General features: G+C 42.5%; 1 protein-coding gene across 3 annotated transcripts; it reads left to right on the plus strand.

The window, feature by feature from the left end:
* The first annotated feature begins 12,331 nt into the window (after positions 1-12,331).
* On the plus strand, positions 12,332-43,570 carry HPGD (15-hydroxyprostaglandin dehydrogenase). 3 transcript variants are annotated; one of them, XM_063336507.1, is made up of 7 exons: positions 12,332-12,503; positions 12,617-12,740; positions 17,443-17,549; positions 28,665-28,761; positions 38,001-38,077; positions 40,038-40,201; positions 41,231-43,570. In XM_063336507.1, exons 1-7 carry the CDS (start codon positions 12,411-12,413, stop codon positions 41,367-41,369), a joined length of 801 nt encoding a protein of 266 aa, XP_063192577.1. In that variant the 5' UTR covers positions 12,332-12,410; the 3' UTR covers positions 41,370-43,570. The 3 variants fall into 3 exon arrangements, 1 of the variants encoding a protein (XP_063192577.1); XR_010071299.1 differs by lacking the exon at positions 38,001-38,077 and having other exon boundaries at positions 41,231-41,371; XR_010071300.1 differs by lacking the exons at positions 40,038-40,201; positions 41,231-43,570 and adding an exon at positions 33,416-33,578.
* Positions 43,571-72,089: the final 28,519 nt, after the last annotated feature.

The following is a 72,089-nucleotide window of genomic DNA, read 5'->3' on the forward strand; positions in this document are numbered from 1 at the left end:
CTTCAGCCCTAAAGTGGCTTAAATTGAGGTGGGTAAGTGACACCCCTCGAAAGACAGGGATGTGGGTTGGAACCTTCCCCTCTCCCTGAGAGGAAAAAGAACAGAACCACCGATTAGGCAAATATTTTGCCATGGAACTATTTCGAAAAGTAGGAGTTGCACAACAACAAAATCCAGCCAGAGAGGCGTTGCGTGGTACCATGTTCAAAGCCCAAATCAGTATCTGTGCCCACTGCGGACACCCCAGCATACAGGCAGTGTGGAGACTGGAAGATTTTACACAAGTGGGTTTATGCACGTACTAGACAAAGATTAACACACAGTTTACACATTAACGCTGTCAGTGGGAGCACTGTCCTGGTAAGAACAAAACCATCCCAGGGAGCACACGTCTGAAAACCCCTGAAGTCCATTTGCAGACGATGCTCTGCGTGACAAGGCCAAAGCACAGGAAGGGCACGCAGCTGAGGGGGACAGGCTGGACCTTGCTATGTTTACATCTACAAAAGGTCACAAGAATTAGGAATTTTTTTTAATCACCTTGTCCTATGCTGCATTCACAGTTTGCATATAGCAGATAACATATTTAATCCATAAAACATGACTAGCAATGTCCTCACCTGGTCATGTACGTCCATCTTCTCCAAGGCAACCACTGCTTCGCAGTCTCAGTGTTGATATAGTCCTTACTTAATCCCACCATCAAAACAAAGGTTGTTGGGTTTAAGTGGAATATCCCTGTGTTAAACTAATTTAAACACCTTTATGTACATTAGGACAAGAGGAAACAGCCTCCAGTTGCACGAGGGGAGGTTTACATTGGATATTAGGAAAAATGTTTACACTGAAATGGTTACTAAGCATTGGAAGAGGCTGCCCAGGGAAGTAGTTGAGGCACCATCCCTGGAGGTATTTAAAAGCTGGCTAGACGTGGTGCTTAGAGATATGGTTTAGTGATGGTTTCTGTCAGAGTTAGGTTGATGGTTGGACTCGATGATCTGAAAGGTCCCTTCCAACCTGGGCAATTCTATTATTCTATGATTAGTTCCATCTTCACCTTGTCTATGTCTTTATTTTTTTATTTTTTTTTATTTTAATCCTCAATCTTCTAACACGCTCCTACATATGCAGTTTTAGCACTAAACATCATCTTCAAAATGTTAAATTAAAGGAAAGGTTCAGGAAATGGAATAGTATTGCATCACACATTTTATCCCCAAAAGAGAGCTTCCTGATTTATTTGTTCAGACTCATCCAGATTTCTCAATGCTGCAGTGAAATAATAACCAAAACAAAGCAGAACTGGAAAGTAGAAAATAATTATCAATGGTGTATTAGAAAATAAAACATTTTTGCTAGATTTAATAAATACGAAAAAAAATTGAGTTAGCTGTCATAAAACACAGGGAAAATCACAGAGAAAATATCCTTTGTACGATGTTATTTATGGTCACTGTAGAGTCTTTTCACACAGCTGCTTAAGCGTGGGAGGACAAAGCTCAGATTGGGGCTCAGAGGGAGGAAGGAGCAGGAAAGCAGAGCCTCTACTTTGCAGAAAATGTAATGATGCATTCATTGTTCCAAAACAATGGGATTAAGTGGACTATGAAACTTCCAAGGCTCCCCTTCCCCTTCATCTTCCCCTTCCCGTCCCTTCCCTTCCCTTCCCTTCCCTTCCCTTCCCTTCCCTTCCCTTCCCTTCCCCTTCCCCTTCCCCTTCCCCTTCCCCTTCCCCTTCCCCTTCCCCTTCCCCTTCCCCAGGCTGAACCAAACAAATCTTACTAGCCTCATTTCTTACTTAACTTGCTTAACCCGAAGTTTTCCAATTTGAAGAAAACATCTCACATGAAAATTCCTTAATTTTGGACTTGGTAGAATTATGAAGACTTTTAAGTGAACTCATTCAAATGAGAAAGGTGAGGCAACTTCTCACATTGTGCTACCGCCTCTGTTTATAGTTACCCACATCATGATTTCTAAGCAAGCGGGTTTTGTTCCCTTTCATGAAGAGTTATAATTGTGAAAGTTAAAAATAAAATAATTTTTTAAAAACACTAAATTTGAAGAAAAGAGTATGTGCACTGCAGTAATTTCAGTGCATGAACAAAACCAAATATTTTCTGGAAACCTTTTTTATTGGCCCTAGTTCATAGCCAAACGTGACCCTTAATCTTTTCATACCGTTCTTTTCATGAATGTGTATATTTGAGATGAAATAAGGCTAAACTATTTTTGCAGCCAGCTGCTGTCTGCTTTACCTCAAGATGGAATTAATCCAATAATTATTTTTTTTAAAAATTCTGTATTATAACTACTATTTGGAATACATGCAAACATCAAAAACACTGTCTCAGCTATTTTTTGGTCAGAAACTGTCTGGCCCAGCTCCCACCGAGGCACAGTCTGTGCGAGGGGCATCTCTGGACAATACGGGCATGGCAAAGCACGGTGAGGACACCTCAATGGAGCTCTGGCAGGGTTTCTTCACTGTCGTAATCGATCGGGGGTAAGTGCGTTGCTTTGCTGAACACCTTCAGTTGCGGTGATGCACGCTCAAAAGTTCCTTGCACGGTTGTATCACGTCAGTAACAGCCACTTTCCGAAGAAGGTGGCAAGGTCATCTGCTTTCCTTCACTCTTTCTGCAATGTGATCCCAGGGTGCTCTGCAGATGTGAATGCATAATGTAGGGAGAAATCAGTTGTGCTTGTTTATAGCATATTTATGGCCTTAACTCTTTTGTACACTGGAAGCACGTACAGTCTAACCATACCTATATTCATATTAACCATTAAACAAAAATCAAAAAGTATTTACATGTATTTTAATCTACCAGGTGGTGATTTAGCTTGATAACATTACAAGTGCTGTGGAAACTGTCCTTACAATATTGACAGAATGAGAGAGTTGGGGTTGTTCAGTCTGGAGAAAAGAAGGCTCCGAGGAGACCTTAGAGTGGCCTACCAGTATCTGAAGGGGGCTACAAGAAAGCTGGGGAGGGACTTTTTAGGATGTCGGGTAATGGTAGGACTAGAGGGAATGGATTAAAACTAGAGATGGGTTGATTCAGACTGGACGTTAGGAGGAAGTTCTTCACCATGAGGGTGGTGAGACACTGGCACAGGTTGCCCAGAGAGGGGGTGGAAGCCCCATCCCTGGAAGTTTTTAAGGCCAGGCTGGACAGGGCTCTGAGCAACCTGATCTAGTGGGAGATGTCCCTGCCCATGGCAGGGGGTTGGAACTAGATGATCTTTAAGGTCCCTTCCAACCCTAACGATTCTATGATTCTATGATTCTGTTCACAGAATCACAACATGTTGGGTTGGCAGGGACATCTAGAGATCATCAAGTTCCAACCCCTCTGCCCAAAGCAGGGTCACCAAGAGCAGGTTGTCAAATCTGCACCCATTTATAAATTTTGGCTATATTCGAAGATGGAGACTCCACAAGCTCTCTAGGCAACATGCTCCAGTGCTGAACCACACTCACAGGAAAAAAATAAAGCGGGGTTTTGGTGTTTAAGTGGGATTTCCCGAGTTCAATTTTTGCCCATTGCCAATTTCCCTGTCACTGGGCACCACTGGCTTTGGCTGTGTCACCTGTACACCCTTCTATCAGGCAGTTACACAGATTGGTGAGATCCCCCTCAGCCTTCTCCTCTCCAGGCTGAGTAGTCCCAGCTCTTGCAGCCTCTCCTCATATGTTAGAGGCTCCAGTCCCTTCATCACCTTGGTGGCTCTTTGCTGAACCCGATCCAGCACTTCCATGTCTCCCCAGCACTGGGGAACCTCTCCCACCTCTCCCACCAGATGCAGAACTGGACCTGTCCCACCAGACGCACCTCCTGGGGCTGAGCAGAGGGGAAGGACCAGCCCCTCGATCTGCTGGTGATGCTCTGCCCAGTGTAGCCCAGGAGGGCTTTTTATCCACAATTATTAAAGTCATTGGGAAAAAAAGCTTCACAGTCAACTGCAATGGAACTTTATGTTGGTTTGAATCTGTTCTTAGATCTCAAATAAATTGCCCGATTTACTTCAGACTACAGTCACAATGGTGCGTTGTGCAGCTCCCTTTGCATGTGACATTCTAAAATTCCAGATCCTGATTTATTACACAGTAATTCTTTATTAGGATTTCTATTTAAAATGACATACTGATGACCTTGTTGAATACCTACGTATGTTACCACATTTGATGTGGCTGTGGATTCTGTTTTTACGTGATTTCTAAAATGTCTTGGAAGTCTTATTTATACAGCTTCACATGAAGACTTTTGCAATACATTATAAGGTCATCATCCCAGCAAAACTACATCAGAGGGTTTTGAGCTTCATAACATAGTCAAAGATATATTTTTCCAGTAGCAAGAAAGGCTTTCCGATGTCTTTAAATCTGAAAATGGAGGTTTATTTCTGCATGTTTGGATAGCAGAAATAAAAAACGGCAGAGGGATATCCAGTTATTTATATCTATTTATATCTATAGAGGAATGTACTTATTAGATAGACTCCCAGGTATCCACGAATGCAATGGCCAATTTGAACTTTGTTCAATAATTTCAGTTTCTTCCTATTGGTCATATAAAGTACCCACTATGACACAAACAGCAACTAATTTGTAGGTCTCAGCAAATGAATTCAGCACATGCAGGGGATGCCTGAGCTCCACGTAGGTTTGTACTAAGTATTTCAGTTAGAGCTTTTTTTGGACAGAAGAGTGAGCGTGGCTGCATTCATAAAAAATAAAGGTGTTTATACCGGCATAACGTGCTCCATTTACCAAGCTGCAGAGATGAGCTCCTTAAAACCCTGAGTGTTCCTTTGTGAGTCAAGATTCATCTGAGGGTCTCGGCTAGAAAGCCCATAATACATTATTCTCAATTGACTAGCAAATACAGTTTATTTTACAGTTGTAAACATTCTAAATGATCAGAAAGAATATCTGGTAATTGACTCTAAACTACTAATAGTTAAAATACCTCACAAACAGGCTACTGGCTTAAATTGTGTGTATTAGCTATGGTCTGCCCTTTGACGTAGAGCTGATTTATTACACATCTCTATAGGGTTTTTTTTTTAAATAACTGCTGTTATTTTTAATACCTACATTCAAGGTTACATTGACCATGCCTGAAATAAGAATTTATGGGCTGTTTTTGTATTTTCACCAACTAACATCAGCAGTTACTTTAAGAACTCGATTCTGGTAGTTTTATATAATTCTGTTGTTGTTGTTACTCAGTTTCTGATTCCATTTCATGTATTTCATAAAACTAAGCATAAAAAATAATCTAAAAGCATGAGCTTCCTATAAGCAAGCGTGCCATGGTGTTGACATTTGAGATTTTCAACTCATTTCTTAATTTTATCTTAAGTGATGTGTCATTTCTAGTAAGCGCATCACTCACCAGTTCTTTGCTTCCTGTTTCATACATTTTCTTTGAAATTTGGTTCACTTTTCCATGTTATTTCCGAATGTTACCGCATCATTCTTCTGTCGTGGTACATTACAAGTATTCTGTAGCACTTGGTTTTTGTAGCCCTTTGGTTACCCAGGTTTTTACACTCAAAACCATTGTGGAAGATCTCTGACTTCCCTAAAACATACAAATAACAATCACTCTGCAGCATAAAATACTCTGCCCGCCTCAAAAAAGCACTGTATAAGATATTTTTCTTCCTAAAACAGAACACTCAGAAACTGACGTACCAAGACAGTGATTGAATGTAGAGGAAAAAAAAAGCAGGGAGCCAAAACATTAGCTTGAAAGACAATCTCTACAGAAGTTCGGAGAGCAGAAGGAGGAGGATTCATGGGATTCACGGCTCCCTGTTAATTCATTGGTTTTCAAAGTTGGAATGAATTAATTTTTTTTGTGATTTCTCTCTTTTTTTTTAGGTTCTTAGCTTTTTAGAAGTTAAAACCTAATCAAAACCATATTCCGCCTCTCTTCAACTGCGTATTAGTCAAAGAAAGCACAATTGTAGTATTTATGATATTAGTCCAAGAAAGCACAATAGTAGTATTTATCAAATAAGACAATTAATAGGACTCCAGCACTTCAACAAATATCAAAAAGCCTGCATTTTATCCGTGTAGGAAGTCGACAGTAATTCAGTCGTGCTAGAATTACGCAGTTAAGAAACACAAGTTACTTTACTGGGTCTGATTTTAATTGATCGCACTAGTTTTAAGGAGCCTTTTCCAGGTTGGGCGCAAGCCCGCAACAATTTCTTCCCAAATGTAGAGATATTTGCATTGCTCAACGCGTTGATAATCAAACGACTCGGGCAGAGAGTCCTTCGCACAGCGCGGTGCCAAAGCTGCAAGAGGCATGGGAGGGGTTCACATATTTTTGTTTTGCGTTTACTGCCAGCTGCCGTACTGCTACGGTGTTTAAAGCCAGTGCCAAATACGGGGTTTTAAGGGTTCTCCTGTAATTATATCAGATAGAGAAAGGGCAGGGCGTGCTTTAAGGCTGAACCCTTCCTTATTCATTTAGAGCCTGGCTCCAGCCTCCAGGAGCTGAACACCTTGTAGAGCTTCCCGACAAGGCCCTGCTGCCCTGGCCGGGCACAGTCACGCTCATCTGCTCCTCTGCCACTGGACTACTGGTTTTTTAAAAATGTGTTATTGGCTCCCGGGCACGGAAATAACCCCACATTCCCCGAGTTATCTGGTGACTTTTAAAAAAGTGATTTAAGTAACAATACTCATATCCTCATTGAGCACTGTGCTCCCTTAACTGCTTGGGGTTGTTTGCTAGCTTTGTTTTGTTTCTTTAAAGGCATTAAGTATCTAAGGTGAAACCTGGCAGCTGAATTCTCCCCAGTTATTTGGCCTATACGCAGGACAACGGATTAAAAAACTTACCATTGTGATGCCATAGAAACAGGCTGTGGTAATGTTGAGCACGAGAGCAGGGTTTTGATGAAGGAAGAGCACACCGGAGAGCCAGGAAGCCTCTCAGACCAGATCTCCAAGGCTGGATTCCTAAATCCCCTTGCCCTCAGCTTCCCAGGCAGCTATTTCCTACCCCCTCTCCACTGGGCATTTTCCACTAAATTTTCTTCACTCCAAAACCTTTCTTTCAGTCATAGTAGGTGTTTCCACCAGCTTCACGTCACGAGCAAAGCGACGGGAAGCTCTCTAACTCTCAAATCCCTTCCTCTCTAGTGTAAGTCAAAGGAATCTAAAATCCAGCCATCGCCTCTCTTCCCCCTCGTGTCCCGTAACACCCTCCCATGGGCGCTGACAAACCCTTCACCAAAACCGCGTGTTTTCTAGGCATCCTTACACTTCAGGAAATTGCACCATACACGTTTCTCATTCCCTTTTTGAATGTCTCCAGTGACTTCCCTTTTCCATTTTATAAAGCAAAGTGATCTCCTCTTCACTTTATGGTCCTCCTCACACTACTAACCCAAGCCTTTTTCTTCTCATCCACTGCTATAGCGTTAAATTCATTTTCTATTCTCTTGGTACTACTAACTTCAGTTGCTATTTCTCATATTTCCAAAAAAACCATTGTGCTTTCTCTTATCCTGCCTGCTATTTTTGAAAAGACAGACAACCACAGAGCTCTTTGTTTTAGTGTCTTCCCCCAGATCTCACCATGGAAGTCTTGACATCCTCAACAACTCACATAGAATGAGCTCCAGTAATAGATTTTTCATAACTATTTTCTTATAACTATAACTATCCTCTGCTTTGATGTTTCCTTTGTTCTCGTATTTTCCCCAAGTACATGACATTTTTGTGCACGCACTGCTGTTGTCCTGGATGAGCAAAATAATCTGGTCGCTGACCTAGCATGGGCCGATATGATGTGGTGCTGTAAAAATGCATCTTGGCAAATCTCTGAGCCTGTTGTTCATTCAGCGTCTTGCCCTCTAAGTTAGTTTGACATTTCTGGCAGCCAGTCTATCTGGCTTGAATTATTTTGTATACACAGCTAGGTATAATATCTGAAATAAAGCATAGCTGCATAACCTCGTCTTCTTCTGCAGTAATTGCTGCCTTTCTAATTTAGTGCATACAGAGGGATCATACAGAAATCACATTATGGAAAAAACTCTTGGACATGAAAAACTGTCTTATACTTAATGAACACTTCAGTTTCTCGTTAAGGAGGGTTTGGTCCCACCACATTACGTATGCGACCTGAAATCTGTCTCTTAATTACCCCATGCAAAGGTAGACATTCGGGGCATTTCTCCAGCTGTGTTTTCCACCCCTTCTTCTCATCAGAAATTGGGGAAATGCACTAAAACACTGCCCAAAGTGCACAGGTTGTGGTGACTGCCTTTGGAAGCCCTCCGAAATGCCTTGCCTGATAGTCCCTTCACAGGTGTGACATCGCTAATTTAGTTTTCATCACAACTCGGACAGCACCATGCAGAGAACGAAGAGATGGTGACAGAAATGAGGCCTGGGCTGCTTTTTGAAAAACTCCATTTGAAGGAACAGGGTGACACATGTCACAGAGAGATCACATTCCTGCCTCCTTTTCAGAAACAGATTAAAACCACCTGGAGACTCCACGCTTTGATGCCACTCTGGTCTGTGTAACAGCATAAGCCATGGGCCATGGAAAAGAATCAATGTAAGGGGAGGGAAATGGAAGAGGAAGCACCACAGCCGGAAAAGGAACGCAAAAAAAGACATTGCATTGCTAGCCAAAAGGTCTACTAGAAAACAGTAAATGAAATCACGTCCTGCACACAAATGCCATGCAAACGTTAACGTCCGTTCGGCATTGCACTGTTCGCCCGGGGAGCGTGCGTGAAAGGTTTAATCTGAACGGCTTCAGCGCCTTCGGTGTTATTTCTTAGCTTTGAACAGAAAGCGCAGATTGCCTGTATGGAATTATTTGTCTCTCAAAGCACCCAAGTCAAACGTTCATGGAGTCACTCAGTATCTTTTCATGTCTGTGATTTCAGATAATAGCTGTTTGGGATGTTTTGAGTCTAGCTAATGTATTGGATGACAACCCCCTGGGCCAAGCGCTAGTGCACCTTTTGGTGAAAAAATCGTAAATGTGGTATGATTTGGTTTGACTCTACCATTGAATAATGCAACATCACATTTTGTTATCTCACGTTTTCTTAAATAAGCGTATCGGCTTCTCACGCGTGGGATAAAGTACCCAAAGCATACTCTCGGTCTTCTGCAGGCTGGCCGCTTCGGAAGACAGAGCCTTTATAGCATGTTACTGCCCCTTGTGACGGCTCTTCCAACTGTACACGTGAAGTCAGGTACTGGTTTTTCTTAAGGATAGATTATCTGAAAAGGTTGACCACTGAAACATTAAAAAGCAGAAGTCCTCATGCTTCTATGAAAGCTTTCATGGAAATTGAAGGCAAGGTTCAAACACTGTCAAGTTATGAAATATTTTTTCCCCCGTGATTCGTAGCTGCCCCCTCAAGTTTCGGCAAGAAGGCTGAGGTGCTAACTCTGGATATCTAACGGGGGAAGTGTCTACAGAGAGCTTCTTCCTCTGGGCAACATCTTACCCTTTGTGCAGTTTATCACAGCTCGGGGTGGGAAAGGGCTTATGTTGTGAGAAGCTCCTACGGGTACCTGCAGTGCGTTGGTGACAAATCCCGTGGGCTTCCAAGGAGCCAAGCACACGCATCCCTGAGAGCCGAGCTGTCTCTGCTGGCCCCGGGGGTAAATCCCACAACAATCCTGCCACTGCTTCCTCCTGCCTTTGGAGGACCATCACGTGCTGTGCTACCAAGGAAGACTGTCTCTAATTACAAATATTTTTTGCCAAGGTTATGGATATCAACACGGAGCCTTTTTTTGCCGTCTTGCTAGACTTGCCATTTAGATTCTTGAATGGAATAACGGAGAGAGTCCATCCAGCCAACAAAACCAGTGTGAGAACCCCTGGGTTAGTTTATCACAATACTTTTAAATGGTCCCTCTCTGGACCCTCACTCCTCTGTCACCCCCTGCGCACCGCAGATCTTAAGCCCGAGCGAGTCTTCTCCTTCCCTTGCAATTAAATCCAGATCCCTGTTTGCAGGCTCATAGCGTTGCTGACTCCCTCCCTGACAGAGTGATTTAAACTGTGACCACAGGAGATGCCCAAAATTATGGAATTTGTCCCAAAATTCCTTCACATGAGAAAGCATGTAATGTAGGGAATCAGGAAAGGGGTGCAACGTTAAGCAAAGTACTTTATAACCTGGAGAGCACGAGAGCATTGGCTTGTTTGGGTAGAGTTAGTTACAAAAGTGAGATCTACTTCTGTAATTTTGATGTTCCTCTTTCTCGTCAGGCGGAGCCGGGGAAGTCCGTTCCTCGGACACAGTGGTGAATGCTGAGCGCTGGAGCCGTACTCTTCACCCTGATTTTTCCCTTAACAATCCTGCGATCGAACACGCTCTTCCCTGCTCCCTCCGCATAGGTTTCATCCCATGCTGCATTCCACCAAGCCGATCCGCGGGACACAGACTTCTAAGAGTTGTTTTATGGAAAGAGCGTGTGCACTCAGATCTTAGAGTGTTCCAGTGTCTCCGGAGAGTCCAGATTGTTCTTGACATTTATGCCGAGTTATCAACAATTTAGAAAACAGTTGCCAAAGGTCATTCCGACTACAGCTGTTTGGAAACGCAGAGGGGTTTATTGATCTTTTCCCTTGCGTAGCGCTTTCAAAAAAATATTAATACGTTGTGGAAATGAAGACCGTGACGGACGCTGATCATGACTTGGCCAAAGGTTGGGGGCGGGGGGGGTTGTCAGGGTTGAGGGTGAAAGACTCCGCTCTAATGCTGCTGTCAGGGCCTTGTGTGGTAACACTGATCTCAGCGCGTGCCTTTGACCTGGCACCGTGTTTGTCTCCCAACAAATGAGGGAAGCTGGCTCAGCTGGTTGGGAAAGAGCTCCCGAGGCACGGTGGCACCGATTTCACAGCTCCCCAGCCATCTGGAGCCCTCCCAGAAATACAGGTATCGCATTCAAACAAATCACTCATCCCAGAGGCCAGCTCTGACTGCTTTTATGAAGCACCGTGAATCATGATCTTTAGGAAAACTAAATGGCTGCCGTCCAATTTAGCAGCTGGATTATATTAGTTCACATTTTTAAGGACAAAGGTTATAATAACAAGATCTCGTGTTACTCAATTTACTCAATTAAGTAACATAGTTACCTTAATGGTTCTGTAGCAGTTCGCTGGTGTCAGGAGCAATATAGTTTGTTTCTTCTGGGTAATACAAAAGAAGGGAATTCCATAGAAGGCAGCAGCCTGGTCGAAACCAGGCAGCTGGGGTAAGAAAAGGAGCAAAAATAGGCCCCCTGCTGCCGAGAAACAAGGCAAAACGACAACAGCTACTAATGAAAGAGATGAAGTCTGAGTCAGAGAACTTCAGGGCCTTGACAGCACAAGCAAAAAGTTTAAACCTGATACACCAACAAAAGAAAACAGAGAACCCAAAAGACAAGTGTCTCCTAACACACAGGCGCACGTACACAACGTACACAGGGTTATAGAGTTTAGGACTGGGGCGGTGGGTCTTTCCCGTCTACCCAACACTCCCCAACGTGGTATTTTCTATGGGATAACGTTTGTGAATCTCTAGCAACAGGCTAACGAGCAAGAAAATTGACTTGAGCTGTTAGATCACCGTGGTTGCTCTTATTTCTATTGTATGGTGATATATAGCTTAGTATTGATAAATTTTAGTTTCATACAATTCAGGCGATATTGCAGAATTTGGCTTGTAAGCTGTAAAAGCAGTTAAATGTTCCTTAAGGTACAAGCTATGCTACCCACAGACCTGAAAATTTCTAGAAAGCAGGTATCGCGATATGTCGAACGTCCACAATGTTTCGTGACAGCTTTTCTATACAAATAAATCCCCTCGCTGGTAGCCCGCGGGGGGAGAAGGCTGGTGGGGCATTCTGAAGGCTGAAAAACAGGGAAAAAAAAAAAAATAAAAGGCTCAGCGTTTTTTCTTTTAGAAACCGAACTTTCTTTCAATCCCTCACCCTGCCGCTCGGTGCCAACCGCAGCCTCCCGAGCTGCCAGGAGCCCTTCCCAAACCTTCCAGCGGCTTCTCACGCCATCCCTGGGGGCACAAAGGCTGTGTCCCCCCCTCGGAGGGGACCCCGGGCTGCCCCAGGCCCCCTTCCCTCCCCGGGGGGAGCCGCCCCGAGGGGTGAGGAGAGGATGGAGCTGCTCTGCCCCATCCCGGGGTTCATCCCGGCACCGGGGAGGGCGCGATCCTGCCCGGCCCCCCCGCCCCGCTCCCCCCGCCCGGGCGGCTCCCGGCCCGAGGAGGAGGAGGAGGAGAAGGAGGAGGAGGAGGAGGGAAAGAGGGAGGGAGGGAGAGAAGGAGGGAGGGAACCGGGCAGGTGACACCGCGCTCGGTCGCTCCGGCTCGGCGGCGGCGCGGCCACCATGCACGTCAATGGGAAGGTGGCCCTGGTGACCGGCGGGGCTCAGGGCATCGGACGGGCGTTCGCCCAGGCGCTGCTGGGCAAGGGAGCCAAGGTGAGCCCCGGGAAGGGCCGGCTCCCCCCTCCTCTTCCCCCGCACCGGCCGGGACAGGGCTCCGTCCGTCCCTCCGTCCGTCCGCCTCAGCCTCTCCCTCCCTCCCCGCCCAGGTCGCGCTGCTGGACCGCAACGCGGAGGCCGGGCAGCAGAGCAAGGCGGCCCTGGACGAGCAGTTCGAGGCGCAGAGGACGCTCTTCATCCCCTGCGACGTGACCGAGCCCGAGCAGCTGAAAGGTGCGAGCGGGGAGGGGGCAGCGCCCGGCCCCGGCCCGCGGGCGGCCGCCCCCGGGGAGGCTGCGGGGGGGGGGGGACGGACGGGACGGGACCCCGGAGCCCCAGCGCTGCCCGCGGCGGCTCGGGAAGGGCTTCGGGGTTGGTTCTGAGCCCGTGTCTCACCGCTCTGCAGCCGGGAAGCGTTGCCTGCCTGTCACCCTGTTGCTCGGCGCATCGCGAAGCCGAGCCGAAGAGACCATTTCCACCGGGCGCCGCGCCTGATAGTTTTGCATGAAAGCCTCTGCAAGGAGATAATTGTGATTTTACGAGTAACATATATATGAACTTTAAAGCAGGGACTTGCTTTTTATGAGGCTTCAGTACAGACTCCAAGCTGCCTTCCCTCGTCACAGGAGTAATAAATTCGGCTGGGGGTTGCAGTGCTCTTTCCATACAGCAGCCTTCTTCCACCCTGGGCTGCTGTAGCCAAGAGCAGAACTGGCGAAAATACGGCACATCCCTTTGTGGTGGGCTCAAAGAGGGGCTGATAATGTTTCGCACGCTTTTTGCAGATGCAGGGAATGGCAAGGAGCTTCCCTCGCGTAGGATTTGCATTTGTGTTTTCACTTAGTTGAGTAAATCCCGTTCCCTCCTGAGTTCTTAGAAGATCGTGTAATGTTGGTGTACCCTTCACGATATTTCATAACAGGCACACCACTTCATCAAAGTTTCGTTATTAGAGAGATACATTCATAGGTAGTGACTCAGATTCACATTTTGACATCACGTTTGCCGGTGCCCTTTCCCCACACTCGTTTGTGTCAGGCAGGATGTGAACAGTGTTAGTTCTGCTTCTATCCCCTGCGCTCCACCGCCCACTTTCTCAGCAGACGAGTGAGCGTATCCATTCTTCTTTCCCAAAGAATTGAGGCTAGCCCAGAATTCAGCGATATTGCTCACTAGCGTGGTTATGCCTAATTCCAAAGCTTTACACTGTCTGTCTGTAAGAGAGGCTTGAAAGTTGAGATCTGCTCTGATCAGCAAAAAACTTTTTATCAGCTAGGTTGATTATTGACTTCTTCTCCGAGTGGGAGGAGTAAGCCAGGAGCAAGAAAAAGCATCCTAGGGGTAGGAATGGCATGTGCTGCAGCATGGGTGTTACCTCCGTGTGCGTTCTCTCCCGGATTCCTCCTCTCCCTGGTGCCAGGCTGGGGCAGGACCCGGGGTGGGCACTGGGAACTGGGGTGAGCAGGACAGGCCGGCGAGGGCGGCTCTGGAAGAGAGTCAGCAGGAGAAGAGGGATCAGAGTAGGATCGGGGTGGGACCTCTGCTTGTGCTCCTCTCAGACTGCATTATTCCTGCTGCAGGTTCCTCAGCATAAATACAACCCTCTGGGGTATTTTTTAGTGGTTTTATTGGTTGAGGTTTTTTTTTTTTCCCTGCTTTATTTTCCTATTTTTACACTTATATAATTGCAAGCCACCACTTAATAAATGTAGACTAATTTCACTTCTAGTGTTTTAAGTTCACAGTGGATGTATCAAGCCCTTTACTTGCTTTTTATGTTAAAGGTCAGCTGCGTGAATGAAGTTCCTCTTATTTTAACTTTAGCCCTTTTGCTATGAAACAAGGCACAGTCCTAGGACGAGGATCTGTAGGTACATAAGGCCCATGGGCAGGAAATCAGCTGCTTCATCGCCTTTCAAGTCTTGCCTGTGCTTTTTTCTCTGGTGGCTCTTTCACATAGTTCCCCAAAAACATCTTCTATCTTGTCCTATTTCTGAAAAATCCCCGTAGATTTACGTTTGCTTTCCAGGAATGTTTAGGAAGCTCCCACATAACTGCCGTTCGTACTTACTTGCTGCTGGTTTTCTTACCGCTCCTTTAAAATGGATCCTCCTCTTGATTTTTCTTCGTTCGACACTGCATGTGATCATCTTCTTTTAATCTTTATGACTCCATAAGAACTAAGTAGTGTGCAATGTAGACACAGAGTTATTCTACATCCAAAAAAGGGAAGAACAAGTCAGTTTACGCTGATGTGTGGGTGATAATTTCATTTATAATGAGATTCTTCTTTTTATGGGTAGGTAATAGATGGAATTACTGTAGGTGGGTAAACTTTTACCTGAAATATTCCAAATTGGGTAATCGTTCTTTATTTTAACGTAGATATGCAAACGGCTGAAAAGCACTTGGCTCTTTTCTGAGTGTGTAAGTTAGAAAACTACAATTAGTCAAGACTGTGTGAATTTAATAAACAAATAATTGGAAAAAATACTAGTATCCAGGGTGTTTTTTGAAGGCAAAAGATTCTTTTAAGAATGAGGCTGATGAAAGATGTTTTTTAGAGAGGGCTTAAAAGGGAATCAGAGAGCCTGCTTCCAAAATTTGGAAGCTGATTGAGGGTACAAATTGTTATTTATTTTACATATTGAAACTAAGTGAAATAACCAATTCTGCTCCTTATAAAGCCAAAGGTTTTCATTTGCCCTTGCTGAGGCAGGATTGGAAAGATGAGAAGCGACCGAAGAGTTAAATTGAGAAACCAGAGAATGGATTAGCAACAAACACGACAAAAGGCAAAAAGGCAGCTAGCCAAAAATAGAGGCTTTAGTAATATTAAAATATTCTAGTTATTCTAGTACAGACTATGAATATTAGAAAGATCTGTACAGTAAAGGCAGTTGGAGAAATAAAACCCTTCCCATCAGCTGCCCGGCTCTTGTTCTGCTGACAAGATGATGGCGGTGATGGACCTGCGGCATTCAGGGAAGGAAAAGGCTGGAACAGCACCGGCCATTGCCGGAAAAAAACTTGGTAACCCCCTGAAAGTGCCGCAAAAAAGGTAGATTTCTCAAAGCTGCTGCTGTGCTGCTGCGCTAGAGATCAGAGAATTAGGATGGTCCTGGGATCACCTTTGAGTGACGTGGTTTCATTGAGGCCTGCCAAGCATAACTTCAGTACACCTGAAATACTCCAGGTTTTAAATCAGTCATCAAATGATGTTCTTTAAAACAATATTGGGGGGAAAGGGTGTGCCTTGGTTTGCATAATAATAAATATTTGAATCATAGAATCATAGAATCATAGAATTGTTGAGGTTGGAAGGGACCTTTAAGATCATCGAGTCCAACCTTTAACCTACCCTGACAAGAGCCACTTCTAAACCATGTCCCTCAGTGCCCCATCTACCCTTTTTTTAAACACCTCCAGGGATGGTGAATCCACCACCTCCCTGGGCAGCCTATTCCAATGTTTAATAACCCTTTCAGTGAAAAAATGTCTCCTAATATCTAATCTAAACCTCCCCTGACGTAACTTGAACCCGTTTCCCCTTGTCCTATCACTTGTCACCAGGGAGAAGAGGTCAGCCCCCATCTCTCTACAACCTCCTTTCAGGTAGTTGTAGAGGGTGATAAGGTCTCCCCCCAGCCTCCCCTTCTCCAAGCTAAACAACCCCAGCTCCCTCAATCGTTCTTCATAAGGTTTGTCCTCCAGACCCCTCACCAGCTTTGTCGCCCTTCTCTGGACACGCTCCAACACCTCAATGTCCCTCTTGTAGCGAGGGGCCCAAAACTGAACGCAGTACTCGAGGTGGGGCCTCACCAGTGCCGAGTACAGGGGGATGATCACTTCCCTAGTCCGGCTCACCACACTGTTCCTGACACAGGCTAGGATGCTGTTGGCCTTCTTGGCCACCTGGGCACACTGCTGGCTCATATTCAGCCGGCTGTCAACCAACACCCCCAAGTCCTTTTCTGTCGAGCTGCTTTCAAGCCACTCTGCCCCAATCCTGGGGGAGAAGGAACAATTTTTGGAGGGAAAAGCAAAGAAGCTGTATCTATATATGTCAGATAATATCTGCAGTCATGGAAATTCTTCCTCTGGAATGAACATCTGGAGGTCATCTCATCCAACTATCCGCTCAAAGCGCAGCCAGCCTAGACAAGTTTGCTCATCGCTATGACATCATCACGTTTTTTCCATACACATCTTTAATCTTAGTTCAAACACTGTCACCTGGGAGAACACAATGTCAATGTGGAAGTTTCCCAGCTCTTTATTTTGAAATTCTTTGGAAGACTATTTTCCTCAACAGAAGGAAGATGTGAATTTGAGAAACACGTTGTTAAAGTTACCTGACAAGTAGGATATATAAAAATTTATTCACAAGCAGATAAATTTAAACAAGAATTACAATGACTTATTCAGTGTTGTAACTAATATTAATCTTTCCACTATAAATAAGAATTGCGTACTGAGGTTAAATTCAGACTCAACCAAGAAAATTGGTCTGAACTCACGAAGCTGTTCTTTTTCCCTTTAAAACAGATGGTGCCAAATCTTGAATTCACTAGCCACATCAAACTGTTACAAATCAAGCTATAAATGCTTAATTTATATAATTAGGGTGCCAAACATCCTACCCAATATGAAATGTACAGGTGCTAAGAACTTTCATTAGCTCCTGTTATCAGGCATTATAAAACTGAATGAAAAGGTGACGGTGGTGTCTTAATCCTTCCATTTTTCCTGAATATGTTTAATTCGGGTGAATGGTTAGATAAAGCATTTAATTGCATGTTGCTCATTAGTGGTTAAGAAAACAGTGAAAACATTTTGGTAGCCTAATAAAACAGGAATTTGTGTGCATGCATTGTATTTTTATATCTTGCTTTCCCTAAATGCTAAGAAATTTCACCCTTGGATCTTACTACAGGTGCCTTCAAAAAAGTAATTGAACATTTTGGAAGGCTGGATATTGTGGTTAATAATGCTGGAGTGAACAACGAGAAGGACTGGGAAAGCACTATACAAATTAACTTGGTAAGAATTCTCTCCTTTCACATGTTCATACTTTATTTAACGCTGGGTTACACTTAGCAGCCATTGTGCCATGTGCCAGAACAGGAATGGTTGGATTGGGAAGCATGGCTATTGGAACAATAACCACGCAACTGCACATGTACTAACCCATAAAGGACCCACCACACACATTTAAGTTGCCTATCCAAGACGCACAGCACTGTGTAGACTCGGGCTAACACCAGGCAAAATTCTCTTTCTATAAAACCCGATGAAATCCCAGGTAGGTGGAACAATCACAGAATGGTTTGGGTTGGAAGGGACCTTAAAGCTCATCTAGTCCATGGGCAAGGACACCTTCCTCCAGATGAGGTTGCTCAAAGCCCCGTCCAACCTGGCATCGAACAATGTGGTGCCCAAAGCAGCAGAGCCACCCCTACAGGAGGCCGATCTGTTTAAATGAACGTTTTAGAACATTTTAGTCACTTGTGAGACTCGGATGGCCTGAACTAGAGAGAAAGTGGCCTTTTTTATTACAAGAAAATTACAAGAAAACTTGTTCAACCAAGAGCTCCACATTTTTTTCACCATGAAGCAAGCATACAATCTGAACTTTTAATACAGGCCATTTCACCATCGTCACCAATAGAAGCACACCACTTAGAGCACCTACTTGCAAAAACCCAGTACATTCAATGAGCCCATCAAATTTATTTTCAGACTGTTACCAGTTCTTTGATATTATCTGGTATCTCATCAGCTGACACCACAAGATCTATTTCTCCTTTGAAAATTTTTTAATTTAGACAACACTTCTAGGAGATCTAAGGTCCAAAGGAAAGAGCAGCTTTCTAGGTTAATAAACTGGCTTATATCCTACCACCCGTGAAGTTCTAATTTGCTGGTGAATCAGCAAGTCACCCCCATGACCATGCTTACACAGTGTTATAATCTAGATCTGCAAAGAAAGTAGCAAGAGGAAACTTGGAAGAGTGTGATGTGGAGTTTTCTCCAATCAGTCATTTGGAATTTGTCAATGCAGCAAGAAAACTCAGGATAAGAAAAGTTTGGTTTTGTCAAAAGTTTTAAGGACAACGGAGTCTTTGAGTCCTAATGCCTCCATGAAAACAAACTAACAAAGAAACCCCAGGACAAGTAACACAAATTGTATATGAGACACGTTATAGAAAAATTAACGGGAAATATATATTTGAAAAAAAAATTAGATTTAATAATACTTTTTCTTGATCTTTCTTATATATCCAAGGTCAAATTTTCTTATTCTTGGAAGCGGCTGAACTGAGACTGCAGAGTGAAATTTCTGCAATAAGAGAAATATATTTGTTCCATTTCCTTTGCATTTTCTTTGCATTTTCTTTGCATTTTCTTTAACTACACATATTTCTTCCTCCCTCTTTCCTTTCTAAAATATTCTGACAAATTAAACACCAGGAAACTTCATATTGTGAAGGAACCAGAGTGTGACATCGTCAGTGCTATGCAACATTGACATCTATTAGTACAGATCCCTTGAATTTGAGAGAAGACTTTACCTGTGTTCCAGATGATTTATTTCTCTTTATTTTTGTGCCTGGTTTAAGACAGGTTAGAAGTTGCTGTGGGCATCCATCTACCTGTCAAATTTGCAAACACAGATCATTAGTCATCACTAGAGAAACTGAAGTCCATGTGAGAAACACATTTGTCTGTGATTCACCTTTACATTTAGCTCAAAAAATGAAGGTGTTTCTAATCAGCAAGTCTTGAAGATATTTAATGTCCAGGTAAATATCCTAACGTAGAGTGATGACCAAACAATTTTTCAGTGCCAAGAGCTTCAAGCAGAAGGCGTTGAGAACCTCCATCTGCTGTTCTTCTTCTCTTATTACCAGTGATTGGGCTGCAGCAGACTATGGGTGGGGCTGAACCATCTCAAGTAGCAGAAAAGCTGGAATCCAAATCTTACAAATCTATATGCTTAAATACCAAGCAATACAGGGCCTAAAAAATTAAAAAAAAAAAGAAAAAAAAAAAAAAGGAAAATCATGTAGTTTATACATTAATGTATAGGTAAGTTCACCATAAATGACTAAATGACTTAATTCATAGCTGAAAGTTGAAAAATTTCATCAATACATGCTGGTGACTGAACAAGAATATCTAAACTGATCAAGCTGAATAGAAGTACAGCCATGCCAGTTACATCAAGGACTTTCTAAGATCCAGATACCCTCATTTATCTTTTGTTTGAATATTCTTCCCTTGTCTAACCCTGAGTCAACGATCTAGCTTATTTCCACAGGGCATTTCTATCGAGTTACTGTAATTTCCATAAACCAGGATATAACACTTTGTACTTTTTCATTTTTAACTATAACGATCAAAGAATAACAGCTGCTGCATTTAATATGTTGTACTGGTTGGTTCCATACAATATTTTTTCCTTCTTGTAGAGAAAGGAGCAAAATATGTATGAAATACATGATTTTAAAATGTGTCTATTTCCCCAACATTGGGCATTTTAAGTATCCATTTTATGATCCCTAAGAACAGGACTAACTTCTACGGACGCGCATTTTGATACATATTATGCACATATTTTCTACTTTAAAAAAAAAAAGGGAAAAAAAAAAACCCTCTACATTACAATCTTCATTTTAATGATATCATTTAGATATTGATACAACAAATATTCCCTGCCCCGGTATAAAGTACAAAGTACAAATATAGAGCAGTGCAGCGCAAGATAAATCAGAACAAACACATGTGGGGTGTGTTCTTTATGGCTAAAACAGTTCACAGAACCGGTTGGTCTTCAGGAACATTTTTAAAGGAGTGTAAGGAAGTTTTCTGATAGTACTGCTTGAGAAAGCTTGAAGAACAGAAATGAAGAAGCAGGTTCAAAAAGTGGGACTTAATTTAGAAGAAAAAAGAGGGAATAAACCTCAGTTCCTACTTGTATCCGTTACAAGTATTGGTTCTGAGAGCGAGAAAAGATAGCTTGGTAAAGATGGGGAGAAAAAGAGTATCAACCACCAAAAAGATTTGTGTTGCAGTACTTCCCACTGTTTTGCTACATTTGGTGCTAAACAACATCCACCTTTTTGTTACTTCATTAATATTTCTATTACATTTTTAAGTTAAGTATTCCAGCAATACCATCCGTTCCTCACCTCAAAACTCCAAAGCCGATCGTGTTGACTTGATCGATATCAGCTTGATCAATGGCAGCTTCAACTACTCATACCCATACAAATGTACACTCTTGCTATTATGGTATATAAAAAACCAGCTTGGCAACCATACAGCAATTCCATTTTAAGTGGAAATCATCAATGTGGTTTCAACAGCCCATGATGCACACACATACCCACGCACAGAATAGCGCGAGGACATAGGACACGTACGTTCTTATCAAGTTCCTACCTAGAGCCCTCCAGCATGACAAGAGCAGTGTTTCTTACATTCAACTTCATAAGAACGCAAGCCTAAGGAGTCCAGAAATTTTCTAATCTGACTTTTTTCCTCTTCAAGTACCTAAAGAAAGAAAAATTCCCGCATCTTTATGAGCCTTGAACATATATGCTAGCTAAACACAATTTGGTGTTCTAAGAAGCTTCGTTAATTTTATCTTGTGTTGACGATGTAGGCTTTCTGGAACCACTGTAATTATAGTGGCTGCTTAATTACAGTATCTTTTCTCTTTACAAATGCACTTAGCACATTTTATACTAAGACAATCCCAAAATTTACTTGGAGGTTACATAATATTTTGACTGCCTTACTGTTTTCTTATGCCAACAAAGTAATTATTTTGTAGGTATATTTAAACCGATTCCCCAAATGAAATTCAATAGACTCATGAAAGAATTTGACAGCAAAATCACAATTATCTCCTGTTTACGTGATGATTTTGGACACCCTAATGCATTATTCTGGCAAAACTTTAAATTGCAGGCCATAACTTGGGCATGCCAAAAAACCCCAGTCATATGGGATCCAATTATTTAAGTGCTGCCCAGAGAGAAGTAGAATTCAAATACACACATAAAATTTGTTCAGGTGCATGACAGTCTCATCCTTCATTACCAGGCAAAATGTAGCAGTACCCAATGATTCCAAATTTTTGCATTTTCCATGGGTTTGGATAATTTATTTCCATAAACGACAAACGTAACAAGTTTCTGCAAATTTAGAGAAGTCCTTTTCTAAAATGAAGTCTACCTAACTCAGGGTTTATCCCTGCCAAATACTTGGATTGGTACTACAGAGAAGAGAGTGCAACGCTCTGTATGTATGAGTGGCTCCGTTCAATGGAGCCCATGGTGAAATAAAGGTTCCAGCGAGTAGCAAACCTTGCAAAATCAATTAATTTGCTCATCAGTAAGGAACTATTCCTCAAAAAGCCAATTAATGTCTTGGCAGAAACCAGAAGGGTAACCAGGGAAACTTCAGGAGTGATTAATGTTATTTATTTTGGGGACAAAGGCTTCATGATCATCACAAGGCTGTGCCATTGTGCAAGCGGTAGAAGGGATCCCTTGGCGGTATGCTGCAACCATCTCCTGGTCCATACGCCTTGCTCTCCTTTCCCAGTGGACCAGGAGAAATGACAAGGACTGAACTTTTATCCCAAAATAATGTGGTCAGGACACACAGCTGGATTACCACCAGGTCATAGAATCATAGAATCTTCATGGTTGGAAAGGACCTTTGAGATCATCGAGTCCAACCAAACAACCTACAGTCTCTGCCACTAGAGCATGCCCTGAAGTGCCACATCTGGACGTTCCTTAAACACCTCTAGGGATGGTGACTCAACCCCCTCCCTGGGCAGGCTGTTCCAGTGCCTGACCACTCTTTCAGTAAAGTAATTCCTCCTAATGTCTAACCTAAACCTCCCCTGCCGCAGCTTCAGACCATTTCCTCTGGTCCTGTCATTATTCCCCTGGGAGAAGAGGCCAACCCCCACCTCCCAGTGTGGCCTCAGTCCCCCAGTACAGACAGGGGCAAGCACTGTGTCTTAATGCTACTGACACAAACAAAACAAACCAAACGCTGCTATCTGTAGAAGACAAAACGGCATAGGTAACGAGTTTACCAAGCTTGCATTCCAAGACAGCCAGGAACAGAGTAACTCCGTTGCTCAATGGCTTAGTCGCTTATTCTTCAGCACAATTTGATGTCAGGAGGAGAACTAAGTGCCTAGGGAGAGATGTGGCCACCAAAAAGTGAGAAGTACCACTTACCTTGAAATCAGTGGCTTGAGGGTCAATCCTCCAAGTGCCTAAAGACGTCTGTGAGTATAATTACTTTTGTTGTTCATATTGCACTAGGAAGGACACAGACTTACCTGAACCATACAGTAAGTCAATGAACTTCTTAGCTTACAGTTTTAACGTATGTTTACAGTAACCAATGGTGAAGTACAATGAAAAGCAAATTTCTTTGAATTAAGAAGTCATTAAGTCCCGCTACTCAAAATGCAATACTACTCCTATGTCCTTCAGGAATGTGCGTGGCAGGGGAGTAAAGAAAACTGCACAGTAAAAAACTAAAACACGGTATTTCACTCCCCCATTGTCCAAAACCTACTGATTTCTAGCAAATGATCAAATCCTACTGCACATTCCTTTCTCCTCTCCCTCCCTGGGCTTCTTGTTTTCCACACCTTGAGCTGGAAATTCAAACTCCAGAGCCTGCAATTTCATTTCATATAGCAAGTAAAGTAACCTATACACAGGAATGCCAAGGGGCTGGCGTGCTTGCTACAACCTGTCTGCTTCCTAGAAAATCTACATTAAAGACAAAATCAGTCCCACCTCCCTGTCCAACAGCAAAATGCTAAATTTTTCCATGAATATCACAAGCAGCACTTAGTTTCAGACTTTTGAAGTTCGTCTTACGCAGTTCGTAAAGTACTTTGAAATGTTTCCTTGTAGATAGCCATCAATTTACAACATCACAGCACGAAAGTCAAATGATCTTGGGTCAAATTCCAGCTCTGTGCTAACCTGCTTTATGAAACCACAAGCCAATGGCACTCTCATTTGTTTTTGCTCGGTATCCCTAGCACTCGACTGGATTGGCTCAGGAACCTACATATAATGTTAGGACTGATTACGGATTACCATTTTCTTCTCTCAAACGAATTCATATTGCTTTATCACCTTGACAGCAACAGTCATCTTCAGCCCTGAAGGAACGCAGGCACAGTGATATAGTTTCTCAGCATAAAATATTAGCATGCCTAAGGAGACAGCAGAAGTATCGGACAAGAGGTGGCCTATTTCTTATTAAATTGCTATAAGAAACTATGTCAGTTGAAACACTAGGAAAAAAGCACTCCGTGCTAAATTACATTCAAAGCAGTTGTCACTTACAAAGGATGATGTTTAATGATGTCCTGGGCACCATCACTGAAGAACACTTTTTTTAGATCAAGCTAAAACGAAACACAGTATGAAAATTGGCTTGCAAGTGTAATGTCGGAATACAAGAATGTGGCATGATGCTGGCTAACACTGGTTCCTAACACCAGAAAAAAATGAATTAGGTCTCTGTGGAAGACTTGGAGTCTTATTAGGATCAGAGTTTCAATATAAGATTTCTCTTCGAACAATACAATTAAAACTGTACAGCTGTGGGATACGCAGAAATGACAAGAATCACAGACTTTGTAAGTTTTCTCTTTGATTTTGACACTGATACCATATTTGTTAAGTAGAATCATAGAGTTGTCTAGGTTGGAAGGGACCTTTCAGATCATCGAGTTCAACCATCAACTAATTACCGATATGGTACTTCCAAAAGCAACTGCAAACCTCTTGAGTATTTGCACAATTATTTTTTAAAGTTTACCATGCTGTCAGATACAAAGTTTTGGGTTTATTACTGTATGGTGCTCCAGAATGTCTGATCCCCTCTAATTTTAATCTGTGATTTATAGAAGCTAATACCAGGAGATATTCCCACACTCACCACTGTAACTTCATTGGAAAGAATCCTAAATTTTCTACCAGCAGTTGAGTACCGTCACCTCTCTTGTTGCGCACTCGGACCTGCAGTTCACCTTGATGGTCCATCTTCATTACGTGCTATAGTAAAGCACTGTGTTTTGATAAGAAAACAAACAGCAGTATCACTGAGGTCACGGGTTTTTCAGTAGCTAGGAAGACAAGTGTTTAGATTATTTTCTGCCTTTGAATGATACTGGTTTTCAGTGTCCAGGAGCAAAAAAACTAGGTGAGAGTCATCTGTCCCAATTTTCGCTTGCCTGCATGTCATTGCAAATTTGACTCCTTTCCTACTCCTTGTTGTTGTCATGTTTATGGACAACATCCATGCAGCTAAATGCAGTTGTAAACAAAGGAACTCTAAAAAATTCAACTCCAAAATGCAACACGCTTTGTTGCACAAAATTAAGTCTTCATCTTAAAATGTCAGACTTTTTTTTTTTTAATTAAGCAATTTGGAATGTTAACTTTCCCAGAATTTCTATTTGCAATATAAAAACTATGAATTATTGTTGGACAGGAACGGGTGATTAAAGTATTATTCTTAAAAGCATACAAGGAGAACTACACAGTCTGAAGACACCTTTAGTTTCTTTCAGTTTATTGAAAGGCAAATTGCAGATATTTTTCATCATATCCCAAATCTGGGAAACTGGGCTGCACAAAACGCATCATTCTTTGCCAGTTTTACTTTCTATTGTGGATTTCACGGTACAGTGAAGGAAGAGCTGATAAGCTTTCTTCTGGAATTCAGATGACGCATTCCGATGTCAACAAATAGGAAGCCAAAGTTGTGTTTTATGTGAGAGGGGGCCTGAGGCTACAATTTACGCACTTGCAAAAATGGATTTCATAACAGACCCAAAAAAACTTATGCTGTTGTTCTTTGGAAAAATATCGTTCCTTGGGAAACTATTGTTCTTTGGAAAACCTCTTTCCCATTGAGTGTTTGGCACCCAGACGGGCCGGCCAGCTGGCTTCGCTTTAACAACTCAGCTGGGCTGGAAAGTGGCACTAGGGCTTCTGCGCACACGTTGGAGGAGTTCCCTGCTATGGGAAGTTCAGACGCTGCTCTTCCTTGGAGAACTGTTGGGAGGACTTTCTCTCCTGGAAAGAGGGGAATTCTGGCAGGAGAACGGGAGATCTGTCACACAACGCCTTTCAGCTGAAGTGCCATCTGCCGAGAGTACAGACAGCGGGGTTCTTCTCACCCTCTATATTTGCTTCAGAATTTACCTCCAGAATAATTCTTTGTGTTACTGGTCCAAACATCAGAAATAGCCCCGTCACCCGAGATCAGCCGAGAAATAAGTCACCAGAGATCAGGTTTTTACGAGGTTAACAGCAGGTATAAGGGCAATATCCGAACAAAAGTCTGCATTAATTCTGGAGACAACCTCTCACTATACCTAGGACAGGAGAAGGCTTCCCTGGCCACTTGAAGAAATGCTGAGTTAATGGAGTCTGGGGAGCAAAAAGAGCAGTAGAGCGATTTTGATAGGAGAGGCAAGCTACCCACTTTTTCCTTGTCTTATAATTGTGGTTTGGCCAGAGACTCATCTCACTCTGTTATCTCCTTGAATGAGAAGGCTGGAGGAATAGAAAAATCCCCAAGGAGCCTGAAGCTACTTCCTTCTCCGGCTGATTTATTTCCTCTAATCATCCCAAGTGGAATTCTCTTTTTGTGTTGAGCAGGCTGAGCCGGTGCCCCAGGGCATGGCAGGTCCTGCACCGGCTCTCCCAGGCAGCAGTAACCCCTTCCTCTCTAGAATCTCCTATGGAAAGCTCATCACATCTATATATTCAAGAAAACACCACCTACCTTTAAGTCCAAGTCAGTTGAGCTGCCAATGAGTTTCTATTCAGAATAGGATACCTTACAGCAACACTACTGGGCATTAACCATCTTCTTTTTCAATAAATCCTTTAAAATTTTCATGTGAGAATCAACATTAAACAGCACTTGACTGCGTTTACAACAGCTCTGAAACTTTCCAGGACATGGAAGAGAAATCAGATTTAGTCTGGTATTTTACAAGCCACTGAAGAGAGTTCTTTGGAAATTTTCTGTTAAAATATTTAATCAATAACATTCTTTTGATATTAATCAAAACATTTTTAAAAGTATATTACTTAAGACAAAACTTTCCAGGGGAAAAACAAAAAAAAAGCTGCTTATGGGAATGTTTGGTTTAAGAAAAGTTTGACTTGTTATTTCAGAATTTTGAACTATTCGTATTTGGTGAAGTTTTTTTATATTATTCCAGGAAACTGGTACACTGAAAATATAGCGATATTGAAAACCTCACATAAAATGCTGCAACTATAGAAAATGAAAAAAGCTGATTCTTTATCGAAATTCCAAAGCATATTTGGTAACGAGGTCTCCGGTTGTTTTATCGCTGTCAGTGGGCAGCTTAATGTCATGTAACTTGGGCAATGAACAAATAATATTCATAAAGCAGGACATGCAGCCCTCCAAATCCTCTTAAAACCAATAAGCACGAAGGGCAACTGAACTTGAATTAGGACTTTTACTTTATGTTTTACAGCACGCATGTCTAAAACTATCAGCTAATAAAAATGAAATGTAATCCATGTCTTTAAATTATTCCAATTTTGGCTTGGGAATTTAGATAACGGTAGAAAAATACTTAAATGTTCTGATTTTAAAAGCTTTTTCTTTCCAGTACACATAGCCACTATCCATTAGGTTTTGGTTATATACAAATTTTTTTTTTTACTGTGTTTTTTTTACTACTTTGGGAGATTTCCTTCTCCGTGATTCACAATTCTGTAGATTTGTTGAAAACTCTCAGTGAAATAATTGTGCACAGATGTGAACATATTTGTAAGGCCACTTCATCTTTTGAACATCTTAATTTGGATCGAATAAATAGCACTAAACTGTAATAAAATATAAAAGGAGTTCTCATTTAAAAATTGAAATAATATTTCCAGAAAATTAACACTCAATACATTTGTTCGCTTTAAGTAGAAATTGTAAAACAAATGTGAACTGATTATGAAGAGACGTAACAAAATCAGTAAATAATTATGAAACGCATCACTAATGCGGAAATGTCACTAAAATTAGTATCTTGCCCTAGCAGCAGTGTCTGCTGCCTTTCCATCGTCACTTCTAAAGTCTCTGGTGGAGTGACTTACTCTCTGGGAAAGACTCAACCACTTGTTTCGTTTCGGAGGCCGATAACCCCAGGCGTGGCGTACCTTTAGGTGTCTCGGTTTAAATGGCTGAAGTTTGGTGAGATGAATCCCAGCAGAAGTTCTAAACGTAGATCAAAAACCAGATCTTAAGGAATCAAGATAACACGGGTCTCAGTAAAATTTTCTTCCTCAAAAATCTTGTAAAAAACATTTCAAAAAACACATGCTGCAGCTTAATACTATGCTAAATCCACGTTTCACAGCTCTTCAAATGTTTTTTTTTTGCCTTATTTATGTTTGTCTTTTGGGGTTAACATTCTTTTGAGTGGAATGGTAAAACTCCAGTAACTTTAGTCAGAAAAGAACACAGATTTTTTAATATCCTGGGACCAGAAATATAAGGTATAACTCGACCCTAAAAAGAAACCTCATGCCTTGAACCAAACGGAGTTACAAGTGTCGGTGTTATCTCCAGAACCCGTCTATACATTTTTTATAATGTAGAGCAGTTTGCCTAAATAAAAATGCTGGGAATTGGATCAGTTCATCCACCACTTGTATCCTCAGATAAAGTGTGCGTTTCATCTATAAATTATTTACATATTCTGTATTGCATTTCCTTCTCGTCATTTATTTCACGTTGCAACATCTCAGTTTGGTTATTGATATCATAGAATCATAGAATGTGTTGGGTTGGAAGGGACCTTTAAAGGTCATCTAGTCCAACCCCCCTTCTTATCATAATACGAAAAATGATCAAGTTGCTATTATTTCCATGCACTGCAATTCTGCTTCTGAAGCTCTTCAGTTGCTTTACTGTGGAACGTATAAAGGTATAAATAAGATCACTGGTAAAGCAATGCAGGTTCTAGGCACCACGATTAAAGCAAGATTCATTTTTTCCTAAAAACTTGTATTTTGAAAATAATAATCACTTTCCCCCCTATATCAGACATCTGTGATTAGAGGAACCTACCTCGGCTTAGAATACATGAGAAAAGGAAATGGTGGCGATGGAGGAGTAATCATTAATATCTCGTCTTTGGCAGGTAAGAATATTTTCTGCATAAACATTTCCTACCCCCTTGTTTGTTTCTAAAATAAATGAATTGTACTGATCAGTCACACTTTTCCTTCTTTCTTATGGCTCTTCCCTCTTTATTCCCATTTTGACGTGGTTTTCATCAGAGCAACCAAAGTAACGTCAAAGGGCCACGACTTTCACTTGCTTTTTAAACTCAGTTCAATGAAAAATTCAGTCATTTTCCTAACCTATCAGTCTCATACTTAATAATCTGGAGCATGACGTAAAGAGCTTTTTCCGCGTTTCATTACTGCCACACATTGAGCAAAGCCTAATGAGCCTCAATTCATTATGTTATTCAACACCCGTCAACAACACCGCAGAATTAAAACACCACGTACACCACACTGTGTGTAAGAAACAAAGCCTAATGTATAGACCTCATTGCAATTCCAGGTTACTTTAAAACTGGTTGGTTTTTATATTATAAAGTATTTATCGGGCATCAAATATGGAAAATCAGCTAATCTTTACCCACAGCAAGCGAGGCAGCAGTAGCAGGTCCCGCACTCAGCTCCATAGCAGCACGGCTGTAGGAATATTTAAAATTAGACTGTTATCTACTTTATTAAGGAAGATTGTCACACACCAACTCTGTCCATGCTCCAGGCCCTCTCAGATGTCCCCTACCTCTGCTTGAGAAGCCATAAAATTAACACTCAAATTTCATTGAGCTTAAGCGAGAACATTCTTTGCTCACTACTTAGAATCACAGAACCATAGAATCATAGAATCATTTAGGTTGGAAAAGACCCTTGGGATCATCGAGTCCAATGATCATCTCCACTCTACAAAGCTCCCCCTTACACCATATCCCCTAGCACCACATCTAAACGAGTCTTAAACACATCCAGGGATGGGGACTCCACCACCTCCCTGGGCAGCCTATTCCAGTGTCCGACCACTCTTTCTGGGAAGAATTTTTTCCTAATGTCCAGCCTAAACCTCCCCTGCTGCAGCTTGAACCCATTCCCTCTTGTTCTACCACTAATTACCTCTGAGAAGAGACCAGCACCAACCTCTCTACAATGGCCTTTCAAGTAGTTGTAGAGAGTGATGAGGTCTCCCCTCAGCCTCCTCTTCCTCAAACTAAACAGTCCCAGCTCCTTCCATCGCTCCTCATCAGATTTATTCTCCAGGCCCTTCACCAGCTTCGTTGCCCTCCTCTGCCCTCGCTCCAGCACCTCGAGATCTCTCTCGTATTGAGGTGCCCAAAACTGGACACAATACTCCAGGTGTGGCCCCACCAGTGCTGAGTACAGGGGGACAATCACCCCCCTCCTTCTGCTGGTCACACTATAGAATCACCTCGGTTGGAAGGGACCTTTCAGATCATTGAGTCCAACCATCAACCTAACTCTGACAGAAACCACCACTAAACCATGTCCCTCAGCACCGCGTCTGCCCAGCTTTGAAATCCCTCCAGGGATGGCGACTCCACCACTGCCCTGGGCAGCCTCTTCCAATGCTTGACAGCCCTTTCCGGGAAGAAATTGTTCCCAATATCCATCCTAAACCTCCCCTGGTGCAACTTGAGGCCATTTCCTCTTGTCCCATGGCCTGTTCCTTGGGAGAAGAGCCCGACTCCCACCGGCTACCCCCTCCTTTCAGGGAGCTGTAGAGAGCGAGAAGGTCTCCCCTCAGCCTCCTCTTCTCCAGGCTGAACCCCCCCAGCTCCCTCAGCCGCTCCTCACCAGACTTGTGCTCCAGACCCCTCACCAGCTCCGTTGCCCTTCTCTGGACATGCTTCAGAACCTCAACGTCTGTCTTGTGGTGAGGGGCCCAAAACCGGACACAATACTTACCTGTGCTATAACTGTATTTCAATTCATTGGCATAAAAATAGAATGATGTGGCTTCTCATCAGTCAGGGTTGCTGCTGCTCAGTTGTGGGGCAGAATCCGTCTCCCTTTCTATAGGCATGCATCTTGCTGTGGCCGGGCTCATAGCAAAAAAGGACAACGAAAGGGAAATGGTAAATAGAGAACGATGCCACCTCACCCCCTTCCTCCCAGAATTTGGGGGAAAATACTCGCATTCTCTCCTGTTTCTTTGAAGACTTTGTTCTCTCTTGCTACTGTCACACTGCCTGGGAAAAACGCATATGCTGGCTTACTCTTGGCTTGTCAGTGCTTTCCTTGGTATCCATGCAGAACACCAAATAGCAGTAATTTTATTCTGGGGTATTCCTGGGTTAAATAACTGTGTTTTCCCAATGAAAAGCCAGTAAAGGCAGCAGGGGCCGGAGTTTTTGACTGTGAATGGGGATTAGTGCCCGAGAGCTGTGAACGTTGTGACTACTGTCAAATTCTCCTGCAAACCTTGGCTTTTGTGATGAGAAGTCCAGTTCTCCCATTGATTTAAGGTGTCTGGATCTTGAGGATCTGACTTTATAAACGCATGTTCCTTGCAGGAGTGAGAGTCCCTTAGTAAAAGTCTCCTTTAAGGTACCTTTACGTCGGCACTGGCAACGCTGCCTAAGACATTGCCTCCTGACGCCGTACGTGTATCTGCGTTGCCTCAAACCGACATTGTATCAGGACCAAATTAACCCGAAGGCAACCGCTGTTGCAGTACAAGGGTTCCTCAACACAAGTAAAAGATTAAACGTTCTCACAGAAGGGCTGATGCCCACGCAGCGCTTCTGAAAGGGCAGGGACAGCAAGTCGTGTGACTCCGTTTCTAACCAGTCTCAAGTGAACACAAAATTATTTTGATTTTAAGACCTAACAGCTTGGCTTTTCTCAGTTTGGTAAGAGCTTATAAGTGCCATTTTAATTAGTTGATCAAAATTTGCATTTGTTTACTTACTTTTTTAACATTAACATTCTGCCATAAAGATTGTCAAAAACAAAGCGTTCTTTGCTTTGTTTGCCTTTCCAGAGCTTGTATTTAGCAATTGTTTCCAAGGTCGTAAGGAAAAACACACTAGAAAAGCTGACATACACTAATTTTTATCGTTTATTTATTTACTACTATTTGTGCTTTGTGACTCTCATTCTCCTTTCCAGTCTGAAGGTCTAAGTCCTGCAGTTTATTCCATATATAAAAGGCAAACTGCCATTGGCTTGTTTAACGTTCCCTTCTAGTGTTTTCTTTTCTCGGAGCGAGCTTCTGTTGATCATTAAACTCTTGAGTGGTTTGGATCCCCCCCTGCCCAAGTTCTCCGGAAGATTTTATCAGCTACGCTCCGCAGACAGCAAATATTCTGGTGTCTTGCTGAGCAGCAAGAAGAGTTATATTTAGCGCTTTCGTACCATTCAATAATATTTGCTTTACCCACTAATTAGTTTCCAGTTCTTGACCATGGGACTTTTGCCAACGATTTGAACTCGGGTCAGCATCGAGCCTGACTGTTTTATGTTTCCAAGCACCCACGGAACTACTTAAATGCTTTCTATGAAGTGGATGCTTAAAGTGCTCGTTCAGCTGGGGGAAAGCCAGCGCGTGCACCCTTCCCAGCATCCAATCTTCCTTCTTTAGCGTCTCCGTAAGACAGGACTAAATACAAAAAGGAGAGAAAGACGGAAGGACACGCAGCAAGCACCCAACTCCTAACCCGCTGCATCTCAAAGCTAAAATTAAGAAAGTTGTATAAGGGATTTGCGCGTTCATATCAAGAGGAAGTAATGCCGCTAAGCAACCGAGAGAATGGGAACTGTGTTTTACTGCCAACTTGCCCCCATAAAAGATAAGGCTAATGGCTGCAGGTTTTGGCACTGCGATAAACTTCATTTCAAATGGAAAGATTAAATTATTCTAAAATTTCTTCTGCAGGAAGCTACGTACATTAATTGTAATTTTTAACAGAATAGTTACAAGCAACAGCAAAAGCAGACAAAACCAAATTCAACTCCTGAGATTATTTACATAGTTAAATTTAGCGTTGCCTCTTACCTTTTGGTGGCTGGTACCTACACACGTTTATTAAGTAAAGGGAGAAAGGGAATTCATGTGTGTGCATGCACCGTGGCTTTGACAGACTCCAGACTTTCAAGAAGGTATTGTGTAAAACCGAATTTGTATCTCTCTGGATGATAGAAGGTTTTAAAAAAAAATAAATCAAAGTATTCACAGAAGGCTTAAAAAAACCTAGTGAAATATTTAGCATGAGACCACGCTAGGTTTTTATGAGAGGTTGTTCAACGGGTGGCGCCTCTGGACACCCTCCTCTTGCACCCTCGTAGCAGTGCTTTGAGCACACCCAAGACCAAGCACTCGGGCTCCACAGGCAGCCCGTTTGCCCTCCTTCGGCCAAAAGAAATACTCAAAGTGCCCCTCACAGCAAAGCAGCTTCTTTAGGACCTGAGCCTATCGATATCACGCGAGCAAAGCAAAGCGTATGGCTGACATAGCAAAGGCAAGGCTTTGGCACAGCGACAGAGAGGAGCAAAGGGCAGATGCTGCACGGCTGGGACCTGCGGTTCGGCATCAGGAAGGAGCGCCTGTCCCCTCCCCTTTGGTGGAAAAGAAGATGCTGAGCAGAATCCACGGTGACGAGGTTAGGAAATTTAGAAGCTATTCCTTTGAGACTCCAGCGTACCGTTAAAAGATTTCCTAGAAATGACACAGCTTCGAGTTTTTGTTAGGATTTCTGTCTCTCCGCTGTTTTGACGCAGGTCGCAGCAGTATAACTGACAGCATGAACGTGAGCTGGAACCGCCCCCCCTCTTCTTAAGAAGGAGAGAATCTCGTCACTCTGTAGGACCCTCTCGCCCCTCGCTCATAGCTCTAGTTCCAAATCCGCTTCTTCAAAAGAGCCTTTGGCCTCCAAAGACGACTGTAAGCATTTTCCATACTGTTTATCCAGACTTTTGCCTAAGGGCGACAGGGAGATTTCTGTAATGTGGTTTGGAAAGGTGTTTAATTTAAAGAAATAGGGCTAAATCTTGTGATGTTATTTATTTGTAAGTATTCTATGTGTTGCAATAGGCTTTGTTAAGTATATTTTATAAAACAAACCTAATCTAGAAAGGAAAACAAATTACTTTGGCAGTGTTTCCCAACATATGGAGAAGCACACTTTTGATTTCCTTTTAAATAGGTGCCATTGGTTTGCCAAAACTTACCCTTCAGCACTTTCACACGTCTTTTTCATAAACAATGAAAATGTAGAGCTTTAGGATGCCACACGATACTGTGATTACCACATTAGGGAGAGAAAATTCAAATATTTTGATGGAATATTTAAATGGTTGGACTCGATGATCTTAAAGGTCTCTTCCAACCAAAACGATTCTATGATTCAATGAATATATTTGCCAACTGTGAATTGAATACAGCTTAATCACTGCATAATCATAGCGTAGAAGCGCTGCGTTCTGATGACCCAAAACCTCCATGAGATCAACAGCCATGTTAGAAAACAGACTTTGGTTCTCACGTTCTCTGTGCCACGCTCATCCAAACATGAAGGACACTATTCCAAGAATTAACAGAACTTACAGATACTATCAAACAGAAGTTACATTTGTCTCAAGCTGCTCAACAGTGCACCCATGGAGAACATCAGGTGCACTGGCACATGGGAGTCCTGCTGGTCTGCTCGAATCGGGTTTGGCAAGCCAAAGGGCACCTTCACTCATCCCGAAATCATTTGCAATCCACTAACTCATTTTCAATGAAGGTTGTTTGAGGGGAGAAGGAAGTTCCCCGTCCCCTTTCATGTAACAACTCAGCGACACAGCAACGTCCAGAGAGAGGAAGATCTAGGCAGAGTTGCCTCCCCTTGCTAAGAGAGATTGAAAACCCACACGTATCGTGTTCCAGGAGTACACCACCCCAGCATCATCCAATCGAACACCTTCCCCTTCCTCCCCACCTTATTTTGTGCATAATATTCTCCAGTTTGTTTTACTGACATTCAACTTTGCATAAGACAATTAAATATCCACGGGAGCAGCAAACAGAATCCAGATTTTTCACAAATCATAGGATCTTACAATGATTTGGGTGGGAAGGGACCTTAAAGCCCCCCAGTGCCACCCCCTGCCCTGGGCAGGGACACCTCCCACCAGCCCAGGTTGCTCCAAGCCCCGTCCAACCTGGCCTTGAACCCCTCCAGGGATGGGGCAGCCACAGCTTCTCTGGGCACCCTGGGCCAGGGGCTCACCGCCCTCACAGCCAACAATTTCTGCCTCACATCTCATCTCAGTCTCCCCTCTGTCAGTGTAAAACCCTTCCCCTCGTCCCACGGCTCCCCTCCCTGCTCCAGAGTCCCTCCCCAGCTGTCCTGGAGCCCCTTTAGGGACTGGAAGGGGCTGGAAGGTCTCCCGGGAGCCTTCTCTTCTCCAGGCTGAGCCCCCCCAGCTCTCTCAGCCTGTCCCCACAGCAGAGGGGCTCCAGCCTCTCCAAACAAATGCCTTAACTAATACGCTGTGAACTCATATTTGCTCACCGGTTGAATAAATCCTCTGGCAGAGCAGGATCACTATCACAGGGCGGTTGATCCCAAAATCCTAGCAGAGCCCCAGGACACACCACTCGCAGACAGGTTCAGCTCCCCGGGGCAGGACTCGGAGCCGCAAACCCCATGCCGTGGCTCCAGGTGCCAAACTCAGGACCAGGAGTGAGACAGGACTCCCACTGGTTTGGTGAGGGATGCTAGGACCAGTCTTCATTGTCGCTGCTTTGGCTGAAAGTCAGTCAGTTCTTTCTTCTCAGTTCTCCATTTTAGCAAAAATAATAATTTCACTTAGAAAAGAACTGGGTTTAATGCTCTGATTCAAAGAAAGAGTTATTTGTTCCTCCCTTCCTGCCTAGTTATTCCTGCTGTCTTTCGACATTTAAGTCTTTGAACCTTATTCCACTTCATTATTGTGACCTCTGCCCTTCCTTTGTTTATTTCTTGACTTTGTTTCTCTTCCCGCTCGAGTAACAATTAATTTGTCTCACTATGTTTAAAAAAAAAATAGAATAAAATTCCTCCCAGTAGCGTTTCCCAGTAGATTTTGTCTTTTGCATGTCTGCTAGCATCAGCCTCACTGGGACTGGTTTTTTCTTTAAAACTTGTAAAACTACTCAGGAGTTTAAAGAAAAACAGTATCATCATGTTTCTATTGTGCTAATATTCCAATGTTTCCAATTATTTGAAGAATGGTGATGATCATCAAGCCACCAAACAGAGCAGTATTAAGAAACATTGTGATCACAACCCAGAGGGCGCAACACAAAACCCATTCTTCGTAAAGCGAGTTCCCAACCAGCAGCATAACACGTTCATCCAAGCTAAGCACAGAAATACAAGTTTAAGGGAACAACCAGCCACGAGGTCAAATTCTTCATTTCCCACCACTGAAAGTTGCCAATAACGGTGCTGCTTTCACTGGGTCACCGATGTAGCGTTCAAACCAAGCCAAAGCCTTGAAGCTCTCAGGGTTGTCATTAGAGCTTTGTGCCATCTTAGAAAGTTTTTCTCTTCAGACCAAACAGATTCCGGAGCAAAGAGCCCATGCAGGGCTCTGGCATACAGAACTTTTCTGGCAAATCCCTCCTTAAAGCTGGGTAGCGTATTCTTCATCTCCACTGAGATAAGTCACCCCCTTTATATCCCTTAAAGATATGAAAGATGAAGAATGAAAAACCTTACCTGAGATATTAATTGGCACAACTTCCGGTAGAATCAAACATTAAGGCCTCAAAATCAGCACCCAGTTTTACAATACCACACTGAAGAACATGGACAAACTTTATCCTCTCACCAGGACAAATTGGGGTTTGCTATTGTCAAGACCTGAGCTTCCAGGTGGAACCACAGCCTCCACGTGGCCCAGTTCAGCTGTCACCGCAGAGTGGAAATTGTTGGCATAACGGGCAGAAATGTATATGCGCTCATGGCCTCTCATCTCTTCTTGACCAGCTTTTTGCCATCAAACTCAGTCTTACCAGAATTAAGTTCTTAATTTTCCTCCAAAACCTCTGTTCTCTCTTCTTTCTCTACTATAAATAATGATTTTACGCTCTCTCCCCGTAAAGGTTCACAGTGTCAGCAGTCAGTTTTCATTTTGCTTCTGCTCTTCCCTACAGAGGGTAGCAATGATATTTCCCAGGATCTTTACCTCTTTTTCCTGTTCCCTTCTAAATATTTTCATCCTGGCTTTTCATTCCAGAACAGGGCCCACCCTAGGAGTTACCAAACCATAAAATCCTTTTCAGCCAACCTAACTCAACCTAGAAAAACCCCTCAAAAGGCTCTGCTATCCCCACCTCTGCTTTCATTTCATCCTGCTCACTACCTAAGGTCTTCATCTTATCTTTCTATTCACGGTGTTTCCTCACTTATCTCTATATTCTCTCTGCACCGAGGTCCTGCATTCACTTCTTAGTGCTTTTTCCATGTGCTCATTGCAAGGTGGCTTCCCTATTTCATTTAGATCTCTTTTAAAAATTATCACCTATTAAATATTACCAGAGTAGTATTTAAGTAAAACAGATTTTACAATGCTTCAGATGGTGCCTCAAGTCTGAATTACGTTATCTCCAGTCGCTTACAGAGCAAAACCCACGATGCAAAGGGGCACGGATTTGTTCTAGTCCCAACCACATTGCCAAAAAAATACCAAATAAATTCGCAGTAACGCCCTCGCGGGGGCAGAGGGGCGGGCTGATGTCAGCTGCACAGGCCACGTAAGCACGGGATTTAAGTCAGACACTATATTTATGTTTTGATATATTACAAAGATGATAGATATTAAAGCAGTTACAGTAGTCAAAATGGACTTGGCTATTGCCCTTACCTTTTCCCTCACTTCTTCCCTGAAATCACTGCCAATGACTGCAGGTGCCCAGTTCACCTATCAGCAACGAGGGTGTCAGCAACCAAAGTTTATCTAAAACACATAATTTACGAACTTTAAATACTTTACAAATTCATAGAAGGCAGCTCAAAAATCTCATCCTTGAGCGTTTTCTTCCAGATCCTTCCCTCTGTTTTAAGTCATTCTTCATAGATACAACTCTTCCTCTTAAAAGTTGTATATTTTATTACTTTTCTCTTGCCTCCTCATGGTTTTATCAATCTCCTTTCTTTTCCCAGCCCACCTCACATTACAAAATACAATTTGCAGATTTTCACTGATCTATTTTGTTGCATCTCTACAGATCCCTCACTTATTTTTTGTTACGTTATAGACGTATATATGTGTTTAAGGTAATCATAAATAGGAGTACCCAACATCTTTATTCAGCTACCTTTTTATTTTGAAGGACTCATGCCTGCTGCATTCCAACCTGTGTACTGTGCTACAAAGCATGGTGTGATTGGCTTCACACGGTCAATAGCAGTAAGTATGTGTTTTTGAAAACAGTATCAGCAGCTCCTTGGGAACACGCTCAGTTTCTCGTGTTCCCTCGCTACTGTCACACGACTGGAACTAATTTTCTTAAAGTAAACGGAGTGTTTGAAGCAGCGGAGGTTCCCTTCTTCCACAAAGGGAATCCAAAGACGGAATAAGTGAGGCGTGTGTGTGTTTATGAGCGATTTGAGGCTTTGGGAGCATGGAAGAAAGATGTTGCAAAGTAATTCAAGGACAGTGGGAGGAGCCCAAAAGTCAAATTCTTGTCCAAGCTTTGAAAATAGTTTTCATAACTCCGTCCCAGTCATTTATCATTTTGGTTTCCTTACTTGTAAGTCAGGTTGATGACATTTTTTAATGATCAATAGGCACTAAAGCTTCCAAAAAGTGACTCGAACACAAAAATGTTTACCATCATTTGTTCTTACCAACTCTTAATACGCTGAAAATGCAAAATGACACATTCAGGATGGGACACGTTAGATGTTGTATGACTATATAGTAAGTCTTAGCCTCTGTCTCCAAAACCCAAAACTTTCTAGTTAAAACGAAAAAGCAGTAAAATAAAATAATTTGGAGGGAGCAAATAAGATTACACTTTTAGAGGAGAAGCTTAAAGATACTCATACAAGATTTCCAATCTAATTTCCAGAATAAGGTACCTGAAATGATCATTTGGATAGTTTATGCATATTTTATGCCCCCACCTCCACCCAAATAACTTATTTTTTAGGTTAGTGTAAACAGATTAGTTTGGATAACATACTAGCCACAGCATGAACCTGAAACCTGGTCTTCCATTTTTGTTTTCTCATGATAACGTAAACATCACCATCTAAGTTCAGAAATAAAGGGTCTGCTAGAAAATTAGGGGAAATGCTGTCACTATGGAACGTGAGAATGGCGAGGAGAAAAAGAACAATGAACACAGCGAATCCCTGTATTTCCCAGGAAAGGCAGTACAGCCTCACGCTGGGCAGGTACGATACAAAACACCTAGGACTTCAGTTTCTTTTCTTCTCCAGACCAAAAGGGCAGGTTACCATATCGTGAAAATGACATGTGACGTACGTAATACCAGAAAGGATTCCCGTTACATGGTAAAATAAAAAGAATTCGGTGTTGAACAATTGCGGTTATTCTTGGATATATCACGTATAGTTCCTGAGTTCTGTGCCATCCCTAAGGAAGTTCATCCAGCATTCTACACATGCCTGGATGCTGATGAGATTCTTTGCCACATGCGTTGGTAGCGCCAACAATGAAGGGTCCTGCCACTCCCAGAGCAGTTTGTGCTGCTTGCTGTCATCGTCTTCCTGAACTGCTTCCCAAAAAACTCCTGCCTCTTTCCTGGAGTTCAGAGGGACTTTCCTGCGGAGATGCTCAGCGATGGATTCCTCCTTTGGCAGGGACAATAGAGCAGCTGGAAAGGTTTAGCGTTACAGTTGTAGGGGTAGAGACCAAATCCTATTTCTGTTGATGTGAGGGAGGTAAATACAACCTTAGAGTCAAATCTTGATTTGATTTCAGATAGTTTTCTTTTAATAAGAAAGTTCTTCCAAGATTGGAAGCATACGGGAGATATTTTGTACTTGGTTTTGCTTATGAGAGTGATATCATCCCCCTAGAACACTGTTAATGACATGCCAAGAGCACTAATAACAAAAATATTAGAAAAAAAACAGCTGCATGGAAAGAAGAGTGTTGATTTCTTGTGGAATTGTTCTCCCAGCGACACAGATGTTTTTTTCTAGTAACCGAGTACGATTACTAGAGAAAACGTGCTTCAAACTTAGTTGCTGAAACAAAACAATCAGTAGTAACAAAAATCTGCTTACTAGGCAGGGCAGAAAAGCACTTAGTGGTAAATCTCGTTCTTCAAAAAATTACTTGCACAATGCTATTTCAAAATGGTGATGACGAGTGCCTAACTTTTTGTCTTTTCTAGTTAGCGGCAAGTATGGAAAACTACGGTGTGAGACTCAACACAATTTGCCCAGGATTTGTCAACACACCGATTCTTCAGTCAATAGATAAAGAAGAGAATATGGGACAATATTATTCGTATAAGGATGAGATCAAAAATATGATGCAGTTCTATGGCGTGATGGAGTAAGTCAGATACAGTGGGGTTTTGCCCTTTGTTAATGAAGGAAAAGCGCACACAACAGCACTTTTAATGCTGCCTTAGATAAAGGTCTATCAAATGCAGTATCCTACATACAAGGAACAAATGGCTGATATCTAAGGCTGTTTTAAGAGTATCACCTACACAGTGATATTTCCCTTTACGCTTTCCCATTTCCCAGCAAAGTGCAAATCAAATTCCCACGTTAAAGATGGCACGTGAGTTTTTAATCACCCTTGGTGTTCTTCCATAAGTTTGTTTAATCAAAGTTGTTGCGAGATACAGGATATATCATTTGTATTGAATTTCCACAAAAGTTGCAAGTGATCCAAGACAGAAATCAGACCAAGAACTGAGAAAACTGGACTGAGTGGATAAGACGATGGTGGATCAGCTGAAAGAGTCCCTTAGCCCACTGCGGGATCGCCACCAGGGGCCAAAAGCCGACAGCTAGGACAGAGCATGAGAACGACACAAGCATAAAGTGATATTTTTTTTAACACTTTCTCGATCTCTTCACAATTAGCTGCTCAGATACTTCTGCAGAAAGAAAATTGTATGCCTGTGTTGTTTGACCCATGCTTTTTCCTATGTAAAATATTGAGCACAGCGAACGGCATGTGACAAAATTCCCCTTACGCTAATTTGTCCGTCAGTCCTGCTACAGAAACAGGACAAATTGCTGCAGAGGTCTGGGGAAGGATCACTTCTGCCCATCGCCCTGACACACAGAACTTTGTTGCACCTCCGCAGGGATTTAGCAGTCACTAGAGCAAACAAACCATGATTTGTAAAGTTGCCCTTTTACGTTGTGTTTCCTGATTGAGGAGACTGAATTTCTCTCCGGAAACACTCAGAGGTGGCAACCTCTTCATTTCTTGAAAAGAAACTTCTTCAAACACCAGATTATTTAACTTTTAGCGTATATGGATTTCCATTGAGTTTCTTTCCTTGCCCTTTTCACAGGTTCTGTTACATCATGATTCTGAAATAATAACTTTTTTTTTTTCCAGCCCATCAATAATTGCTGAGGGACTGATAACAATAATTGAAGATGATACTCTAAATGGAGAAGTTATGAAGATTACAGCATCCCAAGGGATTCATTTTCAAGAATACAGCCAAACACCTTATACATCATCAAAGAGATAATTGTTTTATGCTAATTACTTTTGGCTTTTTTTAAATCTAAAAAAATTTTGAAAATTGCAAATTTTTGGAAAAAAGGGTTAGTGTAATATCTAGAGCAGTCTCGGTGTTCAAACATGCGCATCCTAATAACAAAGAGATGGACAAGAAAATCTGGTGTGGGAAAATGTTACCATCCTACTTTGATTCTATAAGCACCAATAATTGTATTTATTCAGTAAAATAAGCACGCTGCTCTGAAGATTTTTGATTATGCAGTAATAGGGGCCAGTTTTTTCCTTCTGGTAGTTTCTGATCTACTTACTCCAAGTGCATTTTGGTGGACCTGACTTACTTCATATAATTCTTTTCACTGTCGTAAGCATCTACTTATTTACATCTTGAATTCCGCAGGCCAGGAATTCAGTTCAGGAATCCAGAACACAAATGTACCAATAAGGAGTTAAGAATTTACGTTTTCTTAGGAAATGTAAAATAGAACAAGAGGCAAAATGATCTTTCCTCATTTATATATGCAAATGAATATGTTGCATATCACACTAGAAAGTACAGATTTTTATCTTCTTGGATTTTAGCTATTTATAAAGTAATTCAAAAATATTTTTGTTTTCTTTTATAGAGATATATATATGAATTTTCTTTCTCTGTATATACAAGGATGAATACCTTGGCATTGATTGAAATGTCTACTTTCTCATTAAATCTCATTTTCTAAACCTTTAAATCTAATCTCTTGCCTTGATTGATTAAAACCTCAATTAAATCCTGAATAATCTGTTTTTTTCATGTTTCATACATGTCCGTTGTGGTACGTATTCTTGGAGCATGTCACATAGTGGCAATGAAAATAAAACATGAGTGAATCCAGGTCAATCCCCAGCTACATTTATGAAACAAACCTTGGTACTCCCTGGGTTACATGCCTGACAAAAACAAATTTTTACACGGCAATTTATTTAGGCTCATAGCATAAGATGACTTAATAACTCCTGTGAAAGCTGGGAAAAGTTAATATTTACCCTCCTTAGTAGCACTGACTTTCATTTCCCTAATGTAAGCATTGTTTTTTTTCAGCATTGTATCTGGAAGAGAGGAAACACTAATATTTACCTTCTGTAGAAGGCAGGGAGTAGTAAGACTGCGGGGAGAAGAAAAGCAGCAGACACACGCCTTGAATTACTCACCATTCTCCCTCCCTCCCTCCCCCATTTTTGGCTAGGGTAACACTATTTTTAAAGCCTATTTTTGAACGCACAGATGACGCTAGCCACACCGTCGGCATCCCTGAAAGCATCTGGCTATCCCTCTGGACTAACAACTGCTATCTGATTTGATTGTATTAATTTCTACTTTTGTTGATTAAAATCAGAGCATTTCCTAGCACGTGGCAGAGAAGTGCAAAAGGCGCGATGGAAACGTAAACTCAGCACGTTCCTACAGTCAGGCCCTAACACCGAGGGGCACCTACCTCTGCTTCTCTCCTTGTTAAGTAGTATTTCAATGTGCTCTATAAACAAGGGAAGGTAATAATACTAACAGTATGTGCAAACCACATGGCTAGCAACCACCACACTTAGATAGTAACTCAATAGCTTCTCTTAATAAGATACTTCAAATAACGATGGGAATATTGCAAATGTCAGTATTTATAGCGATGATCTATTGTTGCCGTGACTGCTTTTCTCCGTCTCTACCTCCCTGCTGCCCCAAAAGAAATACCTGTTAAAGAGGTTGAGTTTTCCAAGGGATCAATGAAAGAACATATAATTTAAGATTGTTAGCAATAAAAGGCCAGAAGGCCAATGTATGCTCCCTGGAGGAATTAAACCAGAAAGAAATTTAAAGTGAATTAGAGGCAATCACTTTAGACATTGCACAATGAACTCGTGGTATCGCACCGGTACAAAATTCTAATTCTGTGAATTGGCAGTGTTCTAAGAATGGATTCCATTTATGTGGTATATCAATAGTCACACACGGCAAAATTTGATTAATGTGCAATTAGACTCCAGGACACCTGGAAAATCTGAGCCTATATCTGGGAAAGAATTAAAGCCATATCTTTCTTGTCTCTATAGGTCTTTTCTTCTGGATTATTTTTGTAACTCAAAGACAGATGTTTTCAAATCAAAGCCATTCAGAAAACCTCGTGAAAGGCAGAGACTGCATTCACTTCCATCTGATAATCCGATAAGGAAGTCTCAGAATGCAATACATGCTCATTTGATCAAATAAACATTTATACTAAGATAAATCTCAAATTATTAGTACATCTGGAACGCACCAAAAGAAACAAGGAAGTAACAACGAAGTAAAACTCTTGGTGCAAATTCTAATAGGAAAAATAGCCATCAAATTTCTACTTTTTAATTAAAAAAAAAAATGCCCCAAACCAAATGTTTCAGTTAGTCTGAATTAAAACACGTCTGTGGGTTTTATCTTCACAAGAAGAACAAGTCCCAAATATGTTTTGGAAAGGTTTCCTGTAAGACTTCCCTTCAACCTTTGGAGGGCTTCCAGGAAACGAGAAAAAGAGCGTATGTTTGATTTACGGACAGAAGCAGCCAGAGAAGCAGTAGGTAGAAAGAGGAGTTAAATGGAGAAAGTGAGTTTCATTTCTGCCCAGGGATTGTTTTGAAATTTCATCTTCAGTTAAAAGTCTTGACAGGATTCCAAGACTTCATTTATTTTGCCTGGGAGATCATCATTTTTAAGACAACTGTTCCAGTTTTGTAGGGAAACGCAGCCAAAAGGAAAAATAAATATTTTAAATGAGAGATACTGATTGCCAAGAACATAAAATGACAAGTAATAATCTAGACTCATCTAATGATCATTATTTGTAATGAACATTCAGTTCCGTGTGACCTGAGTTTACTTTTCAGCGGGTCTTTACAGTTTCGAATAGGAATCTTTTAAGGGGAAAGAATAAATATTCCTAGTGAAATCCATTTTTTCAGTGCTTGTGATCCTACATGAAAGCCCAAACCATAAGGCATTTCAACCGCGTTGGGACACGACAGCGTTACTTGATTTGTGTTAACACCTCGATTCAAGGAAATCTTTTTGAGAAGGTGCATAACCGCAGTCATCAACGTAACTATGTGGATAACACGTTGTATTCTGAACAGGTCAGAAGGACCTGGGATTGACTCGTATTAGGCGTATCATAAAATCGTACGGGTATCAATTTTAGTATAGAGGGGGTGACCCATGCAGTTACAAGTCCTCCTTGGAATTTCCTTAAATTAGGGAATAATTTACGGTATGAGAGACTGGATCTCTTCCTCTTGTTTGGAACAGAAGTTCTGCAAACAGCAAACCAACAATAAACTTTCGTCTGGTTTCCACTGAAATCGTCAACATGAGCCTCATCTTTAAAGGACCAGCATTAGATACGTAACGCTAAGGCTTTGGGGCAGGACGGATAACGATTTCCTTCCTCCAGCGTTGAACTGCTCAAAACGTTCTACAGGATGATTCTCCAGCCTGAACTTCCCTTTTTGCTCAGTCTATTTGCTTTGCATCAAGAGACGTTGACAGTTTTCAGCTCTGGCTCCAGGAGTCCAGATGGTTCAATGAAAGTGAAGGATAACACCATATGACTTGGGGTTTTTTGTTATATTTTTTTTTTCCTCCTCCTCCCGTACAAAAAAACCAAACAGCTTAATGTCAGGTCAAATTTGTAATTCAAACTGAGAGGGGCAGGAAACAAGAAGAGTTATGCTCTTACTCTGAAGAGGACAGTAAACAGGAAGAGAACAGGTCAGGTAAAAATATATAAGGTGCAAAGAGGCTAAACCTAAAACGGCTTTGAAATGAGTAACTTAATCCCGTTGTTTTTGTGGAAGGCCATTATCATGAACCGTGGACCAAATCTGAACCTGAATGTTGTATACGGAGACAGTCTAACACGCTATTCTCAGGGATTCAGAGAATTAAATGAGGATCTTCACAGTAAAAATCAACCTTAATGAAAAAAAATAATTAATCTATTTCAAGCAATCATGCTTTAAGCAGTGAAGCATTTGCAACAGTCACATATTCAGCTCCTCTTATTCTCCCCCAAACTCTGGGCTAATTCACTGCTGGCATCTGCTGGGCAAACCTTACAGAGGTGATTACCGCTGCAGGGGCAGAATTAAGTTTTTGCTACAGAATTGCACTTTTTCAGCTTTTACTTTCAGGGGAGGGTTTCCAGCCCCCCTGCAGAGAGGACAGGACAGGACAAGCACCCTTCTCGCTCTCTACAGCTCCCTGAAAGGAGGGGGTAGCCAGGGGGGGGTCGGGCTCTTCTCCCAAGGAACAGGCCATGGGACAAGGGGAAGCAGCCTCAATTGCACCAGGGGAGGTTTAGGATGGATATTGGGAAAGATTTCTTCTTGGAAAGGGCTGTCAAGCATTGGAAGAGGCTGCCCGGGGCAGTGGTGGAGTTGCCATCCCTGGAGAGATTTCAAAGCCGGGCAGACGTGGTGCTGAGGGACACGGGGTAGTGGGGGTTTGGGCAGTGTTGGGTTCATGATTGGACTTGATGATCTGAAAGGTCCCTGCCAACCTAGACTATCCTATGATTCTATGATCACCTGGTGACAGGTCTGACATCTTCTCCAGGATTTCTGGATGGTTTAAGGCTCCAGATTTAGCCTCATCAAGCGGAAATTCATTGTAGTGACACCCAAGAAGAATGCAAAAGATCCATTTAATTCCCTTACCTATTGCCCTGACCTCACCACCTTCTTCTCTGCATCTTTCCCCTGGACTACCTTAAACCCAAGCATTTCAGCAGTGACTTACGCACCAGCTACACCAAAAACCCACTGTGCCTCTCCAGCAGCCACCAAGAACAAATTGACTGGAGTTATCGCTCATTTCACCGATTTCAGACAAACTGTGAGGCCAGTTTATTAGCTCACATGATGCTCCAGCTCCACAGAAGCGGCCCAAGGTATCTCAGCAGCATTTTTCTCTTTGCAATGCGAGATTTCCTCAGCAGATGCAATCTTGAAGATCAGGAAGAAATAAAGAAGTGTAGGAAATAAGGCTCTAAGTTACACAGCTTTGAACTCTTCACTATAGGAGAGGAGAGCGAGCACACTTCTGCCTGCTTTCGGAAAAAAAAAAAAAACCCAAAGACAACTTTGAGTGCACTTTCCCACAGCTGCAAGCAAAACCCACAGAAGAGAAGAGGAAATAAAGATATTTTTGGAACGGAGGAACATAAAACTCTTCAGAAAAATAGTTGGAGTTTAGCTCATCTAAGCCATTCCTATTTACATAAATGACTAACGCTTCAGAATCTTGTACGGCGTTTGACCTTGAGGACGCGTTGCTGCAATTACCACTACAAGCAGTCAACCTCCCTTACACACCAACGTTCCCAAAGACCCACAGATGGGCAGAAAACACTCGCATCTCCGCCACCGATTCTGGAGCAGCTGCTACAAAAGTGAATCATCTTCCTTGGACAAAGTCCTTCTGGCAAACTCACTTCAAACAGATCGAGTGTTCCTTTAGGGAGCTTTTTTTTTTTTTTCCCTTCTCCTCTGCATTTGAAAGGCTGTTTGGATACACAGCCCTCAGCAAGGCTTACAAATTAGCTGACACTTATCGAAGCCACTGCTGCTGATTTGATTTAAGGGAGTTTCTTGCCTTGGTATATATTAACACAAGGCTAGAGAAAATGCAGCTAAACCTAGTTATTCGTGCCTCCCAATGCTACGCCAGCACTTCGTCTTACACTCACATTTCCCTCGAGGAAGAACAGTATTGACTTCATACAAGGACTACGACACTTTCACTTTTACACCCTCGGTACGTGACTATTTTATATATCTATACACACACACACACACATCACATCTATGTATCTATATATGTACACATTCACAGAATACACATACAATAGAAATTCTTTTGTTCTAGGCTATTATTTATTCTAGATATATAGATAAAATATCTGTTCTATTATTTATTCTTATTATTGTATTCTAAACTATACACAATTTACGCATGTACCTGAAGCTAGTGACTCTTCTAAAACTCATAAAGCATTATTTTTCAGTGATGTTCATCTGCCAAATATGTTCCGTGAAGCTCATGGAATACGCTTAAATCTATATAAACAACGTTTCATTGAGCAGGTTTTACCTACTCTAAGTCCAATTTGCAATTTCATTTTTCTTCTCAGTTCCTGAATGATACCAAAATTAGATTTGCTCATATCAAAATTAGATTTGCTCTTTCATTTAAACACTCACACACTAAACGATGTATTATCTTTAACATATTATGTATGTCTCAAATTCCACCTGCTGAGGCAAATCTATTGCCTAACCTGTGATAATATATACTATTTTATATGTTATCATAGATGTATCAACTTCACGGTCACTGAAATACTTGCGATTCTATGCGCTGGACATTTCCCAAATACTTCATGACAAAGTCTTTGTGGCAGGAGGAATTTACTTTTTTTCATATGTTTTTTCCTCCTCCTGGTGTCTGAGCTGCGAGCGTAATTTTTCACTTGTAGAAGGGGAGGGAAACAAACCAAAAACCCCAAACCCCTCCAAAGAAACAACTTCCCTTTGAAAGCTACCCATCCAAAGAATAATGGCAAGCAAAAAAAAAGCAGAAGAAAGCAAACATTGCCATTGCATTTAATGAACAGGACTGTCCACTGAGTGCAACAGTGAGTTCTGCCTTAAAAAATAAATAAATAAAAATATTGTGTTACAGCGTGGCCAAAACAAAACAAAAAAAATGTGTTCAGGAGGCCCATCTCCGGGACTGTGCTCCTGGAAAAGTCATCAAATATATCATCTGAGTAGCCTCATTATTCCTTGTCATTCCTCATTCTGTCTAATATGTCAACCATTCAAAGAAAAAAACAAACAGAGAACAAAACGTTTCCATAAATTACAAAGTTTGTCCTACTGAGCTGCACTGAAGATAAGGAGGTGTTCCTTCCAGTCTCGATGTTTGTCTATGGCACCTATGTGGTGCAAACTCTGTGGCTAAAAGAATAAGATTCATTTTACGAACATCAAAGGGTCTGTATACATATTGGTATGAATAGTAAGGTGGCTTTTGGCCACTAATTTTCCCTCAAGTTGTCATCACACCATAAACAGTTGGAAAAAAAAAATATTTATACAGCCTAAGGAAGAAGAATGGTTCGGTAATCACTCTACACGCTGGAATGAAATTCAAACTTCTTTTCCAAAGAGAGCTTCTCAGAACGTTTGACCATGAAGACACATTGGGTGCATAAATTAAAATACTCCAGGGTGCCACCAAAGATCCGTGGGGTCTGTTCCACAGACACAGGGACTGAAAGCATATTAAAATTTGCTAATGGCATTTTCAATTAGTGATACTTTGAAAAGTAATCCTAGCTGTTTAAATGAACTATATATGTTCAGTTTCTATACATTTCAAGCCCTGGTGCTGCATTTACCTTGGTGGGAGGTGTCCCTGCCCAGGACAGGCGGTTGGAACTAGGTGATCTTCAAGGTCCTTTCCAACCAAAACCATTCCATGATTCTATGATTTACACCAAAATATTTTTGTTCTCAAATTAAATGGAACTTCGGCACGGAAACATTAGTCATTTTGCAGGAGCATCTGTATGTAAAGCAATAGTTGAAAACGCACACTTACCTTCAGGGAAACGCATAGATCCCATCCACGTCAGGGAGCCAAACCGGTGTGGTGGTCGCCCAAATCCGAGTCCAGCTCAGTGCTATAGGCAAGGTTTTGAGACAACGTATAGCACTGAGGCATTAACCGCATACAGGTCCTGTGGGCGCCGAGCTTTCCCTCTTTGCCAAGCTGTCCTGTGAGGAATAAGGATTTGGGGCAACTCTTGTAGTCAGGGAAGGCGAGAACTGTGCAAGAATCCCCCAAAGGCACCAGTTGGAATCTTCTGCCTCACTCCAAAGCCTCCTGCGTGACATTGCTCTCTGCCTCCCGGAGAAAAGTGGGCTGCATTAGCTGTCTTAGTTAGCTCTCTGCCTCCAGCTTCCCTTAATTTCTGGATATTCAAAGAAACATTCAGTTAAAAAGTCGGTTTTGGCCTGTCCCAGAAAACTGAAGTTCATCTCCAAATGTGTTGGGTCACAGGTTCTGAGCTGCCCAACTCCAGAAGAAATGCAGACGAAAGTGTTAACTTACATGGACTTGGGCACTAACTAACGGTAAACGCTGCTCCAGAGCGTGTGACAAACTGTCAAGATTCACTAATGGGAGTTGAAAATATGCATAAACTGAGATCTCACGTGCAATTCCTAAATGAAATGCCAATGTCCAACCAAATGACCACAAATACTCTTTCCCTCCTCTCCAGGGAGTGGTGACAGAGTCCCCAGTTCCGGAAAGTCAACAAACGACATTCTAGAAGAACTGAAAAGAGAAAGGAAGAGCCGTCACGAGACTTTACAGTCACAGGTGCAGATCAGCCCAGATCTGCCTATAGAGAGTCCAGCATTTTGGTATAGGAATCGTGCTAAATTTTTTAATATTTATAGGGATTTGGTTCAGGGGGCTTGCTATCGATCAAGGAGGCAGTTTTATGCTAGCAAAGGTATCCTCAACAAATATTAACAAACACTTAACGCTCATTGCTATCAAACTTTGGAGTATAAATAAATTTTATACTTTTAGAAACTGGCAAATAGCAGTTAATAAGCAGCATCTCTTGGAACCTGACTACCTCTATAATGTAACTGTAAGGAAAGATCTGACCTGCAGAATCATAGCTATTGCTTTCTAATTATTTACTTTACTTTTTTTTTCCCCCTGGCACACTGTTATTTTTTGTATATTTTAAAACACTCAGAACGTATGAACAGGCCCTTAATCACCCACAAAGCAACCTGCGCTACTGGATCCTCAATATTTGTCCGACATTCGAAATCGGGTTTTGTAGGCCATCAGCATCGCTGACAGTGGTGTTTGGCACAGGACTCAGAGTCCTAAAGCAGAGACGTAAATTACAGCCGTACAGAAAGAAAATGTAAATCTTTGCTTTAGATTTAGCACGTATTCATGTCTGATTAAAACTCAGAGGCTGAAACGCAACCGTTATAACTGGATTCCTAAAGCCTCCTCTAGTTTTTCAACTCAATTAGTAATTCACGCGTTTTGATCAAATTTTCACTCTCTAGTAATTCTTTAAAGCCGATCTTTGAACGTGAGCTGCGCAGCACGTCCTGTGATCAGACAGATCCGACCCAATTCAGTAGCTTTGTTTATGGGGCAGCTGCCAAGCCCTGAGTCACGGAGTCAGCCTGCGACATGCCCGCTTGTATAACTTGTATTCTTTGGCAGCATCTGAGGCCTCCGCATGCGTGGTGTTGGATGCATAACTCCACTCACGTATCAAAAAAAAAAATTAAATGGAGTGATAAATTTGTATGAAATTAGTTTTAAAACTGTACTCATCAAACCCAGCGGAGACCAGCGTATGTTTTTACATCCCGCACCACCCTCTTACCTGGTGGCCAAGGAAAGGAGGAAAACTTGAAGCTGGTAAAAAGCAAACCTCCTGCCAGGCACCGCGTTTTTCATTAAAAGAACAACTGTAAATTGCACCAGGACACCACGTCCTCTCTGACAGCACAACCTGGCAGATACACCAAAAGTAAACTCAGTCAATTTATCACACGTACCATCGACTTCAGCCTGCTGCAGACCAAGAGCCGCCTCCACGGGGAGGGAGGAAGCCCGGCATCTGTCTCACGCTCTCTTTCCACCTATTTAACCGAATTTGGGCAAGGACAGGGGAAAGAGCCGTAAACATCAAGTACATTTGTCTGCTTTTTAAAAAAGCTAAAGTTGAATGCAACCCTGAAATCATCGGTCTCCGCCATTCAGAGATCTGTTCCACTATTGTGCTGCAGATTTCCTACCTCCAGGAGTTGTTTCCCAAGTAAACAGCTCAAGAACAACAACAACAAACCAATAAATGTTTCGGGAGATGATTTGCTGTGCTTCCGCTAATGTCCAGCAAATAGTTAGGCTTTTTAAACCATCACCTTTTAGTCACACAGACAGCATTTCAGTTCTGGATTAAAAGAGTTTCTAGTCTGTTATGTTTTTCCTCCTAAAACAGAAGTTTGATTTAACAGAACAGACAGATAGATTTAACAGAACAGAACAGATAAGAGTTAGTTGGAACAACCAATTCTTATCAATTTGATGACTCCAGCATCCTCTTTAGGCGCTATGGTACAATCCAATTTCATATCAGATTTTAAAGCCTGTCAGAGCTTGCTTAGCTGTTCCTATTTATCTTTCTCTGGAAAAGAAAGGAAATGTTTTGTTTGCTTTCTTGTCTCATTTTGCCTTTGAGGATTTGAGTGGCCCAGGTTGAAATCCAGAATATTAATTACCTTGTATAGCATTACATCAACGTGATCTGGAGGAAACAGATTTTTCTGGGTTTCCTGTTTTAAATGATGTGGGTTAGAGTCAGGCAGAACACGTGCTAGTTGAGGACGGGGGCCTCTCTACATGCAATCAGTTCTTCCTCACCTAACAAAGCATTGTTTTTCATTTCATGCTCTGTCAGTGGCGGGCTGAAATGAAATTACATTATTATTTTTCATATTTGACCTTTCCACACCTACAACTTCATGTTTTTGAACTTTGAGGTAGGGTGTCTGATGGTCAAGGATGAGAAGGTGAAGGTAGTCATTAAGGAAGGGAACCTGTAGAGCCTGAGGTCACATTAGCGGACACAGAATCGGAGCATCTCCCCCCATGTTTAGGATCAGACTGCTATTGGGTTAGTTTCACTTGAATTCTGGTAAAACGCAGTCACCAAATGACTAAACGTAGAAGAACTTGAAGAGAAATTTGTCATCCACTGGATGGAGATCAGTTCAGAGCCTGAGAGGCAAAGTGTCAAAACTCCTATGGGGGAAGAACATGAACCAGCTCCAGTGAAGAGAATAAAGCACAAGGAGACAGACAAGAATCCACCCAAGCCGCAGGAAACCCTTGTTAGAGGCATCTCCTCTTCAACAGAGGACTCTATGATGTTCTAGATCATCTAGATAGATAATCTCATCTAAGCTCCCTGTCCCATGAAAGGTTGGACCAGGTGATCTTTCAAGATGCCTTCCAACCTGGCCTGGTCTATGGTTCTGCACATTACTTTACTCCCCTCTACATGGCCCATACTATGGTGCTCCTGCAACTACTCACTTGCAGACTGACCACCAGAGCATCCCACCACCAGCCTGAGCTCTCCTCTGTTGACGAACTGCTCATGGCAGATGGCAGCAAGCAACGGCACAGATAAATATCCACCGTACAGTGGAGGGCTAGGAATTTCCTTCCTAAAAGAAAGTAAACTCTAGGCTTTGGGTTAGAAGGAAGAGAAGGGCAAAATGCCCTTTGGATGCAAAGTTCTTGCTTTCTCTCACAATCACTGAGCGTGGCTGCAAAGTTCCACTTCCCATGCCAGATCCAGAGGTTTGGAAATTAGACACAGAAGAATGGGCTGTGGGATTTTATCTCCTACCAACTAACCAATAACAACGGTGCTAACTGTAGTGTAACAGGGGACAAAACAAAAACAGAGACAAACAAAAAAAAACCAACACAAAACAACACAAAAACCTGAAACCAGTTGTGAGGTTGGGCCGCTGCCTGAAACAGTAGAGGTCTTGCTTCCGTGTGCACGTCCTGATGAAGGAAGGTAAACTTCTATTTACGGTAGAAGAACACCCAAACGAGTGCTGGTAGCAGCATGAGGACACCACGCACAGTGTCGTCATTGTTTCCGAGTTACCCCTGCAGGACAGAAAGAACACATCTAATTCAGACCGACGTTTTTTTTCCTAAGCTGGCCTGGAATTGATGTGAAGGGGAGATATCTAAAGGGCTTCCTAGGCTGCTACATTAAGGAAACACCAGACTTGACAGGTTGGAGTGGAGTAGATACCTCCAACATCAGCTCAGCCCAGGAGGAGGTCCGTGGACTTTACCACACCTGCCTTCCTCTCCCTTCCTTGGCTCACGCAGCAGCAGGAACTGATCCACCGATCTGGAAGATGGAACAAGTGCATCCTTGGCTGGTCCTACTTCTGCAGCTTGTAAATCGTGGTGAAAACACGGCTGCGAGCTCAGAGAGCAACCCGGCAAAAGGGGCTGAAAGGCCAAGGAGGTCCCTGCTGCAGCATTTACTGAGATACAGCACTTTCTGGCTTTGCAAAAGCAGACAACTTTCAAGATGGAAGGCCAAATAAATGAGATTACTGTAGTAAGGCAGCTTCCTCACATACAAAAATCAAATTCTCAATGAGTAAGATATTCTCACACCGCTAATTTCCTGTCATCTCATTCCTCAGAAGACACTGCTGGCTGCGCTAGCATCATGTTCAAAAGGCTTTTAATATTTTCTAGCATTAAGGGGAAAAGCAGACGTTTCATTTTATCCAAAAGATAAAAAAAAATGCTCTATACAAAAATTTTATTGTCAGTGATAAACACAACCCTGAACTTCCTCAGTCTGTTCGAGACTGGCGGTACTAGATGCACTTAGGTTATTTTCCATGGCAGGTAGGGAGCTCAGGGCAAAAGCTCTATTTCCAAGACTTTTGATGCTGTAACACCATACATTGTATTTCCAGTGTTACTGGACCAAACTCATATCATTTATTCTCAAGAATCCATGACCTGTTTGGAACTGAAACTCCCTTTGACCCTGCGTAAGTGCGTGCTGTGACGACCCCATTGTGTAGGGGTAGCAATTCTAATTTTTTTAGCTACTAACTGATATTCAAATATGATTTCTATTTTCTCCTGAACACTAGTTGTCACACATCCATCACACTATCGCAAACAGATTAGGCTTCAACGTACAGTGTATTTTAGAAGGGAAGAAACTGATTGGGGAAAGAGTTGAAAGATCATTTCTTTCTATTAATACTTAAAACCAGGTACATAACAGAGCACACCGTACCTTCCTTACGCTCTTGTAAACACTTACAGTGGCCAGGCAGGTTCTTGAAGGTCACATTGCGCTATTATGGGAAAAGCTCCAGAAAAAGGCTGAATTACAATGTTTCTGCTATCATATGTGGCAATCTGTATTAACAAGCCTGTGACCTGTACCACCGACCCTCAAATTCATAAGTTTTTGAAAAAAGAAACATTTTTTAGATAGCTCCATGTGTGCATTTGTTGGTTTGGGTGGTTTTTTTTTTCCAGCTTACGCATAATCACTTTTTCTACACAGGCTTCAAAAGAAAAACTGGAACAAACGTGCGCTACCTCCTGTTTCCTTGGGTAAAACAAGAGTAACGCAACTAAGTTTATTGAAAAGCTACAGCTTTGGAGGTCATGGTTAAATCATAGAACCATAGACTGGTTTGGGTGGGAAGGGACCTTAAAGACCCCCCAGTGCCACCCGCTGCCCTGGGCAGGGACACCTCCCACCAGCCCAGGTTGCTCCAAGCCCCGTCCAACCTGGCCTTGAACCCCTCCAGGGATGGGGCAGCCACAGCTTCTCTGGGCACCCTGGGCCAGGGGCTCACCGCCCTCACAGCCAACAATTTCTGCCTCAGATCTCATCTCAATCTCCCCTCTGTCAGTGTAAAACCCTTCCCCCTCGTCCCACGGCTCCCCTCCCTGCTCCAGAGTCCCTCCCCAGCTTTCCTGGAGCCCCTTGAGGGCCTGGCAGGGGCTGGAAGGTCTCCCCGGAGCCTTCTCTTCTCCAGGCTGAACCCCCCCAGCTCTCTCAGCCTGTCCGCACAGCAGAGGGGCTCCAGCCCTCCCAGCATCTCCGGGGCCTCCTCTGGCCCCGCTCCAACAGCTCCGTGTCCTTCCTGTGCTGAGGACTCCAAAGTTGAACACTAGACTCAAGGTGGGGACTCACAGACAGAGCTGAAACTTCGGATGACAGGTCAGGAGGGAAAAGGAAGCGGAATCTGTCTGTGCCCACGCTATACCCATTTGGTCACAGGCTTTCTCAACGAGCTGCTCCTGTAAACCAGCCAGATGCTGATAAAGCGGCACAAGGAATCCAAGAGCTCCTCCACAGCCTTTGTACCTCACAATACGTGAGTGACTCAACTCTCAGAAGGCTGACCCAGTTCACACCACTCACGAGCACTGGCAGGGGATGATGGAGGCAGGGGGATGACTAGCAAGCTCACATCATGGCCATGTGGGAAGAGAGAGGTTCATGAGTACATGACCAGGCTTGCACCTTCTGCTTTTCTGTCTTACACTTGGCCTGAGGAGGAAAGCCTCCCGGATTAACTTTTAATAATATTTAATTTCTAAACCACAGAGGGCACTTGCCAACATAGAGCTGCTGAAATTTTTTGGGAATTAAACTGTGCATTTATAATTTTCTCTCTTTTGGCTTCATGGGTTTTCTCTGTCGTCTAGCTGTGTGCTGCCATGTGTCCTTGGTTCCCAAAGAACTTGTGATTGCTGGTATGCTGCGAAACTGTTAATAAATATGAATGTCCTCTCTCTTGCTAGAAACCTTGCACCAGCCAATGTTAGAGAAGAACAGGAAAGGCCTATGAACCAAATGTCAAAAGAAGAAGGAGAAAAGAATTGCAAGTAAAATGCCTTGTGAAATTTCTACTTCACGAGACATTTCCATGTGAAATTTATACTCAGTACAGTGGAAATTCAGTAGCCCTAATTTAAGTAAAAAACATTTGCTGCAGAAAAATGACATTCATTATAAGATCTAACTTCCTGCTACAAGAAGGTTTGTAGACATGGGCTTCTTAGAGTGTGTTGGAGGGGCGGGAATCAGGGAAAACTGATGAATTACAAACTGGTTGATAGGCAAAGTGTCCTTTCTTTGTCTTCTCCCAGCAAGCTCTTCTCAGCAAAAGATAGGAAAAGAACCCAAAAAATGGTTTGTGTTTTTGCAGGCAGGTAATTCTGAACCTCATTCCTTCTCCTCCTCTTCTTTGCCAGACCACACTCAAGTGCCTTGTTCATCCAGGAGCTTATCAGAGCCTCTTACTCCCTCCTTGGGTCTACCAAACCCCTGGCCTTGATCCTAAAACTCTTTCTCAAACTGCCCACGCTGAAGAAGAGGAATTTTCAAAAGTTAAGAGTACCCAGCCGATTCTGGCTGGGATTGGCAAAGGGATTTAAAAATCAAACTGGAAAACTAAGAGTGAATAATGAAGGTCGTAATAAATAAAAATGAAATTCCAAATAACACAAAAAGCTTACACAATGCTTTCTGTTTTCATCTCTCTTACTCAGCTCTTGGTTTGACCTGCCCCCTAAACATTTACATGAGTAATACCACAGCAAAACCCAAAATCTTTCCCAAAACGCTTACCGAGAACCTCTCTCAGAAATAAGACTTTTGCTGAATCTGGGTAACGCAGGTGAGCTCCTTCTAGCAAAGGCAGCCTGGAGGAAAAAACCAAACCTTTTCGTGAGAATTGTGGTGAAACTTGCAGTGATGATTTTCCAGTCCTGAGGCAAGTTACCCAAAAGGTAGCACCATGGGCTAGTTTTCAGAGGACTCCTCACTGCTTCACAGAATCACAGAATCTTCATGGTTGGAAAGGACCCTTAAGATCATCGAGTCCAACCAAACAACCTACAATGTCTGCCACTAGAAGGTTTCAAGGATTCAAGGTCTTCCACAAGACCTTGAATAACTTAACTTTAAATTGACGTTGTTATAGCTAGCAATAGTCAATCTTGACTTAAAGCTGCGTTGTAAACTACATCATGTCCTTTAACATCGAGACCGGAATTACATTTTCCCCAGAGAACTTGAGAGGGCTAAAATGCCAGTATACTAAATGCTTGGAAAACGTGCATGAATTTTGTCACCTTTTTTCTTTGGAAAAACATTTATAAATTACGAAAAAAATACTGAAATGAAACTTTACGAATGTAAGTTTAAACATTTCCTTTCAACAAATCTAAGTTGTTGGGGTTTTTTTAATTTAAATGCTTCAACTTAAAATAAAACATTTTTCTTCCCTTGAGAAAAAAATTGTCAACCGTCAGCTTTTGTTTATATTCTGACCAACATAATTTCCAGCCACTAATGAAATGAAATACGCAATACTTAATCTGCTTGCATGCTTGCCTCCAGAGTCCGCTGTATGATTCTTGGAATGCTGATTACTTCACGGTTTTTCTCTGCAGTGACTATAATCCTGCTGGGAATTGAGACAGAGAGAAAATTAAGCAAAATTAAATAAATTATAGAAAGCCCAGTCTTGCAATCACATTCTGCGCTGTTATCTTATGTTTCACTAGAGTTCCCATTCTCACATTAATAAAGGATATTCTTCATTTTGAATGCGTGATCGTGCAGTAAAGAACGACTACAATCTACAAGGGAGGGCGTGAAACAGGAAGACATTAAAGGCCTGATCCTACCTTCAAGAAGTCTACCTGCTTTCACAATTTTCTGTAACGGAGACAGATTTTTGCGTGGTAAATTCATCCAGGTGCTTGACACCTCACGGGCATTGAAAAGAACTTCTGGGTAGTTCTTTAACCATTTGTCCTTTTTATCCAAACCAGTGCCGCCCTTTGCATCTAGCAAGTATTTAATTAGCAGAGGAAAGAAAAAGAACGCTTTTTCTGGGGAACACTAAGAAATGAAACAGCCTGAAAGATTTCCACCAACCCCAACCCCATTCCCAGCTACCCCACAGAAGACTATGTCGCTCCAAGTACTGAATTTCATATTCTAAGAACTTAGATTTGCAGATTGAATTTTAAAGGAAGAGTTCCTGTAACGTGCATACTCTGCTTATCTCACTAAACCTTCATTTCTGTTTGTTCTGGAAGGTGCTTGTCTGAATCTAAAGTGAAAGCAACTGGGTTTGCCCTCAGGGTTCAGTACAAACCAAAGACGAATGCAGAGTTAGTAGTAAAGGAAGAATATTTGCAGGTAAAATTTCATTTTTCAAAACATTCAGGAAAAATCAGTGAACCGCAGGAAATACACAACTGGAAAACAAGTTGGCCAGATAAGCAATAAACTATATTTTTTTCACTGAACATGGTACCAGTCCAAATTTTCAAGAATTAACTGTGAAACGCAACACGAAAAACATGTGGTTGAGTCAAAAACCCAATAGCAAGATACTAAGCTAAACCTTAGCACCAAAAAAGTGCTTACAAAGAATACATTTGTAGAGGCGTTAAAGAGTATGCGTATAATGTACACATACAAATCTTAATGAAGTGTCCTGAGAAAGCAGTGAAAGTTCTGCTGGTTGAATTGCAAATAAAAGCTGTAAATTACCTATTGATCATAGAAAATAACACATATAGAGAGAAATAAACACTGCACATGTAGAGATAAACATATACGCTATTTGATCCGTACTAAAGAAGGTAAAGTTCAGGAGATTAAATTGTTTTGATTTATTATCTCAGCACGGTTAATTTGTTTCAAGGAAAAACTTCTTTACGGCGAGGGTGACAGAGCCCTGGAACAGGCTGCCCAGGGAGGTCGTGGAGTCCCTTCTCCGGAGACTTTCAAGACCCGCCTGGATGCAGCCCTGAGCGACGTGCTCTGGGCAATCCTGCTCTAGCAGGGGAGTTGGACTGGATGATCTCTAGAGGTCCCTTCCAACTCTGAAAATTCCGTGATATACATGGTGTTTATCTGGGGTTTTTAATCAATCTAGACATTTCTCCAGTTAATTATTAAAATGCCTAAAGCTTCCGCATGTACTTCTTGTAGCTGACATAATGGAAACAGAAACAAAGAGCTTTTCTACGCAATTCTGCGAACATACTGTTCAGAGCACAAGAACAGGGACATCCTACCACATTATTTGACTGTTAAGAAAGGAAGTGCTGATAAATTATGTAATTCCGTCTCAGATGCCGGCGCATTAGCGGTAAGGTCCTAAAAGAATTAAGAGTTATGAATTCATATACATGCAAACAAAAATCACCCATCCTTTCAAAAGCTCTTGTTGTGCCAAAATCTGGGGATACCTCCACCCTCTGGCCCAGACCTTTAGATGACTTTCCAGTATCTCCCACGCACTGTACTACAGTCACCAGACTTTTATTTTGCTCTTATATTTAAAAAGGATCCAGGAGGAAAATAACTTCCTGCATTTATGGCCACAAGTCACAATAGCCCCGAGCTACGTTCGTCACAATCTTGGCTCCTTTTGTTTGCTGGGCTTTTTGGGAACACTTTGTATAGCAATTACTCTAATCTCGTTCTTTTTCCTAAAACACTTCCACATTAAAGAAAAATGGATTGCGATGCAGGAGAATTAATTTATACTGTTAGAAACAAATCCAATAAATGAGGAAAATCTATCGATTTCAGTCACCGCAAAGAGGGAAGGTCCCGAACCCCAGTAAAGACTACAGTCGGGCAGACGACCTAAGTGGGAATGTTCAGTAGCTGGTTACAGTGTTTGGGTTTTTTTAACAGAAAAACAGGGATCAAAATGGTTATGAAAGCCCCCAAAGTGGGACAGCATAGCCTTTTCTGTTCCTTCTGCCTGCAGGGCAAGGAAAGAAAGTTTAATTAAAAAGTTACACGTTTGAAAGGCATCAGCTTCTCCTGCATGCGTTATGAAGTTCTGCTCTGGCACACAGGCTTTTCATTTCATCTTTTTGGAGCTGCTTTCTCCACTAAAAGTGAAAGCAACATAGAGTGAAAGTATTTCCCTCTGCTTTATGTAAACAGTGAACGTATTGGAGAGTACACAGGAATTGTCAGCCTTCCATATCCCCTCTCTGATAGCAGCCACCATCGTGGCCAGGAGAAAGCAGGCGGCAGAAATGAGATATCCCTATCAACATGGGAAGCTGCTCCCACCATCTGGAATTGATTCATGCCTAGAAGATATCCATCCCCAAAATGACTGGGAAAAGTATGAATAATCTTGCTACCTCTGCAAAGCAGCAGGCTGTTCTTTAGTTTAGTCCTTTGCCTTTGAGGGTACATATAAATTCTTGACCGTCTGATGTATTTCCAAGAAAACATCTCGTTTCTCCACCCCAGCACAAGATCCCATCTCTTGCCCAATTCTGTTGCCTAACGACAGAAGACAGAAAGGTTCTTTTTCCCAGCCGAGACACGCACTCCCAGTGCAGGATTGCCAATGGCAGCAGAGACAATTTGTACAAGGTTTCTACTCTCAAGATACCTACCCTCAAGATATAGCAATGAGATTCAAATTATGCAACATGTTTGGTCATCATTAAAATTCAGAATAAGTCATTACACAACTTCCTACAGAAACGTACCAGCCATATCAAAGTAGTTTCCCTCCTATTCTCTACCTTATCAGTGACTTTCTGCAGGCCTTTAGTGAACCTAGTGCTGCTTCTCAGCATCAGGCAACGTAATTTGGAAAAGTCATTCTGATCTTCCAAAAATGCCTCTTATTTTTTAAGGCATGTTGTGAAACCAATCAAAAGAACAAGTTTTTTTTTTTTTCCAGAGCTCAGTTTTGGGGCCAGTTTTGTTTAATATCTTTATCGATGATCTGGATGAGGGGATTGAGTGCACCCTCAGTAAGTCTGCAGATGACACCAAACTAGGTGGGAGTGTTGATCTGCTTGAGGGTAGGAAGGCTCTACAGAGCGACCGGGACAGGCTGGATCCATGGGCCAAGGCCAACTGTATGAGGTTTAATAAGCCCAAGTGCCGGGTCCTGTGTTTCGGTCACAACAACCCCAAGCAACGCTACAGGCTTGGGGCAGAGTGGCTGGAAAGCTGCCCGGCAGAAAAGGACCTGGGGGGGCTGGTGGACGGCCAGCTTAACATGAGCCAGCAGTGTGCCCAGGTGGCCAAGAAGGCCAACAGCATTCTGGCTTGCATCAGGAATGGCGTGGCCAGCAGGAGCAGGGAAGTGATGGTGCCTCACCTTGAGCGCTGTGTTCAGTTCTGGGCCCCTCTGTACAAGAGGGACATTGAGGTGCTGGAGCGTGTCCAGAGGAGAGCGACCAGGCTGGTGAGGGGTCTGGAGACCAGGTCACATGAGGAGAGGCTGAGGGAGCTGGGCATGTTTAGCTTGGAGAAGAGGAGGCTGAGGGGAGACCTCATTGCCCTCTACAACTCCCTGAAAGGAGGGTGCAGAGAGGTGGGGGTTGGCCTCTTCTCCCAGGGGAATAATGACAGGACCAGAGGAAATGGTCTGAAGCTGCGGCAGGGGAGGTTTAGGTTAGACATTAGGAAGAATTACTTTACTGAAAGAGTGGTCAGGCACTGGAACAGCCTGCCCAGGGAGGGGGTTGAGTCACCATCCCTAGAGGTGTTTAAGGAACGTCCAGATGTGGCACTTCAGGGCATGCTCTAGTGGCAGAGATTGTAGGTTGTTTGGTTGGACTCGATGATCTCAAAGGTCTTTTCCAACCATGAAGATTCTGTGATACTCTCTTTACCTGTAAGAAGTCACGGCTTCTTCAAAGTAATCTCAAATGTTAATTCAAAATGAAAATTGAAAAAGGAGCTTTTCCAATGTGAGGGTTGAATATTCCCAGTGGGCAAACTGCCAAGGCAATTCAGCATAAAGTAAGCTTAAATAAGCTTTATAATAATACTGCCCTTTGGAAACCCATTTAACTTTCTCCATCAAAAGCTTCAAAAATGTTATTCTTTGGTATCTGAGGTCACATAAATCCAATTTCTTGTGAAAAATGTCATAGTTTTCAAAGAAGATAATGAAAAGTTACAATGAAAATGTGTTCTTGTATTGAGTGGGCAATAAGCGACCAAGTAGAAGGATTTAGATGAACCTTTGGAGTGAGTGTTCGTTTTGCAGTTCACCTTAATGCCAGCTTATGTTCCCCTTGTTGCTGGCTATCGTTACATCAGATAATTAGAACTTCAGTATAGGATTTCAAAGTTAACTTTTTTCTTTATCTTTGGCATCCCATCGTTCTACGCCATTCAAAAAAAAAAAAACTAGACAGACCTGCTGGATTTGATCATCCAGTGTATCTCCATACAGGCTGCTCTTTACAGACAGGATTTGCTGTAGTTTGTTCTATAAAAATCCACCATGCTGGGATTTCCACAGCTTTTATCAGATGTTCCTTTCTTCATAGATTTCACTCTTAAGAAGCTTTCACATATTCAACTCTTAATTTTATTTTACAGATTTCATCCTGTTGTATTGGCTTCTAGCTCGGTGGATTATACCAAATAATTCCTTATTCTTTGTACCTGTAGATGCAAAAACATAAGCAACTAGAAGTTGATTTCTGCCTTTTTTCTTGTTTTTTTTTTTCCGCCACTTTTCTGAACTAATAATATCAGGAACAAGACGAAGGCCACCTCGCAGCTGTGTGAAAGAAGAGGGACGGCAAAAAGTGAGGCCGCCAAGTGCTCTTAAAGTAAAGGGAAATAGCTCTCAGTTAGTGTGAGATACACGGGGAGCCAGCACAGAGATGCAAACTTCCAAAATAACTTACGCTGCCAACTATTCTGTTTAATAAATAATTAGCAACTGACTAATCCACTTCAATTTTGCAAACTGAAAACAATGTGAAGACTTATTACACAACAGAAAGAGGGGAAGTATAATGTTTACATGCTTTTCACGTAGCAATATCATTTTATGTACAGTGCGCATGCAGAATTAGATGAACCAAAATAGAAGACCATATAAAAAGAAGTTGAACAAAACTGTTCAATCTTTCAGGACATTGCATATCTGCATTATTTTCTCCATAAGTCTTTTGATGAATTCAGGATCCCCACAAAGGAGAGTCTTGCTATGAATCACCTTGAGCTTGGCTGGCTTTCGCAAGGCCACAGGAATGTTCCCACTCTGAAACGTACATTTAATTGGAAGGAATTAATCAACTGTTTAGAGCAGAAGAAAAACACAATAGACTCATCTACTTGAGAGCTCAATACTTTTTAGGATACTTGGCTCAACAGTAAATTGTCTTGTAATCTTTCGATGAGTTCTTACTAAAAACTTGAAATACCTTCAGCATAAAGACAACCGGATTCTCACCGCTTTTCTGTTCTTCTTTCCCTTCTCTTCTCACTCCACGCTCAACAATGTCAACTTTGGTGTATATATAGAAGTTGCTAACTATTGTCTAAGAAATATTTATCCATAAATCCTAAAACAATTACAATTTTTCCCATTAGATTGTTCAAGGCGCAAGCTTTCCACCAAGGAAGGTTTCTACCACCGCCCAGAAGTGCAGTGGTACCTGGCAAACCCCATTCTTTCCAGAACGTGAATGGGTTAAGTTTTAATGTGTTATGGTGGAGGCCAGTACTGCAGAGCACTCTAGTCATCCCGCAATGAAAAGGAACACGGCATTGCAACACAAAGGCCTCTGAACAGCCTGTACAATCCACAGTTGATATCACGTCAATGCTAATTAAATAGAGTTGACACAACTTTTGTAAGAAGGTATGAAGAAAGATGTCTCAACTTGGGAAAACTTGTATAGTTTTCTTGAGTAACATTCAGTTTTAGGAAGTATCTGATTTATATAATGCCTACCCGGGAAAGAGACAAACACAACGCGCGCGTGCTCCAAACTGAAAGGAAAGTTAATCTGCCTGAATGCCGTAGAAGCAGCGTGTAGTAAATGGATACTGTGAGAAAGAAAAACAAAGCATTTGTACAAAGTAATTCAGCTTCACAAGGCAGAAAGATTCCCGGTGCCTGCGACGGACAGAAATTCGCTAAGATTACACACGCTGTTACAATAATACAACTCTCTCTTCAGAGGAGATAATAGATGGGACATAACTAGTCGGGTGCCTCATTGATTTAACAAAATCTGCAAAACAAGCACGTGAAAAAGATAGCAACACTTCACTGATCACAAAAGTAATGTTTTACCTTTCTTTTGAACAAAATAATATTCACGTTGATCTTAATTCCATATGTCATTTAGATAACTCCGTTGTGCTGTCTTACGTGGTAGCTACCCACACAGTGTCATCTGAACGTTCTCCATACAAGCAGATTACTCACTTGAAGCCAAGGATTATCTGCTTTTGAATAGGTGAGGAGGACAGATGAATAAACGCTTTGCATGCAGCACAGTGTTCTTTCCCAGCCAAAACCAGCCCACTCTCATACACGCACAAAAATCAGACCAAACAACATACTTGAACAAGATACAGGTCAAATGCGCAGAGTCAGCTCAGCCCAATTTATAAACCAGGTTGTTTTAAGCCACGAAAAGAGAAAAACCTCAAAGAGGAGGGATGGAGGCAGTCCCTCTGAAGCCACCATCTACTCAACCTTTTCCACTTAAGGAAAATGAAACATTATCAAAAGCCACAGGTGTGTACTATACAGTCTTTCTCTGAAATGATTTTTTCCTGTGCAAGCAGACACATACAGACAACAAAGCACCCAGCGCTCTCAAGCTTTTAAGCCAATCCGTTTTTGAGAGGAGGGATTTAGTGAGTATTCAACAGTGCGCGCGTTGAATTTGAGATACCTGAGCACTGAAAGAGACGGCAAACTGCAAAAGTACTTCTGACCTCACAGATACAAAAGCGTTTTTCCCATCGCACAGGAGTATTCTGTTAAAAAAGACAGATAAGAAAGCTGAGAAAAATGTTGGATGGTTGGTTGTGTGAACGGTGACCTCAAAGCCGGGCACAAGGTCAGTGAGAAGCCAATACTGCAGAAGATGCATCACAACGAAAATTACTGCACTTTTTCTTCTCGATAAAATGAATGAAAACCACAAGCTTTAGAGCATGTATCGAAAACACGAATTTTACAGTGCCCCAGGTGGGAAGAATGTATGGGTGTTAAAAGTGCCTAAGACTCTTTATTCTGGAAGTGTTTGTGAAGTAGGTCTTGGCCCACTTAAACACCTGGTACTGGAAAAAATGAATAAATAATTTTAAAAAAAATCAAGGACATGAACAAACATGACCAGTAAAAGGACCCTTGGGGCTTTCTTTCCTGACTCTGCTTCTAAACGAACCATGAGCTATTAGTTTACACGATGAAACTATTTTGGCCGGGCAGAGGACGAGCAGTGGCCAGCATGCTCCGAGGCACTGCCCAGCCAACAGAAGTGGCAGTTGTCGGTGCACTAAATACAGCAGGAAAAGGTGAGTGTCTGTGACACACCAGGCCAGCTCCCGCTTTGAGCAATGTCTAGGGAGGAATGAAACCCCCGGGGGCAGCAAGCTCAGTATCACATTGGATACCGATGAGTTTATCACGATACTCTCCAGGCTGGCTCTGACCTCTCTCTCTCTCTCTCTCCTGTGACGACAGAAAAAACAACCCAAACATCTGCAGTGACTCGAAAGCATAAAAACTCTCTTACGAGTGGTCACACCGGCAGGGAAGTCCAAGACATCGTACGGCAGCTGAGCAAAATAATTGTCACCTGAAGCGAGCGAGTTGTCCGCGAGCTGGAATCACGGGGAACAACGGTAGAATTCAGCACTGAATTGTGAAGGTGGTTTCAAGGCAGTAGGGGATCAGAGCGACTGTCACGGCTGGCGGAGTAGAATCATAGAATCATTAGGGTTGGAAGGGACCTTAAAGATCATCTAGTTCCAACCCCCTGCCATGGGCAGGGACATCTCCCACTAGATCAGGTTGCTCAGAGCCCCATCCAGCCTGGCCTTAAAAACTTCTGCCACCTCTCTGGGCAACCTGTTCCAGTGTCTCACCACCCTCATGGTGAAGAACTCCTTCCTAACCTCCAGTCTGAATCGTCCCATCTCTAGTTTTAATCCATTCCCTCTAGTCCTACTATTACCCGACATCCTAAAAAGTCCCTCCCCAGCTTTCTTGTAGCCCCCTTCAGATACTGGTAGGCCACTCTAAGGTCTCCTTGGGAGCCTTCTTTTCTCCAGACTGAACCACCCCAACTCTCTCAGTCTGTCCTCATAGGAGAGGTGCTCCAGCCCTCGGATCATCCTCGTGGCCCTTCTCTGGACACGTTCCAGCACGTCCATCTCTCTCTTGTAGTAGGGGCTCCAGAACTGGACACAGTGCTCCAGGTGGGGTCTCACGAGAGTGGAGTAGAGGGGGAGAATCACCTCCCTCGCCCTGCTGGCCACGCTTCTCCCGATGCAGCCCAGGGTACGATTGACTTTCTGGGCTGCTAGTGCACACTGACGGCTCATGTGGAGCCTCTCGTCCCCCAGCACCCCCAAGTCAGTTTCTTCAGGGCTGCTCTTGTGAGGTCCCAACTAAAATGATTTGGCAGATAGGCAAAAGCTACCGTAAGTTGGAGGAGCAAACACGTCTACTCTGTGGAGAGCAAATTCATTCTCCTGTCCAGTGAGTCTGCTTTGGAGTGGCTTTCCTGTTAACCGAGTCACTTGACACTTTAAATACTATAAATCAAATGTATTTGTTGTTGATAAAATTCGCTTAACATAGAGTAATTCAAGGAAATGTCCAGCAAACCTCAAGCGTAAAACAAGAGCACTGAGGACTGGAAAAAGTCGGCTGCTGCAGCAGCAAAACCGGTACAGTTTGTGGCTGTATCTGGCAGCAGAAAGCGCTGGTGTCCACAGCAGCGACAACGTGCACCCACACCCTCACCGCTTACAAAGCTGCTGGCGGTGGGATATTCTCAGTTCCTGGTGCTGCTTCCCCAATATCGACAGCGAGCGCTGCAAACAAAACTGAAAATGTCTATTAATGTTTATTAGCAGCTTCTCTTTATTTCAAAGGATGAATCACCTCTTGGCTCCCCGAAACTCTGAGTTAATCTTAACCACTCCTGCACTGACTCATACTCGCTAGTATTATTATTATGATGGGGACTCCAGTGAGATACTCCAGTCCGTATTACTGGTGCCATAACCCGTATCTGATTCATCCCAACCAGCGTATTGCCAGCGAACACAGTGCGACCCCAGGATGTACGGGACAATGGAAACATAAAGTCAGAAATCTGAAATATTGTTGTTAAAGGGTTAGGAACCAGATGAGGCACTTGATAGCTCTCAACAATACACTGCTGCTGGAGTGATTTGGACTGAATTAGAAGGTACAAGGGCCCTGCGAAGCCCTAAGGAAACAGAGAAGGAAATCATTCACTTGCGGGCAGGACATCATCGACTGGGAGCTTCCTCATCCGTGCTCTTGCCTCAAGACAAAAAAAGGGGAAACACAATCTGACCCCAAGAGACCTCTTTCATCATTCAGGTTTCTCCAGAATCTCGAGGAACCTATTGTAAATGCCTGCATAGCTGGTCATCTCTCCACTGAGGGATGTTGGTATCACGTGTGACAATAATGCCCAGAGCACGGCAGGATTGCCGGGGCTCCACACGCACGTCTTTACAACTCCAGAACCACCTTACTAGAAACATGTAAGATAAAAGGTGTTATTCCCTAAACCTATTAGTTAAATACCCATTTGCTGTGGCTTTCAGAGCCAGTAAGAGGAACAACGCCGTAGCACGATCGCTTAATGGACTATTTAGCTGCAGGTTGCAAATATCTTCTGTGACTCCCATCAGTAGGGGGTCTGTACCCAGGTCACAGGTAATACAGCCACAACCTCGACCCAGCCCTACAGCAAATCGATGATGGGATCTGCTGTCCCTACTCCAAAGCAGCCTCCCTCACTCTTCCAGAGGTGTTTTTTGGGGCTGGATTTTTGTTTTTCCTTTAAGTGACATTCCCTTTTCCTCTTCCAGTACCTCTTTCCACTAGGACACTGAAGAGGAGAATAATCCACGGGTCCATCAGTACCCCAGCTGGGGACGTCGTCTGCATTAAAACATACCCCTGAGCTTGCTTAGGTGTAACGCACAGACCCCTTGGAAGTGTTATTCTAATTTGAAACGATCTGAATGTAAAAAATATCAAACTAAACCAAAACAACCTCATTTATTTTTATTGGAGATAGAGTTGGGAAGGATAAGACAGAGAGAAGAAACAACTTCTTAATTACAAGAATCATAGAATCATTTAGACACCAACTCTGTCCATGCTCCAGGCCCTCTCAGATGTCACCTACCTCTGCTTGAGAAGCCATAAAATTAACACTCAAATTTCATTGAGCTTAAGTGAGAACATTCTTTGCTCACTACTTAGAATCACAGAACCATAGAATCATGGAATCATTTAGATTCGAAAAGACCCTTGGGATCATCAAGTCCAACCATCAACTCCACTCTACAAAGCTCTCCCTTACACCATATCCCTTAACCCCACATCTAAATGAGTCTTAAACACATCCAGGGATGGGGACTCCACCACCTCCCTGGGCAGCCTATTCCAGTGTCTCACCACTCTTTCTGGGAGGAATTTTTTCCTAATGTCCAGCCTAAACCTACCCTGCTGCAGCTTGAGCCCATTCCCTCTTGTTCTATCACTAATTACCTGTGAGAAGAGACCAGCACCAACCTCTCTACAAGGGCCTTTCAAGTACTTGTAGAGAGTGATGAGGTCTCCCCTCAGCCTCCTCTTCCTCAAACTAGACAGTCCCAGCTCCTTCCATCGCTCCTCATCAGATTTATTCTCTGGGCCCTTCACCAGCTTCGTTGCCCTCCTCTGCACTCGCTCCAGCACCTTGATATCAAGATGCTTTTTTATAAGAAGATGCTTTTCCCTACTTCTCATACCTCCCTTTAGTGAATGAAATGCCAAAAATTTGCTACGGAATTTAACACAAAGTGTGATTACCAGACAGGATGGTTCACCTGTATTATTACACACAATATTTACAAACAGAGTTATCATAGAGGATAAACCTAATTACTAGTAATTAGCCCTCTTCCCTCTCATGGTCAAAACCAGACTTAATTTTATTTTATTCTAGGAACTGACATGCTTTTCTGTGGGAGGACCATAAGCACACCCTCTCGTGCTCTGGATCCCTCGATAATCATTTACGTTCAATGTTCCGTACAGTCTGCCAAAGGCTAATCCAGATGGGAGAACCGTTTCTGCAGACTTTTTGCACAGCAAATTTCACCTTAGAGAGGATGTCAAAAAGAAACTACAACATAGCAAGGTGTAAGTTACGTCACAAGTTCGCAACCTACACAGTAATTAATCCTGTTCAAAGGAGAGAATATTTCCATACTCTAAAGAAGTGCTGCTCATGAAGTCTCAGGACCTTGGCTTTTTCTGTTATTATTTTTAAACCCTTTTTGGTTGCTATAACTTATCCATAACTGTGTCTGCCTTTCTGACAGTTCTACTATGCCTCTTTATCCTCACCTCCTCCTGCCATACGCCGTAGCTGATTTTTTCTGAAAAGGCTCCAAGCCTTCCTTCTCCTCTTTTTGCCCCAGTACCTACTTTTATTAACTCTTCTGATCTTAACTCCTTCTACTTACCAGTTTTTAGGTTGTTTCCTTTTCCCTTTTTAAGTTCACAACTTCAAAGCTCCTGATAACACCAATCTTCTGGGGTTTTTAATCCAAAATTCTTTTTTACGAGGTCTTGGGACTGGGAAGATTACTGCTTCTCTCCTTACAGCACACAGCTTCCCCCTTCACACTTTTCTCTCGTATTTTCCGACAAAGCTTTTGCCACGTGAACAAACGAGAACATATACAACGCTGTAGAATAAAAATGAAAAGGGCCAAATGAAACAAACCAGCAAATGTAATGTAAACTCAGCCAACTCTTGCAATAACGTAGCGCATAAAAGTGAATACAGTTCATACAGAAAAATTAAATAATAAGACTCTTAACTGATGTAAAAAAGGTGTAAGCATCCAGACCACACAGAAGCTGAATAAGGCAAATCAGGATTTATTCAATCCATCTACCTTATCCATCTTCAAATTCAAAATTAAAGAAATAAATTATTTCTCGTGTTTTATTTGTCTTTTCCATCTAACTGCATACAGCCAAGACAAATCTGTTCAGGAAAACTGAGTGAGGATCACGGTGACCTTGACACAATTGTGTTACAGAGATAACCATGGTTTTACTGACAAGACATTCAATTTATGGACAGCGATTCTCTTGTAAGCGATAAAACGCATCGCTATCGCTGTTAGATGAGGTAAGAGAGGACAGCTTTAAGTTTGATTAAAATTCAATGGCCTATTATAGCACACGACTACGCAGGACTCGCACTCGAATGCTGGGGGAAGGACCGAGATGAGGGGATCAAGTGGTGTCTTGTGAACCAGAGCAAACAGTTCATCTCATCACATCTTCAAAAGCCTGAGGAATAATTATAATACCACCTGAAAGGAGGTTTCAGCGAAGGGGAGTTGGTCTCTTCTCCCAAGGAACAGGCCATGGGACAAGAGGAAACGGCCTCAAGTTGCACCAGGGGAGGTTTAGGATGGATATTGGGAACAATTTACCCGGAAAGGGCTGTCAAGCGTTGGAAGAGGCTGCCCAGGGCAGTGGTGGAGTCACCATCCCTGGAGGGATTTCAAAGCCGGGCAGACGTGGTGCTGAGGGACACTGGGCAGCGTTGGGTTGATGGTTGGACTCGATGATCTGAAAGGTCCCTTCCAACCTGGGCAATTCTATGATTCTATGAACTGAAAATCTTCCAGGATTAAACCCTATTTCTCTCACCTCAACTTTTATATACAATACTGAAGGTCAACCCTTACTGGGCCACTTTTCTATGAAAACAGTTTGCACTGAAGAATAAAATAATCCTATCTCCAACTCCCATACCATTTTTGAACAGAGAAATCTACCCCTTTTAAAGCTTTCACTGGGCAATGCAAGTTACCTCATCTTCCACCACATTCCTCCCATCCTGATTCCAATTTAATTCCTCCTGTACTTAATTTACACACAGGGAATTATTTTCCCCGGCTCGCTAACACTGGAAGGCAAGGTGTATGATACCTGTCATACCCGATGTGTCACGTTTGGCTTGGCCAGCGATTTTCAGCCAAGCAAACTCAATGCAGGTTCGTTATCTCTACGTTATCTTGGATTGTAAATTCCTCAGGGCAGCGGCTGAGACCTCAACACGGGCTGAGTTCTACGAAACACACTGGAGTGAACCCGTACAGTAAGTTTCCATGACTTCACTGCTTGCCAAACACTTCACTGCAATAATTGCCAGCCAACAGGGGAAGGTCCTGAACACTCTATCGGCTTCAGAAGCTGATATATATTTAAGCAGCGTATTGAAACTGTGCGATAACCCAGGGAACATAACACAAATCCTACTGCGCACCAAAATACTAATGGATTAATGGGATTTTAAAGCAGAGTTGAGTTTCTGTTACACTGACAGATTGCGTTCTGTAGCAATCATCTGATTCCCATCCATTCGGAAAAAAAACAAAAAACCAAATCATGAAACTTTCTATCGCTTCTACTTCAACAATAATTCTACAAACTGAAATCAACAGAAATAATCCTCAAAGATTCAACATGCTCTTAATGCCCTATTTGGGCAAGGCACACTGACCATGGCTTGACTTTTATTCTTTTCCAGCTGTACGTTTGCCTTTCCAAAGGTACTTGGGAACATGGGTGGGGGGAGCATTTTTCAATCAAAGTCAAGAAAATTAAATAACTGTTAAACAGATCACTTACCTCCACTGATAACTCTCAGGCACTGTGTGCAAAAGCCAGCTGGAGCACACAGCAGTGGACGCTTTTATTGTGCTGATTAGATTATTTATACTGATACAAGTGAGATATCGCTGGGTGCGGTACTCAGAAATTCTTAGATACCAGAAGAGCTCATTGCTGAAGGGTAACGGCCTTTGCCTCCTTTTGGGAAGAAAAATCAGCAAATCTAGTTTAACTTCAGAAACTTTCCCTGCCATTTATTGACCCCTGACGTGTATAG

Source organism: Chroicocephalus ridibundus, chromosome 5 (assembly GCF_963924245.1).
Source record: "Chroicocephalus ridibundus chromosome 5, bChrRid1.1, whole genome shotgun sequence".
NCBI lineage: Eukaryota > Metazoa > Chordata > Aves > Charadriiformes > Laridae > Chroicocephalus > Chroicocephalus ridibundus.

Coding starts and splice junctions, on each gene's coding strand:
- HPGD (XM_063336507.1), top strand. CDS start 12,411: ATGCACGTCAATGGGAAGGTGGCCCTGGTGACCGGCGGGGCTCAGGGC. Junction 12,504..12,616: donor TGCTGGGCAAGGGAGCCAAG/GTGAGCCCCGGG, acceptor CTCCCCGCCCAG/GTCGCGCTGCTGGACCGCAA. Junction 40,202..41,230: donor CAGTTCTATGGCGTGATGGA/GTAAGTCAGATA, acceptor TTTTTTTTCCAG/CCCATCAATAATTGCTGAGG.